The sequence below is a fragment of the Prunus avium genome, chromosome 6 (genome assembly GCF_965620075.1).
Source record: "Prunus avium chromosome 6, drPruAviu1.hap1.1, whole genome shotgun sequence".
NCBI classification, from domain to species: Eukaryota; Viridiplantae; Streptophyta; class Magnoliopsida; order Rosales; family Rosaceae; genus Prunus; species Prunus avium.
This window is the reverse complement of record NC_142289.1, coordinates 5,093,144-5,163,533: the sequence shown is the minus strand read 5'-3', so window position 1 is coordinate 5,163,533 and position 70,390 is coordinate 5,093,144. Positions and strand designations below refer to the sequence as shown.

Here is a 70,390-nt window from a genome sequence, read left to right as displayed (position 1 = left end):
TTTCCATTGCCCATCAATTTCCAGCTCACAAATATAATATAAAACTCATACTTTCCTTAAAGCCTTTGCCCTTGTCCCCTTGCCATGATGAAGCTTTGTCCTCACAAAGATGCCAAAAGCTTCAGAAAATATCTCATTTACAAAGGTAATTCCTTGTTACCAAGAGTTATGGTAACAAGAAATTAAGATGACACAAAGGAGGTAAAAGCTGGCCAAATCCGGATTTCCAGAGCTGTGGTAACATGCTGGATTGGTTGGACAGGCAATACTTGTCCAATGGAGCTCAAATTTGGATATGTTGTAGTTAACATCCATTGGAACAAGTCTCATAAAGATCATGACCTCATCCGAGCACCAGAGCATGTTGATCCCAGGCCAAGAAGTTGACCTACGAAAATGAACAAAAACAGAATTTATAACTAATAATGCACTTTTAGCTCATTTTCATCACAACCAAGGTAAAATCTAAGAAAACACAAAAAAGAAGTAAAAAGCTATAAAATGTCAAGAACTAACTCAAAATAGTGGGTGAATAACATGAAAAATCATGTGTAAAAATGAACCGAACAGACCCTCCTTGGGATTAGGCGCCACGTGTCAAAATTAGTATAGCCGCACGGCTATACTATTCTCAAGAAAAAAAATCAAATAATACACACCGAAATGAAAAATGCTAAGATATTACTTAATGACATATATTAAACTAGGCCAAAAAACAAAAGTAAAGAAACTAATTTTTATATTTTCACAATTAAAAACAAAAATAAAAACAAAACATCTCTCCCGACGAAATTTCGTCGGGGCAAGTCTATGCCGACAAAAAGTTGTCGGATTAGACATCTCCCGACGAAAGTTACTTATGCCGACGAAATTTCGTCGGGAGAGATGTTTTTTGAAAAAATGAATATAAACTTAGTATGTTTAGGTTAATTAATCTTTAAAAAATGTATTTTTAGTAATTAAATAATATCATGCCTTATCTAATTAGTTAAATTAGTAATTCTATTTTAATTAGTATTTCTTTAGTAAGTAATTAGTATCAAATACTTTCATTAACTTCGTGAATTATATTACTTAATAAATAGTAATTCAATTTTTCTATATTTTTTTACATTGATATTCACTAAGTAAATAATAACTCAAAACACAACTACTAATCCAAGTAATTAAAAAAGAGAGATCCAAATGAAAATAAGTAAAAGGGCAAAACTTTAAAATATTATAATTTTGAGTACCGCCGCACGGCTATACTATTTTGGAAGAAACACCACTAACACAGAGTATAGCCGCGCGGCTATACTATTTTAACAAAAAAGAAAATAAAAAACCAAGTATGTATAAATATAAGGATGACCCTCCTTGGGATTAGGCGCCACGTGTCAAAATTAGTATAGCCGCACGGCTATACTATTCTCAAGAAAAAAAATCAAATAATACACACCGAAATGAAAAAGGCTAAGATATTACTTAATGACATATATTAAACTAGGCCAAAAAACAAAAGTAAAGAAACTAATTTTTATATTTTCACAATTAAAAACAAAAATAAAAACAAAACATCTCTCCCGACGAAATTTCGTCGGGGCAAGTCTATGCCGACAAAAAGTTGTCGGATTAGACATCTCCCGACGAAAGTTACTTATGCCGACGAAATTTCGTCGGGAGAGATGTTTTTTGAAAAAATGAATATAAACTTAGTATGTTTAGGTTAATTAATCTTTAAAAAATGTTTTTTTAGTAATTAAATAATATCATGCCTTATCTAATTAGTTAAATTAGTAATTCTATTTTAATTAGTATTTCTTTAGTAAGTAATTAGTATCAAATACTTTCATTAACTTCGTGAATTATATTACTTAATAAATAGTAATTCAATTTTTCTATATTTTTTTACATTGATATTCACTAAGTAAATAATAACTCAAAACACAACTACTAATCCAAGTAATTAAAAAAGAGAGATCCAAATGAAAATAAGTAAAAGGGCAAAACTTTAAAATATTATAATTTTGAGTACCGCCGCACGGCTATACTATTTTGGAAGAAACACCACTAACACAGAGTATAGCCGCGCGGCTATACTATTTTAACAAAAAAGAAAATAAAAAAACCAAGTATGTATAAATATAAGGATGACCCTCCTTGGGATTAGGCGCCACGTGTCAAAATTAGTATAGCCGCACGGCTATACTATTCTCAAGAAAAAAAATCAAATAATACACACCGAAATGAAAAAGGCTAAGATATTACTTAATGACATATATTAAACTAGGCCAAAAAACAAAAGTAAAGAAACTAATTTTTATATTTTCACATTTAAAAACAAAAATAAAAACAAAATGTTGCATTCCTAAAAGGACACAAATTAATGTGCAAACAACCAATTAAAAATACCCGCAAGTGCACGAATCTATCGACGTATAGATTATGTAAGTACGGGGTCGATCCCACGAAGAACTCTGTCTAGTGTTTTGCCTATAACTTTCCAACCGTTTATCTAAATTTCACGTTCTTTATACGGTTGGATTCAGCACACAAAAACGAAGAACACAACGCGGACCAAAAGTCCAAAACAGTTACGAAAATAAACAAAATTCAGTAAACAAGACACAGAACGTATCAAACACACAACTCACACACACATTTGGGGGGGGGGGGGGGGGGTTTTGATTTGGTTCAAGTGACCTATTTCTATTGCATGAAAGTAAATGGACTTTGAATTTAAATGAGAATAGCAGAGATGAATTATCAAATTGTGAAATTAAAATGTAACAAACACTAGGGTTTCGGAATCCACCATAAACAATTCTACCTATGTTCATGAATACTCAAGTGATGAACTCTAAACATGTTGATGAAAATGTTCGCAATCAAGACCATGGGTCGTGGCTCAAGACGCATTGATTCTCTCTAATATACGTAAAGTGCATGGTTCGTGCTACAATACTTGTGCCCTCCCCATAACCGAACCTAGGTATGGTTCGTACTTCGATTCAATTACAAGGAGAACCCATTAAGTTCAAAGAGAATATGAACATCACAAGAATCCTAATAGGATGGTGTTTACATTGGGTATTCAAGAAACCAATTCACATGGATGATTCTTACTTCATCCATTTATTGCTTAGGATAACATGAAGATACATATAATCCCAACAATCTCAAGAAGCATGCTTTCAAAGATGGCCAACCAAGGAAAAACACACATCAAGGATAGATTAATTTGGTGAATTGGAATTCATCAACAATATCCAGAAATTCATACACTCAAGTATCAAAACAATAAGGTAATCATGTTTAGGGCTTCAACCTAAGCCCTAGCTATGGAGTTTAGTTGCTCATACTTATTCCAAATACAAGCTCAAAATAAAATTAGAAAGAGTTTACAGATTTTGAGAAAATTGTGAAAGCTTCAAGGTCATCAATGGTGGAAGCTTTCTTCTCCACTTTGCTTGGCTGCACCTTGGCTTTCTCCTAGCTCCAAACTCTCCAAAATCTGCTCTCAATTGTGTAGAATGATGGAATTACTTCATTTTCCCACGTTCAAAACCTCTCCCACTTCAGATTGCAATTAACTTTCCATTGCCCATCAATTTCCAGCTCACAAATATAATATAAAACTCATACTTTCCTTAAAGCCTTTGCCCATTGTCCCCTTGCCATGATGAAGCTTTGACTTCACAAAGATGCAAAAAGCTTCAGAAAATATCTCATTTACAAAGGTAATTCCTTGTTACCAAGAGTTATGGTAACAAGAAATTAAGATGACACAAAGGAGATAAAAGCTGGCCAAATCCGGATTTCCAGAGCTGTGGTAACATGCTGGATTGGTTGGATAGGCAATACTTGTCCAATGGAGCTCAAATTTGGATATGTTGTAGTTAACATCCATTGGAACAAGTCTCATGAAGATCATGACCTCATCCGAGCACCAGAGCATGTTGATCCCAGGCCAAGAAGTTGACCTACGAAAATGAACAAAAACAGAATTTATAACTAATAATGCACTTTTAGCTCATTTTCATCCCAACCAAGGTAAAATCTAAGAAAACACAAAAAGGAAGTAAAAAGCTATAAAATGTCAAGAACTAACTCAAAATAGTGGGTGAATAACATGAAAAATCATGTGTAAAAATGAACCGAACAAACTTCCCAAACTTATCTTTTGCTAGTCCTCGAGCAAAATAGAAACTAAAACAAGATTCGAAACAAAACTTTCCGAACACTTTCCAAAGAGAGAGCGACTTATGCAAATGACTTAAAAGTTTTCACAAGAAAAACTCAGTTTAGACATTATTCACAAGGCAGCAAAGGCAACAAAGTTCAGAACACAACATGTTCAAAGTGTAGTAGTGTGATGGCCAAATGGAACTCATTCTCCAATTTCAGTTTTCACACAACTTCAAAAATCATACCAAGCACAAATGTAACTTCAAATCTCACAAAAGTTGTCCTCTCACAAATGAATCACTCGGAAGAGGGGTACAATGCATCACTCAATAGTAAATATGAGAATAGAGTTAAACCATACGGGACTTAACTCACAATTGGCAAGATGAAAAACATGCATGAATATGATCTCAAGAAGGATGCCAAACACTTAAAAGCAGAATGTGTACAATTCAACCACATGACATTTAGGATCAATTTAGGTCTTTATTATAGGTTGTAATGGGGCTAAGGGTGTAAGGTGAGTAAGAAATGAAGGATAAGGATACAACAAAGTCCAAGGAACTCACAATGTAAGAGCATATAATCGTTGACTAAAAGACTTTGAAATATCACGCTTGAGATTTTCATTCATTTTTTTTTAGGTGATCAAATAGACCACAAAGCCTTATACCTCCACTAATTACGATTCACACTCCTTCCTTCCATTTGAACAACCAAGAAACATGGAATTGAATTTGAAACCATTGCCACTTAACCACGACTTTTCTCTTTTCTTTCACCCTTTGAGTGTAGTACTCTTTTTTTTTTTTTTTTTTTTTCGAAATGTAATAACCCTTCCCAAACTTAGCATGAAAAACACATCCAAATTAAAGCTCATGAGTTCCTTAGAAAGGTAAATTCTTGTTTTTTTTCAGGCTAAGGCTAGAAGTAATAATTGGTTACTTGAAAGAAAAGGCATACATATAGGCTCAAGATGGTTAACAATGGAAAATCATGCTTAAGCATGCATAGGGTTAGCTTGAAAGGCACAAACGGTCCAAAGAGGGCCTTAATATCATTTCTCAAATGTCATGTAATCAAATTGCACAAGAATGAGTGACTTTTAAGTGCTCAACCAAATCAATGAATAATGAGATCAAACAACAACTCAGATGACAAGAAAAGTAAGAATATGTGTATAACACTCATGAATTGAAGCACAAGGCTCAAAGCTCACATTATATGGTTATACAAGTCTAATTCATGTTTGATACAATTCTTTGGATCATGCAAGTCCCTCAACTAGAGAATTATGAAACAAATGGCAAGTGCGTAGAGGGTTTCAAACATATCATGCTAGAACGATGCCATTTAGTGAATAATAAATTATTATTATTATTATTATTTTAAAGCATTTTCAATCAAGTCATTTAAACATTCATCACAATCTCATCATATATGTCCGGAAAGTGACTTAAGAACAAAAAAAAACTCAAAACAGAAAAGTAAACAAAATAAAAGAAAGTAAGAATTTAAGTGAAACGAAAAAGACTTGCTATCCCTTCCCAAACTTAGAAACAAACATTGTCCTCAATGTTAAAGAATTCAGGCATCAACAACGTTATAACAAGAATTAAAGGGAATAAAGCAAGTAAATACAAGAACAAACACGAAAAACAACTACAACACGGTTGCAAAAACAAAAACAAAAACGAAACCAAACAGAAACAAATAAAACAGTAAGCCCTAACAACAGTCTTACACATGCAGAAATCCAACCCAATGAAACGCACAAACCAAATGAAAGCCCAACCCAAACGAAAGCCCAAAAGCGAAGAAAGTATATAAAACAAAGAAACCAAGTCAGAAGCACAAAGAGCGAGGACTCAGTAAAATAGAAAAAGTGGGCCCTGAAGTCTCGGCACCTGTGAGTCACGGGATACAAAGTGAGAGACGTGTCGACAAGCAGAGGTCTCTCTCACGTTCCCAAGCCAGAATTATTGGCTTCATAGGAAGGCGTGACGACTTTCGTTTCTCAAAAGCGCTGAAAGGCAGAACTGTAATTAAAGGGGTTGGGGACCAGGTGAGGTGACCTAAGGGGATAGGCCGTAAGGGCCGCGCAAAACGCAGAAGCGCAGTGGCTAGGGTTACGTAAAAACTAACTCTATAAAAGAAGAAGAGAAAGAGTTGGGGAAGAACACACAGACTCAGAAACACACAAAAGAGAAAAGAAAGACAAAAGAAAATAAAGTTCAAATGGCCTCTTCCTATCCATTCTCGTTGGATCTCAACCTAGCTCCACCGACTCAGACTCGGGGCCAAGCAGTGGCACCAGTGTGGATGCCCTACTTTGGAGGGGTCACAATGGTCCCGCTTAAAACCCAAACTTCTTAGACACCGAAGGTGTCGCCTAAAGAACTCCTAGACACTGTATTGACGGAAGTGCTCACTGGAGTTACCATAAGTCAGCTCATATGAAAAATCTTTTTAAATTTTTAAATTTTTTATTTTTTTAAATATTTATAAAAAAAGAAACAGAAATTTAAAATAATAACAAGTAAAGAGAAAGGATTGAAATGCTCCCCCTTGAAGCGATTAGGTCGAGTGTGATGCACTTGGAGGTCGCGACTTCTCCCATTGCTCCACACTTCCCATTCTTATGATTGAGGTTGCCATCTCTCTCCATTTTTATTAAGCTGTCATAAATTGCTAAAACAAACACACAAACTTGAAATGGAATTAAAAGGATTAGGAAATAAAAACTAAAATGAAAAGGAAAATCAACACACATCCAATTCCATGCTTCAAAGCAACAAGCGCCAATGGGTTGTGTAAGCTGGGACTTAAACCCAGTTCTCTTGCTTGTTGGGCAATTGTCCTTTTCTGTTGGACTACAAACACAACTTGTCCATTAACGTCATTAACTTTAAAACTTGAAATTGTTCAGTTAAGAAAAAAAAATAAAGTAGGAAAGCCAAATAGAATCAAACAATGTTACCGATCCCCGGCAACGGCGCCAAAAACTTGTTGTGTAGATACAGCTGCACCAAAATGGGTTCAACTGCATCCTCAACTTGTGATACTCGCAAGTGCACGAGCCGTTCAGTAGTATAGCGTATGTAAGTGCGAGGTCGATCCCACGAGGATTGGTGATTGAATGATTCAATTCATTTTCCCTACACAAAACAGAAATGAAAAAGAAGGGAAATAAATAAAACAAGAAAGAAAGAAAATAACTAACTCAAGTAGATAAGTTCCCAAGTTCAATTTAGATTAATGGATTGATTCTAGCTAAAGTATGATTAAGCCATGGTGTGTGGTCATAACCTTGTGTTCCTAATTCCCTAATTTGATCATTTGTTGTCTAACCTAAAATTAAGCATTAGGAACCCATTAAGCATAGAAGAACATTTTAAACAACCAAGCATGTATCTAATCCCTGTTGTCGAATGTCCATACATACTCTTCCTATTCATAGTTCAATTCGAATTAAAGCATGGTGTATACTCTTAATTCAAACCAAGATAGCTAACATGCAAGCCTAAATGGTGATCAATCATTCAAACTAGCATATTAACTTATAAGCATAATGAATAAGAACAAAAACCATAATTGAAACTTGGAAACTAATTAAACTTGAATACTTAAGAAAGAATGTACATTACAAGAAAAATTAATTACAACTAAGAAAACATTAAAGAAAGCTAGAATTGAGAACTAGAAAGGAAAACTAAGAGAATTTGAGGGAGAGAAGGGAAGGGAGCTCTAGAGAAGTGTTTGAGAGCTCCCCCCCTTGGGGTGTGTTTACAAGCTTAGAGAACTTCCCTATTTATAGGCCTAGGGGAAGTGAAAATCTGAATTCAATATGGCTAATGCATACAACACTTGTTTTATAAAATCTGAAATGGTTGATGCACTTGTATTAGAAAATCTAAATTGGGTGATGCACTTGTGTTAGAAAATCTTGAATTGGTTGATGCACTTCACCAATAGATCCCACCAGCAGCCCTAGCTCATCTTCATGTCACCATGACCAAGCTTCCAATCAGAAATAATAGCTCATACCTAGCTCACCATGACCAAGCATCCAACCAGCACATGCTGAGGTCAGCATGACCAGCAACTTCAAGGGCTTACAACTTGGGCTTCTCTTAATCAAATTAGGACTTTAAGCACTCTAAATTAAATTGAAGTTCAGAATGTCTTCTTTCCAGCCATATGTTATTTGGGCCAATCCAAGGTCGGAGGAAGAAGTTAAGGCCGAAACAAATTGCTAACTCATTTTCCGCGCTGATAAGATCCATCCTGAGCATGGTTCTGTGTTTGCTAGGTAACGGACTCCAGATTTATCCAATGGGGCTGAATGTTGGATATGTTATAGTACACACCAATTGGAACAACTTTCATGAAGAATGTGGCCTCATTCGAGCTATGTAGGTTGTTGAAACAAAGCTTGCAATATGACCTACGGAACTGGACTGGCAGGGGGCTGTAGCCAAAATGAGTTTGTCTTTAAGCTCTTCATCCATTCATCCAAATTAGGCCTTAACATGCTCGAATTGCATGAATTATGCTCTCTAAAGCCATCATTATTACCTAAAGCTCAATGAACTGAAAGATAAGCACAAAAAGGATTAAAAGCACAAGTTTAACTCAAAAACATAACCAAATCATAAGCTAGAAGGGTACAAAATGATATACAATTATGAACCGATCAAATACCCCCAAACCTAGATTTTGCTAGTCCTCAAGCAAAACAAAAGGAAAACGAAGAAAAATAAAACAAAATAAGAAGTTAACTAGACCACTTTCGTAGGTAACTCGATTGCATTGAGCGTATGCAACAAGCCTTTAAACCTCTAGGCATCCCTAGTAGGAGGAGTTGTGTCTCCTGAGGGTTTAACAGATACGATACCCACAAACGTTTTACTGACTCTACAAAACAAAGTAGTTAGAAAACTTAATAGATTTGTTAGCCCTTAAGCAAAACAAAACAAAACAAAATACAAAAACCGTTAACCTTCCAACCGGACAAAAATGTTAAACTTCATAGACATGGCTCAACAAGGAACAAAACAAGCACTAAGGAAGTTCTAAACATTATTCAAGTGCTACCACAATCTCACAAAAATCATGCTCAAGGTGTGTGTGTGTGTGAAGTAGCCATGAAGATACAACTCATGCTTCTCAAACAACGATATGAATTCTTGCAAGAATGAACACAAGTTTGCCAAGCTAAACCAAAATCAATAGGACTTTACTCATGGATGTAATGTAATGGTTAGAAAAGGAATGGATATTGAAATACAAAGTCTAAGGAACAAAGTAGAGCATGTCATATAAACAAGATCATTGACATTTGAAATGTAAGGCACATAAATTGAAAAGCTCACAACACCAGATTTTGCAATTGAATCACTTCAAAATTTGATTTTGACATTTACACACTTTGTATAAAATTTGGCCCAATTTTGCGGCTCTTTACCCTAGATCACCTTGATTTCTCCTTATATCACCCTAGGGTCGTGACTACATTGGCCACACTTCTTTTCTCTTTTTCTTTTGATTTTTATAGCTCATTTATTGCCTTGAATACATTACAATCTCAAATACAATCATACTCTACATGTCCCCTAGATGGTAGGATATTTAATAGATGATAAGGTGATAGAAAGAAATGGCTAAGTGTTTGGGCACAAAAGGGTTTACAAGGGAATATGTATTGTATGGGTTGATGGAGGAAAAAGAAAGAGGCTTAACAAAGATGGCCTAAATCATATCTTAGTTATAAACTTGACATTCCAGTGAATCACACAAGCAAAAATGCATACAATTGGGTAAGACATGCAAGAGTTGTATAATCATGGCTAAAGTGCATAGAAAGCTCAAGCATAATTATGTGAGACTTAGCTAGCAAAAGAATAAGATTCAGACCTAACACAATGCTTATCAAATTCCTAAGAGCCATATTAGAAGTTAGACTCAAGATTTATCATTGGTGTGGGAAGGAAAACTGAAAATGACTCAAAGAAAAGAAACATAAAAGAAAAACGTGAGGTTTCAAATTGCTATTCTGCTCAATTTCAACATATAATCTGTTTTGACATGTAACTTTCAAACCACTTGGTCAAATTTAACGTTCTTTACGTCGTTGGATTCAGCATGAAAAAATGAAGAACACAACGTGGACCAAACTTTCAAAACAGTAGCAAAAAAAAATTGTAGCAATGAAGAAGCCTACGTTTTCAGACACAAACACAAAAGCTAAAAACTTTCCCGCACCCCCAAACTTAAATGAAACATTGTCCTCAATGTTAAAGCAAAGTAAAGATGATTGAGAATATGTAAATGATAAGGGGAAAAGTTAAGAAGAAGGTTTAGAAAGAAAAAAAAAAAAAAAATGAATATATAAGCAACTCACGGATGACCAGTTAAGGGCCTCAGAAAACACAGCCAGGGGATCCGGGAAGGTTGGAGGGGTCACAATGGTCCCGCTTAAAACCCAAACTTCTTAGACACCGAAGGTGTCGCCTAAAGAACTCCTAGACACTGTATTGACGGAAGTGCTCACTGGAGTTACCATAAGTCAGCTCATATGAAAAATCTTTTTAAATTTTTAAATTTTTTATTTTTTTAAATATTTATAAAAAAAGAAACAGAAATTTAAAATAATAACAAGTAAAGAGAAAGGATTGAAATGCTCCCCCTTGAAGCGATTAGGTCGAGTGTGATGCACTTGGAGGTCGCGACTTCTCCCATTGCTCCACACTTCCCATTCTTATGATTGAGGTTGCCATCTCTCTCCATTTTTATTAAGCTGTCATAAATTGCTAAAACAAACACACAAACTTGAAATGGAATTAAAAGGATTAGGAAATAAAAACTAAAATGAAAAGGAAAATCAACACACATCCAATTCCATGCTTCAAAGCAACAAGCGCCAATGGGTTGTGTAAGCTGGGACTTAAACCCAGTTCTCTTGCTTGTTGGGCAATTGTCCTTTTCTGTTGGACTACAAACACAACTTGTCCATTAACGTCATTAACTTTAAAACTTGAAATTGTTCAGTTAAGAAAAAAAAATAAAGTAGGAAAGCCAAATAGAATCAAACAATGTTACCGATCCCCGGCAACGGCGCCAAAAACTTGTTGTGTAGATACAGCTGCACCAAAATGGGTTCAACTGCATCCTCAACTTGTGATACTCGCAAGTGCACGAGCCGTTCAGTAGTATAGCGTATGTAAGTGCGAGGTCGATCCCACGAGGATTGGTGATTGAATGATTCAATTCATTTTCCCTACACAAAACAGAAATGAAAAAGAAGGGAAATAAATAAAACAAGAAAGAAAGAAAATAACTAACTCAAGTAGATAAGTTCCCAAGTTCAATTTAGATTAATGGATTGATTCTAGCTAAAGTATGATTAAGCCATGGTGTGTGGTCATAACCTTGTGTTCCTAATTCCCTAATTTGATCATTTGTTGTCTAACCTAAAATTAAGCATTAGGAACCCATTAAGCATAGAAGAACATTTTAAACAACCAAGCATGTATCTAATCCCTGTTGTCGAATGTCCATACATACTCTTCCTATTCATAGTTCAATTCGAATTAAAGCATGGTGTATACTCTTAATTCAAACCAAGATAGCTAACATGCAAGCCTAAATGGTGATCAATCATTCAAACTAGCATATTAACTTATAAGCATAATGAATAAGAACAAAAACCATAATTGAAACTTGGAAACTAATTAAACTTGAATACTTAAGAAAGAATGTACATTACAAGAAAAATTAATTACAACTAAGAAAACATTAAAGAAAGCTAGAATTGAGAACTAGAAAGGAAAACTAAGAGAATTTGAGGGAGAGAAGGGAAGGGAGCTCTAGAGAAGTGTTTGAGAGCTCCCCCCCTTGGGGTGTGTTTACAAGCTTAGAGAACTTCCCTATTTATAGGCCTAGGGGAAGTGAAAATCTGAATTCAATATGGCTAATGCATACAACACTTGTTTTATAAAATCTGAAATGGTTGATGCACTTGTATTAGAAAATCTAAATTGGGTGATGCACTTGTGTTAGAAAATCTTGAATTGGTTGATGCACTTCACCAATAGATCCCACCAGCAGCCCTAGCTCATCTTCATGTCACCATGACCAAGCTTCCAATCAGAAATAATAGCTCATACCTAGCTCACCATGACCAAGCATCCAACCAGCACATGCTGAGGTCAGCATGACCAGCAACTTCAAGGGCTTACAACTTGGGCTTCTCTTAATCAAATTAGGACTTTAAGCACTCTAAATTAAATTGAAGTTCAGAATGTCTTCTTTCCAGCCATATGTTATTTGGGCCAATCCAAGGTCGGAGGAAGAAGTTAAGGCCGAAACAAATTGCTAACTCATTTTCCGCGCTAATAAGATCCATCCTGAGCATGGTTCTGTGTTTGCTAGGTAACGGACTCCAGATTTATCCAATGGGGCTGAATGTTGGATATGTTATAGTACACACCAATTGGAACAACTTTCATGAAGAATGTGGCCTCATTCGAGCTATGTAGGTTGTTGAAACAAAGCTTGCAATATGACCTACGGAACTGGACTGGCAGGGGGCTGTAGCCAAAATGAGTTTGTCTTTAAGCTCTTCATCCATTCATCCAAATTAGGCCTTAACATGCTCGAATTGCATGAATTATGCTCTCTAAAGCCATCATTATTACCTAAAGCTCAATGAACTGAAAGATAAGCACAAAAAGGATTAAAAGCACAAGTTTAACTCAAAAACATAACCAAATCATAAGCTAGAAGGGTACAAAATGATATACAATTATGAACCGATCAGTCATCGCCTACTTGCGAAGTCCCATGAGGTAGAGGTGCTGAGAGGTCAGTTGGCGGCGGAGCGAAGTATGGTGGAAGAATGCCAGAGTATTATTAAAAGCTTAAAAAGGGAAAGGGCAAGGATAGTGGAGGTGAATCGACACCAGCTGGAGGCGTTGCGGGAAGAGAACAAAAATCTCTCAAAGATGGTAAGTGTTTACGCCCATGACATGAGAAAGCAGCTGGAGGACCTGGACCAACCGGGTAAACGCAAGAAAACAGATCGCGAGAATAGGTACGCTCAAGCTAAGAGTGCGATCTTTGGGAGCTCGAGTGATGAGCCCCAAGAGGCTGTGCGTGAAGCCCCGGAAGAGGATAGCCATAGGGCTAAACTCAAAGGTCCAATGGTCGAGACACCGAGCACTGTGAAAGAATGATTTCTAATGTAATAGTGGTGTGCCTGGTTGTCTTTGCCCTTTCCGTGTATTTGTTTTTTTTTTTTATATATATATATTTAATTTTCTCGTTTTCGGAAATAAAAGAAAAGAAAGTTGCAAAAGACAAAGAAGAAATACAAAACGCACTTCCCAAACTTGAATAAAGGGAATGCGACAAACGAAAAAGAAACAAAACACGCTTCCCCAACTGAAATAAAACAAAAACGACAAACTAAAAAAAAAAAAAATCAAAACACAATGCACCAGAAAACAGGGAGGAAAAGAAAGTAAAGTGAAAGTAGAAATGCTTCCCTTTTAACTGGACGCAACCGCAAATTGCGCAGGAAATGCAAAGTGGTGTCGGCTCCCTTATGAGCATATGTCTATTTAAACCACTTCTCGGTTGAAAGAAGGAGTACCCTGCATTTCATCCTGCAAACTCAAGAAAAACCATCAAAAAGTCCAGACATAAAAATCAATGGCATCCCCAGATATGCTTATTGATGACCTTAACCTTGAGTTGTCGCTTGCACCACCAAATGCCCAGACACGGGCTCCTCCAAACCCTATCTTCCCAAACTCCTCATACCACCATGGCTCAGCCTCAAACTTCTCTGAGGTGGTGCCGTGTAGGGCAGTACTGCCGGAAGGCATGACTGTCAGCAGACTTACAGTTGCAGATCATCTGCATGTGGCGTAGAGGTCTGACAGGATGGCAGTGGACGAGTCCCACAATCTAACCGTGCTCAACGCGGTCTCGGCCACAAATTTGGGCATGCGCCTACTGGCGAGAACACGAGAGTGCGGGGCACTGAGTGAGGAGGTGGCGGCCCTGAAAGCTCTGGTGGCGGACCTGCAGAAGCGGCTCTACAGTGCTAATCAGCATGTAGAGATGCTGCAAAAAAGGAATGAAGATCATGTAGAGCTGCTGCAGATTCTACAAGCAAGAACAGACAGAGGCAATTAGCAGAAGCCTCAGGTGGCGCAGAATGCAACAAAGAACATGTGATTAGGAATTATATGTACGCATTTTCACGTTTGTGTATGTAATCACATGTTATGAAATGAAAAAGCATTCACGCCCAATTTCTGATTGTGCATTAATGAATTGAAAACACTTCCCAAACTTATATGAAACACTGTTTATAACTGATGGAGATTTAAGATTAAACAATGCCATATAGAAAGATTGGGATGAACAAAAAGAAAATAAACAACCACAAACTACAATAAAGAAGAAAAACAAAGAAAAAACAAGTTAGAAACACAAACAAGTAAAGGAAAGCAAAAGTAAGAAAAACAAAGAGAAACAACAAGAAAATCCTAATTACCTTGGTTGGAAAATTGTAACCCTAACTCAAAAGAATAAAAAAAATAAAATAAAATAAAATAAAAGCAAGTTTGGGTCTAGAGAAACTCCACTTTGAAGCGATTAGGACGACAACAAACTTCTTCTATTCACCTTGGGTTGCCTCCCAAGAAGCGCTAAGTTTAAAGTCTTTTGCCGGACTTCCAACATACTATGGTCACTTGGGGGGCTTTGGCTCAATCGCCTCCTTGTGCCGAACATGAAGTTTCTTCAAATCTCTTTGCCATCTAATCAACCCATTTCGTATTCTTTTCTTTTTATGCGCGTGAGTAGATTTCAAAAGTAATTTTAAGCGCTCTTCAATACGTGGATTAGATGGATGAGGCACATATTTAGGATTGGGTGGCCTTCTCATTTGAGTAGAAGGAATGACATTGAACATGTGATTGGTACTTGGAACATGGATGTTCAGCTTGTCTTCCTCTAGTACTTCAAAAATAGAATAAGACATTAGATTAATTGAAGCACCTAAATCAATTAAAGGTTTCTCAAACAATTTATCACCAATTATACAAGGAATTGTAAAACTTCCTGGATCTTGTAAATTGGGAGGAAGCTTCCTTTGCAAAACAATAGAAACCTCTTCCGTTAGTGCAACTGTTTCATCATCTTTGAAGTTCCTCTTGTTGGTACAAAGATCCTCCAAGAGAGGAATGTTGACTTGCACCTTCCTACAAGTTTCCAATATGTCCTTGGCATGTTGAATTTTTTTGGAACTCATAAGCCTGTGAGGAAAATGAGCACGTAAGATTTCTTCATCAGTAGGTTCACGACTTACCTTCTCCTTTCTTGCCCTTCTTGCAAGTTCATGCTTTGGGATCCATTCGGATGAAGAAGCTGCTTGTTTATCTTTCTCTTTGTTGCTTTCATCCTTTTCTTTAGGCTCAGTCACTTGTTCAACCTGCATCTCATCAACATTGTGAATCAAATTTTTAGAACCATCAATTTCACCAATTACCTTACCAGTTCTCAAGGTAACTGCTTGAACATGCTCATGCCCGGTTGGTATCACTGTTTGGTTAGGCATCATCCCAACTTCCCTTTGACTCAACGCTGTAGCAATTTGCCCCACTTGATTTTCTAGATTGGCAATGGCCTTATCCATTTTCTGCATGTGGGTATCATTCCTCTGCATGTGGGTGTCATTCCTCTGCATGATGAAATTATCCGTGTTTCTAACCATTGAAGCAACAATTTCTTCCAAAGTTGGTCCTTGAGGTGGTTGGTGAGATTGACTAAGTGGTGGTGGATTATAATATTGGGGTTGACCATAAGGTGGACAAGTATTATGTTGGCCTTGATATGGTTGATATGACCATTGTTGAAAATTTGGATTGTCGGTCCACCAGAAGTTTGAATAATTTCTCCACTCCGGATTGTATGTTTGTCGGAAATATTCATTCATAGGCAACTCATTATGAAATGAGCCAAAAACATTTGCTTCCTCCATCACAAATTTATTGGAGTATTCTTACATAGTAAGTTCCACAATTTCAGTTGCGGCTGCCATTGGAGATGGTGGAAGTGACTCCTCGGATGTTCCTATAAGAAAAAGAAACAAAAACAAATCAAGATAAAATGAAACAACAATCAATAAACAAAAATAAAACTAAGCACTCTAAACATACTCAAACAAAACAGATAAGCAACCGTGCCAGTTCCCCGGCAATGGCGCCAAAAATTGTTGCATTCCTAAAAGGACACAAATTAATGTGCAAACAACCAATTAAAAATACCCGCAAGTGCACGAATCTATCGAAGTATAGATTATGTAAGTACGGGGTCGATCCCACGAAGAACTTGTCGGCTTCCTATAAGTTCTAATTTGAGTACATAAAGAACACTTATTTAACACACCACAAATGCACAAATGAAAGAGGGAAACTAGAAATGAGTAAAGAAGTGTAAAAGAAATGGAACAACACAAGAAAACTAGAGAAAAACACAAACAGCACTTTCTATCACCCTTTTATCACCATTTGGACAGATTCGTGTGCGACCGGTCGCTGAACAGTAACGACCGGTCGTTTTTGGGCAGATTCGCTTCTCTGTTTTTCCAGTTTCGACCTCTGTCCAGTGTTTTGCCTATAACTTTCCAACCATTTATCTAAATTTCACGTTCTTTATACGGTTGGATTCAGCACACAAAAACGAAGAACACAGAGCGGACCAAAAGTCCAAAACAGTTACGAAAATAAACAGAATTCAGTAAACAAGACACACAACGTATCAAACACACAACTCACACACACATTGGGGGGGGGGGGGGGGTTTGATTTGGTTCAAGTGACCTATTTCTATTGCATGAAAGTAAATGGACTTTGAATTTAAATGAGAATAGCAGAGATGAATTATCAAATTGTGAAATTAAAATGTAACAAACACTAGGGTTTCGGAATCCACCCTAAACAATTCTACCTATGTTCATGAATACTCAAGTGGTGAACTCTAAACATGTTGATGAAAATGTTCGCAATCAAGACCATGGGTCGTGGCTCAAGACGCATTGATTCTCTCTAATATACGTAAAGTGCATGGTTCGTGCTACAATACTTGTGCCCTCCCCATAACCGAACCTAGGTATGGTTCGTACTTCGATTCAATTACAAGGAGAACCCATTAAGTTCAAAGAGAATATGAACATCACAAGAATCCTAATAGGATGGTGTTTACATTAGGTATTCAAGAAACCAATTCACATGGATGATTCTTACTTCATCCATTTATTGCTTAGGATAACATGGAGATACATATAATCCCAACAATCTCAAGAAGCATGCTTTCAAAGATGGCCAACCAAGGAAAAACACACATCAAGGATAGATTAATTTGGTGAATTGGAATTCATCAACAATATCCAGAAATTCACACACTCAAGTATCAAAACAATAAGGTAATCATGTTTAGGGCTTCAACCTAAGCCCTAGCTATGGAGTTTAGTTGCTCATACTTATTCCAAATACAAGCTCAAAATAAAATTAGAAAGAGTTTACAGATTTTGAGAAAATTGTGAAAGCTTCAAGGTCATCAATGGTGGAAGCTTTCTTCTCCACTTTGCTTGGCTGCACCTTGGCTTTCTCCTAGCTCCAAACTCTCCAAAATCTGCTCTCAATTGTGTAGAATGATGGAATTACTTCATTTTCCCACGTTCAAAACTTCTCCCACTTCAGATTGCAATTAACTTTCCATTGCCCATCAATTTCCAGCTCACAAATATAATATAAAACTCATACTTTCCTTAAAGCCTTTGCCCATTGTCCCCTTGCCATGATGAAGCTTTGACTTCACAAAGATGCCAAAAGCTTCAGAAAATATCTCATTTACAAAGGTAATTCCTTGTTACCAAGAGTTATGGTAACAAGAAATTAAGATGACACAAAGGAGGTAAAAGCTGGCCAAATCCGGATTTCCAGAGCTGTGGTAACATGCTGGATTGGTTGGATAGGCAATACTTGTCCAATGGAGCTCAAATTTGGATATGTTGTAGTTAACATCCATGGGAACAGGTCTCATGAAGATCATGACCGCATCCGAGCACCAGAGCATGTTGATCCCAGGCCAAGAAGTTGACCTACGAAAATGAACAAAAACAGAATTTATAACTAATAATGCACTTTTAGCTCATTTTCATCCCAACCAAGGTAAAATCTAAGAAAACACAAAAAGGAAGTAAAAAGCTATAAAATGTCAAGAACTAACTCAAAATAGTGGGTGAATAACATGAAAAATCATGTGTAAAAATGAACCGAACACAAAACATCTCTCCTGACGAAATTTCGTCGGGGCAAGTCTATGCCGACAAAAAGTTGTCGGATTAGACATCTCCTGACGAAAGTTACTTATGCCGACGAAATTTCGTCGGGAGAGATGTTTTTTGAAAAAATGAATATAAACTTAGTATGTTTAGGTTAATTAATCTTTAAAAAATGTATTTTTAGTAATTAAATAATATCATGCCTTATCTAATTAGTTAAATTAGTAATTCTATTTTAATTATTATTTCTTTAGTAAGTAATTAGTATCAAATACTTTCATTAACTTCGTGAATTATATTACTTAATAAATAGTAATTCAATTTTCTATATTTTTTTACATTGATATTCACTAAGTAAATAATAACTCAAAACACAACTACTAATCCAAGTAATTAAAAAAGAGAGATCCAAATGAAAATAAGTAAAAGGGCAAAACTTTAAAATATTATAATTTTGAGTACAGCCGCACGGCTATACTATTTTGGAAGAAACACCACTAACACAGAGTATAGCCGAGCGGCTATACTATTTTAACAAAAAAGAAAATAAAAAACCAAGTATGTATAAATATAAGGATGACCCTCCTTGGGATTAGGCGCCACGTGTCAAAATTAGTATAGCCGCACGGCTATACTATTCTCAAGAAAAAAATCAAATAATACACACCGAAATGAAAAAGGCTAAGATATTACTTAATGACATATATTAAACTAGGCCAAAAAACAAAAGTAAAGAAACTAATTTTTATATTTTCACAATTAAAAACAAAAATAAAAACAAAACATCTCTCCCGACGAAATTTCGTCGGGGCAAGTCTATGCCGACAAAACGTTGTCGGATTACACATCTCCCGACAAAAGTTACTTATGCCGACGAAATTTCGTCGGGAGAGATGTTTTTTGAAAAAATGAATATAAACTTAGTATGTTTAGGTTAATTAATCTTTAAAAAATGTATTTTTAGTAATGAAATAATATCATGCCTTATCTAATTAGTTAAATTAGTAATTCTATTTTAATTATTATTTCTTTAGTAAGTAATTAGTATCAAATACTTTAATTAACTTCGTGAATTATATTACTTAATAAATAGTAATTCAATTTTTCTATATTTTTTTACATTGATATTCACTAAGTAAATAATAACTCAAAACACAACTACTAATCCAAGTAATTAAAAAAGAGAGATCCAAATGAAAATAAGTAAAAGGGCAAAACTTTAAAATATTATAATTTTGAGTACAGCCGCACGGCTATACTATTTTGGAAGAAACACCACTAACACAGAGTATAGCCGAGCGGCTATACTATTTTAACAAAAAAGAAAATAAAAAACCAAGTATGTATAAATATAAGGATGACCCTCCTTGGGATTAGGCGCCACGTGTCAAAATTAGTATAGCCGCACGGCTATACTATTCTCAAGAAAAAAAAACAAATAATACACACCGAAATGAAAAATGCTAAGATATTACTTAATGACATATATTAAACTAGGCCAAAAAACAAAAGTAAAGAAACTAATTTTTATATTTTCACAATTAAAAACAAAAATAAAAACAAAACATCTCTCCCGACGAAATTTCGTCGGGGCAAGTCTATGCCGACAAAAAGTTGTCGGATTAGACATCTCCCGACGAAAGTTACTTATGCCGGCGAAATTTCGTCGGGAGAGATGTTTTTTGAAAAAATGAATATAAACTTAGTATGTTTAGGTTAATTAATCTTAAAAAAATGTATTTTTAGTAATTAAATAATATCATGCCTTATCTAATTAGTTAAATTAGTAATTCTATTTTAATTATTATTTCTTTAGTAAGTAATTAGTATCAAATACGTTCATTAACTTCGTGAATTATATTACTTAATAAATAGTAATTCAATTTTTCTATATTTTTTTACATTGATATTCACTAAGTAAATAATAACTCAAAACACAACTACTAATCCAAGTAATTAAAAAAGAGAGATCCAAATGAAAATAAGTAAAAGGGCAAAACTTTAAAATATTATAATTTTGAGTACAGCCGCACGGCTATACTATTTTGGCAGAAACACCACTAACACAGAGTATAGCCGACCGGCTATACTATTTTAACAAAAAAGAAAATAAAAAAACCAAATATAAGGATGACCCTCCTTGGGATTAGGCGCCACGTGTCAAAATTAGTATGGCCTATTCTCAAAAAAAAAATCAAATAATACACACCAAAATGAAAAAGGCTAAGATATTACTTAATGACATATATTAAACTAGGCCAAAAAACAAAAGTAAAGAAACTAATTTTTATATTTTCACAATTAAAAACAAAAATAAAATCAAAACATCTCTCCCGACGACATTTCGTCGGGGCAAGTCTATGCCGACAAAAAGTTGTCGGATTAGACATCTCCCGACGAAAGTTACTTATGCCGACGAAATTTCGTCGGGAGAGATGTTTTTTGAAAAAATGAATATAAACTTAGTATGCTTAGGTTAATTAATCTTTAAAAAATGTATTTTTAGTAATTAAATAATATCATGCCTTATCTAATTAGTTAAATTAGTAATTCTATTTTAATTATTATTTCTTTAGTAAGTAATTAGTATCAAATACTTTCATTAACTTCGTGAATTATATTACTTAATAAATAGTAATTCAATTTTTCTATATTTTTTTACATTGATATTCACTAAGTAAATAATAACTCAAAACACAACTACTAATCCAAGTAATTAAAAAAGAGAGATCCAAATGAAAATAAGTAAAAGGGCAAAACTTTAAAATATTATAATTTTGAGTACAGCCGCACGGCTATACTATTTTGGAAGAAACACCACTAACACAGAGTATAGCCGAGCGGCTATACTATTTTAACAAAAAAGAAAATAAAAAACCAAGTATGTATAAATATAAGGTTGACCCTCCTTGGGATTAGGCGCCACGTGTCAAAATTAGTATAGCCGCACGGCTATACTATTCTCAAGAAAAAAAATCAAATAATACACACCGAAATGAAAAAGGCTAAGATATTACTTAATGACATATATTAAACTAGGCCAAAAAACAAAAGTAAAGAAACTAATTTTTATATTTTCACAATTAAAAACAAAAATAAAAACAAAACATCTCTCCCGACGAAATTTCGTCGGGGCAAGTCTATGCCGTCAAAAAGTTGTCGGATTAGACATCTCCCGACGAAAGTTACTTATGCCGACGAAATTTCGTCGGGAGAGATGTTTTTTAAAAAAATGAATATAAACTTAGTATGTTTAGGTTAATTAATCTTAAAAAAATGTATTTTTAGTAATTAAATAATATCATGCCTTATCTAATTAGTTAAATTAGTAATTCTATTTTAATTATTATTTCTTTAGTAAGTAATTAGTACCAAATACTTTCATTAACTTCGTGAATTATATTACTTAATAAATAGTAATTCAATTTTTCTCTATTTTTTTACATTGATATTCACTAAGTAAATAATAACTCAAAACACAACTACTAATCCAAGTAATTAAAATAGAGAGATCCAAACGAAAATAAGTAAAAGGGCAAAACTTTAAAATATTATAATTTTGAGTACAGCCGCACGGCTATACTATTTTGGCAGAAACACCACTAACACAGAGTATAGCCGATCGGCTATACTATTTTAACAAAAAAGAAAATAAAAAACCAAGTATGTATAAATATAAGGATGACCCTCCTTGGGTTTAGGCGCCACGTGTCAAAATTAGTATAGCCGCACGGCTATACTATTCTCAAGAAAAAAAATCAAATAATACACACCGAAATGAAAAAGGCTAAGATATTACTTAATGACATATATTAAACTAAAGAAGTTGGCCAAAAAACAAAAGTAAAGAAACTAATTTTTATATTTTCACAATTAAAAACAAAAATAAAAACAAAACATCTCTCCCGACGAAATTTCGTCGGGGCAAGTCTATGCCGACAAAAAGTTGTCGGATTAGATATCTCCCGACGAAAGTTACTTATGCCGACGAAATTTCGTCGGGAGAGATGTTTTTTTAAAAAATGAATATAAATTTAGTATGTTTAGGTTAATTAATCTTTAAAAAATGTATTTTTAGTAATTAAATAATAGGCTTAAATGCTAAAATGGTCCCTGTGTTTTAGCTCGTTAGCCAATTTAGTCCATGTGTTTTCAATTTGGCTAATTTGGTCCCTATGTTTCGCATCGTTAGCTAATGTAATCCAATCTGTAAAACTTCTGTTAAAATATTAATAAAAAATATAAATATTTGAATTCAATCTATAAAATAAATTATTATGAAATAAAAATAAGATTTAAAAGCTAAAAGCAATTTAAAACCAAAGGACAACACCATTTCATCTCAACTGCAATGCCCTTTCTCCCAGCAACAACTCACCCAGACGCAAAAACCCCAACTCCCCAAGCCAGGGCCACCCACCCCTCCCCTTCTCTCTCTCTCTCTCTCTCTCTCTCTCTCTCTCAAAAGAACAATCCCTAACTCCTGACCATCTCCCAGTAAAATATTCACCATGCGGTCATCGCCCCACTCTCCCCAACCACATTGCTGAGCAGCCCCGCGTCCATTCTTTAAAAAAAAAAAAAAAAAAAATCTTTTTTCTAATGCTATGTTTTAATTCTAATGAAGTTTTAATATGTTTTTAAATTAATTCAATTTTTATAAATTAATTTCAACAAAATTTATAGGTTTTCAAAGGAAGAAGAAGAAAAAAAGAATTTTCATGTTTATTTAACGGCAATTTTAATAGAATGGGATACATTGGCTAACAGTGCTAAACACAGGGACCAAATTGGCCAAATTAAAAACACATGGACTAAATTGGCCAACACAGAGTATAGCCGAGCGGCTATACTATTTTAACAAAAAAGAAAATATAAAACCAAGTGTGTTTGAATACAAGGACGACCCTCCTTCGGATTAGGCGCCACGTGTCAAAATTAGTATAGCCGCACGGCTATACTAATCTCAATAAAAAAAATCAAATAATACACACCGAAATGAAAAAGGCTAAGATATTACTTAATGACATATATTAAACTAAAGAACTTGGCCAAAAAACAAAAGTAAAGAAACTAATTTTTATATTTTCACAATTAAAAACAAAAATAAAAATAAAACATCTCTCCCGACGAAATTTCGTCGGTGCAAGTCTATGCCGACAAAAAGTTGTCGGATTAGACATCTCCCGACGAAAGTTACTTATGCCGACGAAATTTCGTCGGAAGAGATGTTTTTAAAAAAAATAAATAAATATAAACTTAGTATGTTTAGGTTAATTAATCTTTAAAAAATGTATTTTTAGTAATTAAATAATATCTTGCCTTATCTAATTAGTTAAATTAGTAATTCTATTTTAATTATTATTTCTTTAGTAAATAATTAGTATCAAATATTTTCATTAACTTCGTGAATTATATTATTTAATAAATAGTAATTCAAATTTTCTATTTTTTTTTCCATTAATATTCACTAAGTAAATAATAACTAAAACATAACTACTAATCCAAGTAATTAAAAACGAGAGTTCCATATTATGCTACTTAAAATGTATTGCCGGGCGTCTACACTTTTAAAATATTCTATTCTTGGGGTACAGCCGGTTGGCTATACTGTTAAAATATTATATTTATGGAGTATAGCCGCGCGGCTATAATGTTAAAATATTATATTTATTGTGTATATAATAGTACTATTTTGTAAGAAACATTAATAAAACAGAGTATCGCCGATCGGCTATATTAATTATAAAAAAAAAAATCAGAAAAAAGGAATATATAAAGATGACCCTCCTTGTGTCAAAGTAAGTATAGTCACGCGGCTATACTATATTTTCAAAAACCGAGTATAGCCGAGCGGCTTCACTATTTTTTTTTAAAAAAAGGGGACCTCTTTACAACTTAAAAGTTCGGCCACTAGATTTATTTGTATAATACGTGAATTTTGTGTATCTTATTGAATTTTTTTTTAAAATACATACATACATGTACAATAAGAGTATTGTACATTTGCTTTTTAAAAATTATGAATTTTATAGAGTCTTTAAGATATGTATAGAACACAGATGTATTATTGAAAAATGCGTACGTACGTGTATAATGGAATATTAAACGTGAAAGTGTTAAATTCTTTATACATGTAATAACTCTGGAAAAGTAAAAAATGAAAAAGGGACAATAGAGACTCGGGTAATTTCACTTGTTCTACTTAAAGGGTATCGCCGCAAAGCTATACTGTTAAAATATTCTATTTTTGGAGTATATCAATTCACTTGTCCTTTTTTCAATCTGCATAAGGGTTACCCATCGCAACACCAAAGATTTGAGATATGATCAAGGGTAATTTTCTGCTATAGACTACAATAATAATTAAAAACAACTGAAAATTATGACTGAGAGTTGGATGCAGAAAACGACATTTCATAACCATAAGTATAAACCTTCTTCTCTGCATATTGAATAACATGAGAGATTTCCGTTACAATAACGTCAATCTGCATATTGCAACCACCCTTCATCATCTCAATGGACATACATATGGGAAGATAGCCAGTGGGTGTTTACCTCAATGGTTGAGGTCTCTGTTTGCAAACCCCATGACATCAGTTCGAATCCCCTTGTAGGTGCCCCCTCCCCTTAAATTAGATTTCCCCCTCCCGTTAGAATAGACTATCGATCGAATAATATATATATATATAGGAAGATAAGTTTGTCTTTACTTTTCTTTTAATAGCAGAAATTGGGGAAAGAAAAGTTTTTCGAGAGAAAGGAAGAAGAAGAAGAAAATAGAATAAACTAGGGATGACAATTTTTCCCGCAAGTAAGGGTCTTTGTGGGGATTTGATCCTAATGAGTCGGGTATGAAGGATAAAAAATGGGTATGGAGATGGGTACGGGGAATTTTTTGGGTATGGTGTTTGGGGAGGGGTGGGGATGATATTTTAATACCTGACCCGAACCCTCCCCGTTTAGAATATATAAATATGATATTAAAGTGATTGAGCCGACAAAATTTTATATTATTATATTATTATATTATATATTTATATCATTTATATGAATCTTAAACCACACTACTTATATATTTAGTTAAGTTCTATTCAATATGTAAACATTCTTATATTGTCTTATACGTATATATTATATATATTTATTATCTTGCCCTAATCCTATTGTTTTTCTTTCAACAAAGTAGCTTTATATTGGTTTTTTCTTCCGTAATGGCGCGAGTTAGGGAACCCATTCCCCAACGAAGGTGCGGATGGGGGAAAAAAGCTTAACGAGGATGGGGATGGGAATGGCATACTCACCCCCGATTCGACCCATTGCCATCCCTAGAATAAACTGCTAGAGGACGTTAAATTTCATGTTAGTCCAATTAGGGATTTTGTTTTTCATTTTTAATTAGGAGTAAATTAAGTTTTTATTTTAAGGATGATGTGTCAAGTTTAAATATCTTAAATTAAATTTTAATGAGGTGGCATGTGGACAAAAGTCAAGCCGATCATGATTGAGAAAATTAGAGTAGAGGATCCAGATCCTTAAAAAACCATATCAATTTGCAAGTGGGTGGGGATATGGTTGTTTTTGGAATGAGTCAATTATATATCAGCAACTTCGTTTAATGCTATATATGAAAAAATTTTAAGTTCACTCAAAATGTCAAATATTATATTATTTTTATTAAATTTTAAAAGAAAATAGAGATCCTATGATGAATAAAACTTTAAAAGATATTACATTATAGTGCGTTATAATGTTAAAAAATAGTAAAAATAATATCTGACATTAAGTTTTATGGATGTCAATTTTAACATCAAGCTTCTTGCCTTTGAATTTATATAGAATCTGACTGTTCGGTTAAAATGATTTGTTCTTTTAATTCTCGTCATTTCATGTTCATGTAATTATTTGACATACCAATTGAAGAAATTATGTACATTTTCATTTCGTTTGTTACATAGAAAAGTCAAATTTTGTTTTATATTTATCAAAAAAAGAGAGTGTAATTAAGAGTCACCATGAGATTTTAATATGTGATGACAAAATGCACCGCTCACATGCCCTTTTGACGTCGGACTCGGAATGAAACCAACCGACCAACCGTTCTATATGAAACGCGGTTCGTTAGAGACCCCATCATCATCTCTCTCCCTCAAAAACCCTCACTCAGTCGCTCGCTAGTCAATCAATCCCGCCACTACTATTTATAGAAACCCTTCGTTAACCCCCGATTCGCAAAACCCACCCAACACTTTCCGTTTCGAGATATGGTGAAAAAGAACCCGAACCCGAACCCGAAAGTGCCTGTACCTGTTCAGAACGAGGAGATCGACTGGGAGATGAGGCCAGGTGGCATGCTTGTCCAGAGGCGAGAAGACGGCGATGACCCCTCTTCTGCTGCTGCTTCTGCTTCCGCCTCCTCCCGGGGGCCCATGATCAAGATCGACGTCGTACACGGCCCAGCCCACCAGGCCCAATACGAGCTCTTTGTTCCTCCTCACTCCACTTTCGGTATTCTTCCTTCACTTTTACATCCTCCATTTTAATCATCTTCACTTTCAATTTTGAGTTCACTTGTTTGATCTTAGTGTTTTATGTGCAATTTTGTTTGATTGCTTTTATTTTTATGATGATTGATTGAAGCATTGTTTTGTTGATCAAGAGTATCAAATCATGCTTAGCTGAATCGAAATTGATGGGTGTTTGATTTAATTTTAAATATTGTCAGGGGATGTGAAGATACATCTTGCACAGAAGACTGGTTTGGAGCCAAGTGCGCAGAAGCTCTTTTTCAGGGGGAAAGAGAAGGAGGATGAGGAGCAGTTGCACATTGCTGGTGTGAAGGATAATTCCAAGGTTCTGCTTATGGAGGACCGGAAATCCGAAGAGAAGAAGGTTGAGGAGTTGAAGGAAAGCAAAGCTGGAGAGATTGGAGACAATAGCAATGCTGATGAGATTGGAGTCAAAAGCAGTGACATGTCAAAAGCTTTTCAAGCGATTGCTGAAGTCAGAGCTGAGGTCGACAAGCTCTCGGATAGGGTGAGTCTATGTATCCATTGTATTTAATTACCCAAATGTTAGGCTTCAATGGGACTCATATTGCTTGTTTAAATTTTTAGGTAGCTGCTTTGGAAGTGGCTGTTGGCGGGGGGACCAAGGTTTCCGATAAAGAATTTGCCATATCAACAGAGCTGCTGATGAGGCAGTTGCTGAAATTGGACGGCATTAAAGCAGAAGGGGAAGCAAAAATGCAACGGAAGGCAGAGGTTTGTCTTTTTCAGCATTGTTGGTTGCTCATGGCAGAATTGCCACATATTTTGTTTGTTCTCATGGCAAATAATGAATTGTGTGTGGCACACCATGCATATTTCACAATTATTGTTCTAGCAAAATATTTCACCTGCGGCATGTCATTTATGCATCCGTTAGTTGGTTGTGCTATGTCTTAAATCTTACCGATTACATATGTCGTAAATTGGAATAGGACACCTATTTGCCTTTGTAGTCAGTTTATACTTGTCCTCTATGCCCAACTTTAATGACTTGAGGGCTTCCACTGCAGAGGTCATTTCATTTCAGTGTTTGAAACAAGTACAGAACGGCTGAATGTAAGCATTTTCGGCTTTCGTTGATTGCTCGGCATCATGTGTTTTATGCTTGATGCCATATCCTTCATAGAGTAGCATTATCTTTGTGTTGATGTTGGTCTGTGTGATTGGGAGTCCATTAGTTTCTGCTTTTAGAGCTTTTCAGATTTCGATCAGCATTGCTTGATCAGCTACCCGTCATCCAAATTCCAATATTTATTATCCCCTCCTCTTTTCTCAGACTTCCTCTTCCTTTAAATCCTTGGCCACCATCGGAGATTCAGCTATGAACTCGATTAGCATTGAACTCCTTGTTATAAATGGGAAGAGGTACCATTTAGTTACAAGTGCTGCTGGTGCGGCCAGCCTCTCTTACCTTGTTGACAACTTGACATTCACAATCATATGGTTAACGATTTTGTGTAGAAGATAGGACAACTGGGCTGCCTCCAAAAGTGTTTAGAGTTTAGAGTCTCAATATCCTTCTCTCCTTAAGTTTGTAGCTTCTTATCTGTGCCTAAATTGATTTGCTGCAATCAGCAGATTGAGCATGTAAATGTGCAATCGTTAGTTTATTGGCTTTTTCAAAATTTTGAAGTTGCATGTACTATTAGAGATCTCGTATACCATAACTTTCTTGAACAGGTACGACGCGTCCAGCACTTTGTGGATGCACTGGACACTCTGAAGGCGAGGAACAGCAATCCATTCAACAACAGTAGCAATGCTGCCTCAGTAACAACCAAATGGGAGACTTTTGACTCTGGAGTGGGATGCCTGAGTGCCCCAACCCCAATGCCATCTTCAACAGAAGTAAATCAGGACTGGGAACACTTTGATTAGCGAAAAAAATTCTCCACCATATTCTGTTTTTCAAGATTTATTGTGGAACATGAAATATTTTAGCATGCAAACTGGCTATTTTTGGGTGCTGGTGCCCGCTTTGACAGTTCATGATCTGTATAATAGTAATTGCTGTCTATTGCTGTGAAGGAAGCTACCATCTGCTTAGAGCAAATGGAATTGGTATATTTTGGATTTTAATTTTTTGCGTGTTAAGCTGCTTGGCTTTTATATTTCGTCTCATATTAAGATTAGAACTTGGGAATCTTCTATCTTGAGACCCTCTTGGTTCCTACCATTTTATTTTGCATAGATTTTTCCTTTGCCCTCGTGATGGATTCAACCTTTAGTTAAACTTGTTCTCAAAAACTGCTTCAGAAACTGAACACAGGCTGTTGACTGTTGACGGGAGATACAGGATTGGATGGACAAATAGGCTGAGGACATGCGGCGATTCTAGGTCCCAAGTTCGAATCTCCTCTTTCCCATATATATATAAAAAAAATAATAATAATAATAACTTCACACCAATTGCGATTTTTAACAAGACCACTTTAATTGATTAGACTGAAAACAAATATTAGTCCTTACTTTGTCCAGTTAGTCAAATTTGGACCCGCTTTTGCTGACTTTTAAATCTTTCACTAAACACATGTTCGGAGTATAATATTAATAATTAAAATAAGCGTTATGATATAAGTGGATAGAAAACATCATCTAATGGTCTTATATCCAAAAGTTTCACCTCATTAAGAATAAACAACATAATATCACAATTCACAAATTTCAACTTTTTTTTCTTCTTCTGTTTTTCGGTAAATTATTCAAAACTTCTACTTACAGGTTACATATAGGTACATAATAATTAAGTGATCATATGCTACATGCCTCCCACATAATGCACTTGGTGATCTACAAATTAATGGTTACACCTCTTGCACCATTGATATATGGAGACGGCGCCGTTTCTTCCCCATACACTGATGTATTCCAGCCATGTTTTGTTGGGTCATATTTTTCTCCATCACCCCAAAGAGCATAAGCCTCTTCTCCATGAACAGCATCGTCTCCAATAATAAGTTGCTCCTCAGGCATTCTCAGAGGTATGAAAACCCTAATCGCCAAAAGTATAATTGTGGTGGAGACTATGTTCCAAGCAGCCACAAACATGGCTGCAACCAATTGTTTCAGAAACTGCATCCCTCCATTGCCTCCATAGAATGCTCCTCTGCTGTTGCCTACCGGCAGTATAAGCCTGCACAGAGCCGGCTCTGCAAAAAGCCCAGTCAGCAGTCCCCCCAAGAGCCCTGCCACTGCGTGTGTGTGAAATACTCCTAGGGTGTCATCCACCTGTAAATAATCACAAAAATGATACTACTAAGACTAATGTTTTTTATGATTTTTTCAATTGTTTAATGTTTTTTTCTGCATTTTGGTCAAACATGGAGGATTAATAGAAGTCTTCTAGAAATTTTAATCCGCTGATGGTGGCTATTTCATTAGGGTCAATTATGCACTTGATAAGTACATAGGATAAGGGAATGAATATAATTAAGATAGTGGAGAATGATGGATGCTATGATTTTTGTGCTGGCTATATGGGAGAAAATTTGAACATTGATAAGATAGTATATTTTGAAAAGAAAAAAAAAGTAAGTAAAGACCAAATTTAAACTAATTAAAATATTTAAAACGGAATCTTTGAGTGCAATTTTCTTTCTTTTCTATTCAAGTTTTCTATGCTAATATCTTATTCTCTTCTCACATCACATATCATTTAAACGAAAACTTATAAACTCGTAGATATAGGTTAGGTCAGTTGGCCAAAGAAGTGTACTTGTCCCTCTACTTAAATTTGATTCCCCTTCTCCGTAAATTAGAGTAATTTATAATAGTCTCAATTTTAAATCTTATTGTTTTATTATAATAACCAAAAAGAAAGCTAAAATATCTTAAATATAAATTATTATTTTTTTGATAAAGTTAAAGTACACCAATGTGTATCTATATATATAAAGCAAAAGGCAGAGAATGGTGAAACATTCAAAATACCAAAGAATGCCCTTGGTTAATGCAAACATTAAGAATTGAAATTATTAATTAAATGAGGATAATATGGTAAATTCACACTTTTTCATATTAAAAAAATTTTAAATGAAAAGAAAAATCAGATAATGAATCCTCTTTTTATGGAACACAACTACCCATTATCTTTTTTAATTCTAGAATAAATTTTTTTTTTTTTTTTAAAAAAGCCTCTCGTAAGCGCGAAAGCGCGTGCGGATAGGCTAGTCATATGAATAGCGCGTGCGGATAGGCTAGTCATATGAATGCCTAAAAATAATGACAAAAAATGAAAACACAAGACCAAGTGTTGGAAAGTAGAAACTTGCCTTTTGCAATAGGGCAGACTTTTTGTGAAGGACCATCATGGACACCCAAGGAATGCTACCGGAGAGCATTCCCATCACTATAGCAGCCCAAGACTGGACCAGCCCTGCCCCAGGTGTGATGCAGACAAGCCCTGTCATCATGCCCTGAACCGCTCCGATCACTGATGGCTTGCCGAAGAAGACGACATCCAGAGACGTCCACACAAGAAGGCTTGTAGCTGCACATATGTTTGTGTTCAAAACAGCTATTGATGCATCAATATTTGCAGCATAAGGGGCCCCTCCGTTGAAGCCTGACCAGCCCATCCACAGCATCCCAGCACCAGCAAGCATGAGCAAGACATTGTTTGGTGGAAACCTCTCCCTGTCACTCTTCAACCTTGGACCAACCTACATAAACCAAGAAATTTAATTAGTCCAAAATCCAGAAATCCAAAAAAACCAAGATAATAAATTTGGTCCAAACATCATATGTGATGTTTAATTTCTGTGTTGATATTGTGCTTATGTCTAAAATGAAGTCGCGTTTTTTAATTATCAGCAGAGAAAATATAAGCAGAGGATTTAGATTGGCGATGTATTAGTACCCAATAAGCTGCGGTGAAACCCGCGATGCCGGAGGAGAGATGGATGACATAGCCACCGGAGTAGTCAATGACACCCCAATGATAGAGGAAGCCTCCACCCCAGAGACTAAAGGCTCCAACAGTGTAGGAGAAGATAAGCCAAAGAGGGACAAAAGCCATCCATGCCTTGATGTTCATGCGCCCAAGAACAGAGCCAGCCAGCAAAATAAGAGTGATGGCTGCAAAAGTGAACTGGAAGTAGACAAGCGAGGCCATCGGGTAAAAGGGCTCAACCATTGGGGTCTCCACCGTTCCATCGTCGCGAAAATGAGTGCTTTTGGGCACTTTGGCGCGGTTGATGAGGAACTTCTGGCCTAGAGAAGGTGCTCCTTGACCCCAAAACGGGAGGAGCTGGTCGCCGAAGGCCATGCGATAGCCTACAAGAACCCAACAGATGAGCACGGCGGCGAAGGCGTAGAGCGCCATGAAGGCTGAGTTGACTGCCCATTTCTTCTTGACTATGCTGGCATAGAGGATGACAAGGCCTGGCATGCTCTGTAGGCCTACAAATGTGGCTGCTGTGAGCTGCCATGCGTTGTCGCCTTTGTTTAGCCAGTCGGGCGCTGCTGGGGTTATTACACTATAGGCACCTGCTATGGCCATGGCCAAATTTTGGAGATCACTAAGATAAGAGCTTTCTCTTGGCTTAATTAGTCTTAACCCTTTTGTAAAGATGGTTTGTTTGGTAGATGTAAACAGAATGAAAAGGCATGGACTTTTAAGCTTTGTGATCTGAACTCATTTTGGTAGCTTCGTGTGAAATTTCACTTTCTGTTTCTGTTTCTGTTTTTGTTTTTGTTTTGCCAATTTGCTACACAATTGATGATTGGATTTCAGATGGGAATGGAGTTGGACTTTGAATGGTGGAATATTTGATTATTGTGAGACTTGGAAAAACGAAGGGTTGGTTGCTTGAGCAGCTGGTTTTCCACCACAGCATGAAAGTGTGCTGAAGTTTCAACAAAGCTGTTACCAAAAAAAAAGTTTCAACAAAGTTGACGGGTCAAGATGCGTACGGAGCATGTACAAGGGGACCAACCAATTCAAGTCTGATGTCGGATTTTCCAAGAAATTGTAGCTTCATTAATAATCAAATCATGAGAAGGATGGAAGTTGAATCTAGATTGTTTTTTATTTCTTCAAATTAATAGCATTCTCATGGAACATTCGAATTAACATTATGCACATTGTGCACGGCTTTTTGCAGTTTTTGGAAGTCAGGGAGATGTCCTTGGAAGAATGGAGGTTGCTGGTAGATAACAGAGGCCGCTCGAATTAAAATGCTTGCAGTTAATCCCCAAATTAGAAACTGTCCTTGCTCTGATTCGAAATCGAAAAGATGGAGGATGTACTTCCAACCCATCCATTCTCTCTCCTCAAATCTGTGATTGTCTTCCTGCATTTCACAGAAATTAGATTTAGTGTTTAAGTTGTTCACAACAATTGACATGCTCTGCATCATGTGACCTGTGTTCTGCAATTATCTATTTTTGTATGGGAAAAACAGTAACCTTAAGAAACATCTTCAATGGAACATCAAAAATAGCATCTACTTCTTCGGCATTAAGTACAGGCTTGAAATGTTCTATTTCAGCTACAAGTCCTATCACCGGGACAACCGTGACTAAATGCTGCACAAGGCTAAAAATGTCACATTTAAATGTACGATTTGTCGTTGTCGTTCCTGTATCTCAGTAGAAAAATAAGCATATTACTACCTACCTGGGACATAAAGCACTCTAGTTTTGCAACAACTTGAACTAGGCCTGAATTTAGGCCAATCTCTTCCATGGCTTCCCTTAGTGCTGTTGCAGATTCATCAGCATCTTCCTCCTCCATTTTGCCACCCGGCAACGCCACATCTCCTGTAATTTCCAACACAAACTCAGAAAATTGCTTTTGGCCATGGCCAAGTCTATTTAATTTGAGACAAATAATTTATCATGTGTACAAACAAAGTGAGAATAGATCAATATAGTCACAAAATATATAATTTTTTTTATTGTACCTGGGTGTGATGCCAACTTCATGGATCTCCTAGTAAGAATGACTCTTAGCTCACCCTCAGGACCCTCGAAGAGGCATATCAGGACAGCTGCTCTTCTCTCCCTCAAGTTGTTGGCACAAGAACACTCTTCATTTCTGACTGCTAAAGAGTTGCAGCTGATGCCAGAGCTTAAGCCTATACCGTCGTCGTTATCGTCCTCCAATTCGTCCAGCACTGAGGGTGGTTTGTAAAACTGAAGCTGCTTGGCAAGCCTTTGGAGCATATGGCTTCTTCCCCAATCCTCTGTACAAGCCATTTTGGATTTTTTTTTTCCCAACTGCATGCATGTTCTGTGCAATATATAGGCAACATTTGTATTAGAAGTCTCTCTAAAGGGATTGAAATTCCATGTCTCCACTTGGATTGTAATGTGGGGGAATATCTGAACAAATCATGATCAAGATGGAATTTTAAGCCAACTAGAATGACTTGGGAATATTGTGAAAGTTGGAAGGAATTGCACTTCTTAGAGGACCAGCTTGCAATTTGCTACATGGAATGCCACAACTTGTCCCAACCATGGTTCCAATTTCAATTGATATTCTGTGAACAATCAAGACAAACGAGGATGTTGGAATATAAAGATGCGACCAATAGAATTTCTACTATTCTTACTTGCAATATAAAGGTATAAAGGGCCTCAAATATTTAACGGGATCTTGCTTCCTTGAATTGCTCCTATGAGTAAATAAGGCCCATCACTTCGATCCAAAAAAAAAAAAAAAAAAAGGCCCATCAGTTTGCCTTTATAGGAAGTTCTCCCTTGGTAACAGATTTTACTCTATTCTGATTGAGGATTCTTTTTCTTGGTAGTGAAACAATAGAGTAAAATTAGGGTCCATTAACGAGGTCTAAATTTTTAACAAAACTCCGTAAAAAATAATAGGGGCAATGGAAAAACGTGTATACATGCACACTAACTAGAATTTTGATTTTTTTAGATGAGCGATAATCTAAATTACTTTAAATTAATCTTATCTACAAAAAAGAGGGGTCAAATTTGTTGGAATTTTAAAAGGTTTTAAAAATTTAACCGTTTTATTTAATTAATTATTTTGGCTATTTTATTTGATTTATTGTGGGGGTTATAAATATTTAATATTCATGTTTTATTTCTGGTTGGTGAATGCCTTAATTTTTGGTTGGTGAACTTTTATGATTGGTGAAGGTTACTTGTTTTTGGATGCCTATAAAAGGCCACTCCTCCTTCACATTTGAAACACACACATTACACCATCAGAATATCACATACCACAATCACCACCATAAACTGATTCTCTCCTTTTCTACTTTTATATATATTCTCTACTTTATATTATTATTTTGGCAATGGTTCTGTGACTTGGATACCCATATCCGTCTATGAACGTGCTCATAGCGGATCTTAAGTTTGTGTACAAGGGGTCGTATCTTGGAGTCTTGTAGACCGTCAGTACCTGCACGTAGGGAGGCTACAAAGGCTTTAGGACAGCGTCTTTGACGTGCTTCACCGTACCAAACTCACCTTCTTACTTATTATTTATTTTCCTTTTACTTACCTATTATTTTGTTTTCTTCAATTTCATTATACCTTAAAAGCTTTCTTATTTATTTATTATAACATTATTTATAATATAATGTTTTGTGTTTGGCTTTATGGAAAAGAAAAACTATATTTTGTATATATTTTTTATAACAATCTAAAGCCTTTGTAGATTAAAACTACTTTTTTTCCGTACTGTTGTGAAGCCTCAATTGAATACTTGATTGATGAGATTACCACTTGCTGCTTGGTTCAAACTGTAGTAAACAAAGTATTATCTTACATGTATTTCGAATAAATCATATTTGTTAGGTTGTGTCTTTATCATAGCATAAGTTTGATTATATATGTGAAACCATATGTCTATTAAACCTTTGTATGTTAAAATCATTTTCTTTCCGTACTGCTATAGGTTGTTTGTAGTTTACAATTGTTGCAATTCAATATCTATATTTATAATATATATGTAAGCTCTGCACAGTTTAATTTTACAAAATATTTATTAAGTGTGTTTGGTAAAAGGCGTGCTGGTTTGAAAATATTAGTGTGATGATTTGAATTTATTGTTTGAACAACCAAATATGTTCTCAACCTTTTGCTCAAAGACTTGTTTATCCATAAGTTTCAAAGTTCTATCAAAATGTATTTTTATCAGTTTGTTGGTTAAACATAATTATTGGTTTGTATAATTTTGAGGAAAAATTATTTGTTTTGTTGCATCTTTGTCATGCTATATATATATTGCACAGTTCATTTTGTATACTTGAAACTTTGCACAGTTCATTCTGTTGTTTGGGTTTCGGCCTTTTTTTCAAAATTAAAAATTAAAACGCATTTGGCCGATTTATATCATATTATGCTATATACTTTGAATTAATGCATTGAAATTGTGACTCTTATGATTATGCTATTATTCCTCTAAATTTTTATTCAGACATTATTCCTCTGTATAAATTTTAGTTATATATTTAATTTGTGATTTGCAGTTGTAAGTTACTCAAAGAACACTTGTATTTTGAAATTGAGAGTTTGCTTTGATAAAATTTAAGAGCCTATTAATATATTTTCTTTAATTAATAATTTACATTACACTGACCATTCATTTGGATTGACTAATTGATATTTTGTAAAGTTCTGCAACTTATTTCATTAATATGTCTAATTAATGACCTTATTTCAATAGCGTTGGTATATTAATCATATTATTGCTGATTTTGGATATCAATTATCTTTAGTTTTTGGAAAATGGATCAAATTACGTTATGTGTGGTGTCTTTCGAGTATTTTATATAAATGTACATATGTATTGCACTAACGATTGTGTTAAAGGTTTATCTTATTTATGGGAATAGAGATTTGCGTTATTTTCAATTTGGAGTTATGATGGAATCGGTATCAGGGGTCCAATATCATGTACCACAAGATAAGTTCTACCAATTAATACTTTATCTTATGCAAGTGTGAGCATTGCTATAAATTTATGTGATTCGAAGAAATTAACTTAGTTTGAATTTTGTGAATAAGACAATACAGAAACTTATCATTTGGCACTTGTTTAGTCTTGTCAAATTTTAAATAAATAAATAAATAACCTGAAATGGAAATCTATTTCATGATCTTATCTACATGGTCCTTTTGTTCTTTACAAATCAGAGTGTGTATTGTGTTTGTTTATTGTTTTACTTAATCTAGAAATGCCAATCCATGAGAATACTTCTTCTTGATTGCATACACTTATACCTTTTCTTTTCTCTATGGAATTTCTTTATATTGGTGTGAATGCCCAATTTTGTCAAACCTTAATTTGGTGAGTTTTCTATGATTACTTGTTTTGAAACCAACTTCAATTTATTGAGAATTAGAATTTTTACATTTATGGAGAAATTAATTTTGACTATTCTATTTTGTGCATATGCATATGTTTTCAAAATTTTCATTACTCCCATATAATGTGCTATATTGAAATCTTAAATGTGGAACAATTTATTTTGGACGTTAGCTTTTGAGATCCATTGTTGTCATTAACTTTAATTAGAAGCTTTGCAACGGCCATTTCATTTATATAATTGTTTTGTACTTTGGTATTGCTTTAAATCATTATTTTAGTGGCTTCATTTCAATTGCTCTTTCAAATATGGGAATTTCTTAATGTGGTGATTATTTTGATTTGTTGAAAGTTGATTACAATTTTTTTTACTGAAGCAATCAAAGTTTTTTTTTCTCCCAACCGTGTAATATTCCAAGGAAATTCTTCATTCAACAAAATCTAATTGTTTCTGGTGAAGGAATTAATGGATTTTAATGGTGCTTCTCCATTACTTTTGTAAACGTATAATTATACAATATTTCAGTGAGTATGAATTAGCATGCCTTCTTTATTTTGTCGAATTGAAAAGGCGTGCATGCATAATTAAATTTTCCTAAATTCTTTTCTTTCTTAATTGTTATATTAATTCTTTTGTATTCAATTGCGTCAGTTTTGGTATTAATTGTTTGAATATAAAATCTAAGAGCCTTATTTTTGGCAGTTAAGTTGTTGATATTGTTAGGTGATTATTGCCTTTAATGTTCTGAACATTTATGCAATTAATTACATTTAGTTTAAACGTCTTGGATTCATTTTAAAGTTGCCAACGCCTATATGTTTCAATTGTGCAATCCTTCATATTAGTTACTTGAGTTAATCTTGATAAAATATATTAAGTGAACTAATGTTCTTTTGAGTGTGAAGTCTTGATAGCTGCCACATTGAGTTAATTGCCAGGAAGTGTACTTTGTGAAACCTTCTGGAGAAAACTGACATAAATGATAAATTATATCACTGTAAGCGGCATTTAATTTTGAATTTTGGTGTAAGGTTTTCAACCCGTAAATCCTCTAAAGTATTTTGGCATATCTTACGAATTTAAAATTAAATATAAATTTAGTATAATCTTCATATATTTTGCAAATTCCCTTAAATTTGTGGGGGTTGAGTTTTCCTTAACTATGTAGGTATTTGTTGTAATTTTTGTGGGTATTTCAAATACAAAATTAATATCAATTTTTTTTATATAGATTTTGAGTGGTTTTAATTACCTCTTTAAAACTAAAGTTATGTTGTATACTTATTATAAAAGTTTTGCATTCTTAATTTATTTTATTTTAAAAACAGTGTAGACAATTTGTGGAAGTTGAACTTTTCTAAATGGGAACTTTATTGCTGTAATTTTATTTGTTACTATCATTAAGCAATTTTTGCTTTTATGCTGGAAAATATTAGATTCATTTATGTAGGCTTTCCTTTTCTCTTTCCCAAAATTTTGAGTGTGTTTTCAATCTTTATGCTCTCTTGGGAAAGATTCATTACATTCATTTAGTGACATAATAATTTTATATTTCCTTGGCAAACATGTTGTGTCCGTGTGAAATTTGTTTATATTATAAAATTTTATTATGAGACTAATTTGTCTTCAATTTTGATATGAAAATGTGTGCAACTAATGATTACCTTGGTATAAAATTTTGGTAGAGACTTCTTATTGTCTTATAGGTTCCTATTGAGAATCAAGAAGATACAATTTCAACCTGGATATGCGATCATGATTTCAGCCACTTTGAGTGCACAAAAGGGAGTAAGAGTATCCTGAAATACTCAGTGTTTATAGTTAAATTTATTTAAAGAATTAATTGTTATATTGTTGTTCATAAGTGGTAGCAGGTGTACTCAAAGTTTCATGGACTTGAGAGGTACTCTTGATCATAAGATTTAATGTATGATGTTTTTTGTTATACTTAAATGTATACCAATCCGTATCTAATTTCCGATTATACTGAGGTGAAATCCACTAATCATTTGTGTGCAAGATTGTGTAGGAAATATTTCCAATAACATGCAGGTTTAGAGCGCGCTAAAACGAAGAATAAAGATATGACCTACATTATATATGCCTTGTGAAGGCTAGTCTTGATATGCATGCCTCGTGGAGGAGGCTATTAATGCAAAATGTCGAGGGGGATGTGCTTAAGCCCATAAGGGAGTCACCTAGGGAGGTAACCCAACTTCTGTGATTGGAGATCCCATGAAGGAAGTTCAATGTGGTAGAAACAATCCATATTGCGTGACTCATATAGCACTCATAAAACTATGGAGATATCCTTGAGATATTCTTCTGCTCATCCCTAAGGCAAAAGTGCTATTTTATGTGACGTCAGGAAGGGATTTATCCCTGAATGAGTTTCGAGGCGGGCAAACTCCCGCAGGGTGCAGGTCACATGTACTCTTGGAGAACTCACCTAAGTGAGAGACGTCGTGAGGCCGCGACTATGAGAATTGGGCTATTCTCTAGTAACTCTCATGAGAATCAAGATTAGCGCATGGCCATAAATAGCGCTACCCCGCATCCAAGTCTCAACTAATACTATGTGTGGGATATGTTGAAGTTTGGTCAAAGGTGCCGAGTTCAATACTGTGTACACTCAGGTTCCTCAAATGGAGACTATCATCACTAAGTGAAGGTTCAAGCCCGGAAGGCACCTACACCTATTACATAGTATTATATTGCCATATATATTATATATTTTTCACTGTTTTTTTTGTCACGGTAAAATTTTAAAAACCTTGTGGGGGATTGTTGGAATTTTAAAAGGTTTTAAAAATTTAACCGTTTTATTTAATTAATTATTTTGGCTATTTTATTTGATTTATTGTGGGGGTTATAAATATTTAATATTCATGTTTTATTTCTGGTTGGTGAATGCCTTAATTTTTGGTTGGTGAACTTTTATGATTGGTGAAGGTTACTTGTTTTTGGATGCCTATAAAAGGCCACTCCTCCTTCACATTTGAAACACACACATTACACCATCAGAATATCACATACCACAATCACCACCATAAACTGATTCTCTCCTTTTCTACTTTTATATATATTCTCTACTTTATATTATTATTTTGGCAATGGTTCTGTGACTTGGATACCCATATCCTTCTATGAACGTGCTCATAGCGGATCTTAAGTTTGTGTACAAGGGGTCGTATCTTGGAGTCTTGTAGACCGTCAGTACCTGCACGTAGGGAGGCTACAAAGGCTTTAGGACAGCGTCTTTGACGTGCTTCACCGTACCAAACTCACCTTCTTACTTATTATTTATTTTCCTTTTACTTACCTATTATTTTGTTTTCTTCAATTTCATTATACCTTAAAAGCTTTCTTATTTATTTATTATAACATTATTTATAATATAATGTTTTGTGTTTGGCTTTATGGAAAAGAAAAACTATATTTTGTATATATTTTTTATAACAAAATTAACCCAGAATCGTAACTAGGTTAATTGGATGTTTTGAACTTGTCGTGCGATTAGATGGTAGCCAAACATTCATCGTATGAAGGAGATCCTTATCTTCATGTACGGCAATCTAAACAATTTTAGGGCCCTCCTCGTCCAATTCCATTCTCTTTCTGTCGGCAGACAGATCCATCACCTAATCATTTTCCACATGCTAACAACATTATATAATAGACGAAACGTATAGCAGCATGACCTAATTCTCTACAGCTTTATTGATCAACATGGCAGCTGCTCCGGATCCTTTCTGGTCTTCATTGGCCCCCAATGATCAGTTTCAAAACGATCAGCTTCACGACGTCCTCGTCAGTGACCCAAAGTTTGCTGTCCACGGTGAGATTATGATGCTGGTTCTGGTTCTGCTGTTTGCCACCTTGTTCATCATTCTCTTACTCTTCTCCTACACAAGGAAATGTCCTCCCTCATGGTTGTCCCAAACATGATATTCAGCTCAAGCTTTAACCCGCATCAGCACTCATCGACTCGAGGAATGCTTTAGCCTCTAGAATTTTCTTGGTTTGATTCTCAAACCAGCCTTGTAGCCATTATTTTTTTTCTTCAACATATTATATATGATGCTTTGTATGGATGAAGTATTTTAGTTTAAGTTTGTTATCAAATCATATTTCTTGTTTTGGTTTTCAATTAGATTATTTCAAAATTTCTTGTGAAAGGTCGTTCAATGAGTTTGGGTTTTGGGTCCTCCTGCTAGGACCTTTTGGATTAGAGCGTGAAATTACTTCATTACTCCTGTGGTCGTTAATTACGCAGAAATTAGCTGTTGCTTTGTGATCTTCATAACTATGTGTGGTCCACAATTTCTGATCAGTACAAATATTTATTGTCTATTTATTGAAGTTTTCTTCGCCAAGTACATACATATGATGAATATTATGCGGTGCCTGCTCTTTGCATTAATCTCGTAGGTCTGGATGATTTTTAAAGTTTAATGCACATCGGCTCACTACTAGCAACACTCATATTGTTCCCCATTTAACTACTTACAAAGCCCAGTAGGTTGAGAGCTTATCACAAAAGGCCTCGGTCATATTATTAGTGAAATCATTCATTTATATACTACATTTTTATTGAACAAGTTTTCGATATGGGACTTTATATTCTTCAACACTTTCGAAAGTACACAACAATATTTTTATCAACTCTCTCATGTACTGTGGGTCTTACAAAAACCCCATGATTTAATAATTGTATGGAACCCACACATAAGAGAGTCTTTTCGAAACAACTCTTCATGTTTCTAGTATTTTTCAAACAGTATTTTTAGAAATTCAACTCATTTAGAGCATCCACAATAGGCTCTCTAAACCACCTCCTTAGCTAAAATTTAGGGAGGAATTGAAAAAACCCACCTCCAACCATGCTCCCTATCCAGCTCCTAAAATAGGGAGATCTCTAGGAGCTCCTAAATCTTAGGAGAGAGAAAGGACTCTTAGTGACTCCTTATAATTAAATGATTCTATATTTAATATTATTTTAAGTATTTATTTAAAGCCAACTATTTTTTAATGTTGCTTTTGTGTCTACACTTTATTCAAAAATTGAATTAAAAAATATTAAAAACATTTATGACTCTTTAAACTAGGGAGTATGGTTGGAGTTGAAATTTTATAGAGACCTCCTAAAATAGCTTTCTAGTGTTTTTAGCTAAATTTTAACTAAAAAATAAAGAGCATGATTGTGGATGCTCTTAACCTTCTAAAAACAATTGACAAATTTATAGAATATATGTAATGAAAAAATAAACTATCAAACAAACATAACATAAATTAGAAATATATTTCTTATACAACAATCCTTTTTCTTTTTTTTTTAGACAAGCGCTAATCTACTATAAACTAATCAAAATTACGAAGAGGGAGATTCGAACTCGGATATATAGTGGGAAGCAACTCCGCTCTAGCCAACTTAACTAAGCTCATGTCTGTAACTATCCTTTTAATTTATAATTAACATGATAGAATTAATTGTTTAGGAACTAGGCCTAGTTCAAGTCGTACGGGTATTTGAATATGAGATACACTGATTAATCCCAAAACATGATTAAGTCAAAACCCAACCCACATTCCAAAAAAGAAATATGTGACGTATTTGGTAATCAGCACTCCAAAAAGGGAAATGTGTGATGTATTTGGTAATTAGCACTCCAAAAGAGTTATTAACGCTCTCTTTAGTGATATTGCATTTCCTTTTGGAGGGCAAATATCGTTTGACCCAAGTACCCCTACATTTCAAATGATAAGTACTAACTTTTGCGCGCTCAAGATTGAATTACGGGTTACAAATGAACAATACAGCGTACAATACGTAGTTGAGCGGGGTAGACAATGTCACTACAAAAATATAATTTGGAAAGGAGAGTATCACAGATTACTTTCCATAATTCCTAGATATTGCACATGCTAAGCAACCTTCTTGTATAAAAGTGGTCTAGACAAACCTTGAAAATGCACCTACTACTTCTCCTCTATTCAGCAATCTCCAAGAGACCAATGTACGTATACACTTGGTCTCCTCTTTAGTTCTTCCGATTCTAGCTTATGAATTGGAATTTCAAATTTTCATAAGTTTTTTTCATGTTATTTGTGCAGCAGAAAGCTATATAGCTTATGTTTCACGTTTATATACTTGAAATGGAGCACCAACAAGCCAAGACTTCTGCAGGGAACCATTCTCAGTCTGCAGCTAGCGGTTCAACTTCATCACCTGAAAATAAGTCTTCTCAGATGGGAACAATTCCATCTCCAAATCCAACTCCCAGCTCCACGGGAGATGCTGGTCCTTATGACCCCAAGCAACTGAGGAGGTCAATAAGTTTGCTATTTATATATATTTTTGTTGTAACTTGTACGTACGTACGTACGTTTGTTATTTGATCTCAATTCTCTAATGGTTGGAATGTATTAATTTGGGTTTACTTTGTAGAATTCTAACAAATCGGGAGGCGGCCCGACGAGCTCACTCTAGGAAGAAAGAGTACGAGAGAAAGCTCGAAAGAGAGGCCAAAGAGGCAGAAGTAATCTTTTATATTTATTAAACATATTTGCTTGCTTTCTTTGTTATTTGTTCGACATGAGTGGAACGAGTTCTGTGTGTTTTGGTTTCTTAAGTTTACCAAATGATTGATTTTCGATTGCCTACAAAAAATTTCGGAGAAAAAATTATTATTATTTTTATTTTGCTAGAGTTTTTTTTTTAATTTTTAGTGCAAGCAATTAGGGGAGAAGGGTTTACACAAATATTCATTGGATGCCTGGGGGATTTTGAACCTTTGTCCACATAGGTGGAGATGGAAGCTCGACCGACAACACATGATTGAGTGTCTAGCCTCTCACAAATATGAATGTCCGCACTTTAATATTTTTCTGTACACATGTTACATATGTTCATTGAATTTTGTTCACCAAATAACGTGACAGTGTCTAATTAACTTAAATTTAAATTTACTTTAAACTGCATCGACACAAACATATATATATACTAGCACATCATTTTGGTCAACAAATTGGTGACCCTGGCAATATTATTGATATTCATTAATTGTGTGAAATATATCTTCAATTGTATGGAGACCAAAACTTCGGTTTGCATCAATAGCTAGGTTACCTCTAAAAGAAATAATCATGCCGAATTGGAACCCAATATTCTTTTTTAAATGAAATTCTTATTTTTATTGTTCTCTGGGGGAATTATATACAGGAGAGGGTAGCAATGCTGGCTTCACAAGTGGCTTTCCAACGAATGCATCTCACGATACTATCAAGGGAGAACAGCCAGATGTGGGAGAGGCTGCAAGTTCTTGAGAATCATCGGGCTCACAAAGAAGGTATATATATATATATATATATATATATATATATATATATATATATATATATATATATATATATAATTAATTATCACTCACTCCCATGGGCGGAACCACACTAAGGGCTACAGTGGACTGTAGCCCAGTGTGGTTTTTTAAGAAAAAAAATATATAATTTATATATTTAATTTATTTTCAATATTAGCCCAGTCAGTGGCGGTATATAGATTACCTTATTTCCACTTTCAACATTTAAGTAAATGTCTTTGTCATTTTATTTTTATTTATTTTTATATTACTCCATTTACTTAAGTTTACAATGTAAATAAGGAAGTGCCCCCCATTTGGATTCAAATAAAAATACTAGAAAATCAAATTCCCACCAAATCAAAATATGAAAAATCGGTTTTAGTACAAAATACGATTTAGGCTACAAATGATGGCTCATTAAGTCAATATATACTTCATACTAAAATCCCATAAAATCAAGTTTTCTTATTTGATGTGTGAGGAATAAAAGCCGCCAAAAATTATCTTCAAAAAATGATTATTCTAAAAACCCATTTTTCATACTGAGTCAATATTTTTACATAAAACAATTTTTCATGTATGATATGAATGCATGAAGGAACTAAGGTCAATCTAGGTAAAAAAGCCTTAGATGTTCAATCCACTATGGTGTTAAACCCTATTTGGTTTATGTTAAAACTTATTGAAAATTAGTTTATGGAGCTATGAATTAGCGTGGTTTATATGATTTAATGTTTACTTTTATTTCTACAAAGACTATAGAAATTTTGAGTACCAAAAAAAATAATCATGAAGTTTTAAGCTAATAACTTTAGCTAGCCCACCCGTTGAAAAATTCCTGGTTCCGCCCTTGCTCACTCCTACACTTGATTGGATTACCTATATTGATTAATTGTGTGATTAATTGCAGCTGAGACTGAGGCACTGGTGAAGGAGAGAGAAACGCTTCTTCTCCTTCGGAGTTTGCAGCTGCAACAACAACAAGGTGGCAGCAGCAGCAGCAATAATCCAAACAATGTGCATAAATGAAAATTCAAATATGTACTTTTCTTTTGCATCCAATCCAATGTATGAAATGAATTTCTCGGACCACAGGGTTTTTATATATTGACTTGGTCAAAACAACACCTGTTTTTAAAGTCGTCTTCTTCTTGGCACTTAAAAAGCATTTTAAGTCAAAACGACGACTTTTGTCACTGTCGATGAAGTCCACGGTCCACCATTTACCTAATTGAAATCAAGCACTAATTAATTCATGTATTATGAAACATTATCTTACTAATTCGAGCCAGGTTGGTCCATCAGAAAGGGTTTGGACTTTGAGAATAATTGTACACACTACACATATGGCTGCGGAACAAGTGAGTCAACTATGCTATGCTGCATAGTTTCATTATTAATTACTTTATTTAGTTAATAATTAGTGTGATTATCTATATAAGTGCAATCCTAAAAGTCCAAACCCTTTCTGATTATCTATAATTAATTAGATATATATAGCATGTATGGGGAGAGCTAATCCTTAAAATTACAAAGAGAAAAACATGTCAATAATATAAAGGGGGAGAGCTAGTTCAAGTTTTCTTCTTTTTTCCAACTCTCTCGTTAAAGTGCTTACCCAATTAAGGAAAACTCACTTCATGTAAGATAATTGGAAAGGAAAAAAGAGAGAGAAAATATATGAGATAGACTCCACTCTCTCTATATATAGCATGTAAATTTTTTAAATAAATGATACCCTCAAAGGTAAATTGGATATACATAGATGAGAAATATTTTTGCTCACCACTTTAACCTAAGGTGTATTGTTACCACTATTTTCAATACTTGACACGTGTTAATGGATATAATCATAGTTAACTCTTTACTTTGTATTTGTGGAACCATGATTATGCCTATGGAAGAGTGGTGATGGTACACCGGTACCTTGGGTTAAAGTGGTGAGCAAAAATGCTCCCGAATGGATGTCTAATTTTTTTTGAAATTTGGTTGTAATATGAAGAATATATTTAAGTGATGACATATATGAGGTGACAATTAATATATATGATATATAATATATTGTATATATATAGAGAACGTAACTATTGAAACTTATTTTGTTTTATAAATTTTTACTTTGTATCTCAAAAATCTTAAGTGTGTTTTCTTATGACTTAGATTGTAGGGTTTAACTTAAGAAAAAATTGAAAAATAAATAGCTAGATCTTTTAAGTCCTAACTTTTCCTTGATCACCGCCAACATTGAAGTAAGCAATATCATTTCGTTGAACAATTTCAATGTGGAAGGGACTTCGACGTTGAACATTTCGTGTACCATGACTCGCCCACCACGGCTATGTCAAAATTAATAATTTCATGCCCTTTTGCTCATCATTAAGACATGCCTAATCCTTAGCAAAGTGCTAATCATGATTAGTAATACATAGCATGCATCAATCATGGAACATCAATTTGTCAGCGTTTTTTGCCAAATTCTAAACTTTTCTTGTTCCATATATTGGTAACTCATTCTAACGACGCAATTTATATATAAAAAAAAAGAAACAAGAAAGAAAGAAGAAATTAACTGCTCTTTGAGTTACAATATAAGACACTCAAAATAATATTATTATGTTTTCATGAGCAAGTACCTCAATATCTCACTTAGAATTGTCTCATTCATATAGTCAGATCCAGAGTACTTGCCCAGCTCTACCTCCCACTCTCCATTAATAACTTAATAACTTTCATTCCTTCAACCTGCTGAGCTTTGAGGATGGGGGTGAGTACAAAGACAAAGACAGACTACTATCAACTTCATGAATATCATCTTCATTCTTGTTCCTTGATGTTAGCCTGAGAGACAGATCCAAATCGAGATCTTCGCAATCCGATGAAGCCTTTCTTTTCAACGATTTCGACTGATGATCCTCATTCTTCTTTGACGTTAGCTCTAGATTGTTGTTGAAACTTGTGATGAGTTCCTTTGGCTTGGGTTGCACTTGGACATGGGTATTTGTGGGGTTAAGATCAATCAGCTGCTGGCTCAACCTGGCTTGATGTTGGTGCTGAGCTTGCAAGGACTCACGGATATTATATAATTTGCATTCTTGTTTCAGTGTTCGAGCAATCCAAGAAGATTGTTCACCAAATGAACAACTTGTCAGATAATTGTAAGCACTACTTGAACTCCAGTTGCCTTGAAATCCAGTGCTTCTCGGGTACCTTGGGTTTTCGTAAGCGGTCCAAGAATTGGCATCTCCATATCTTGGGAAGATCAAGAAAGAAAGAAAGAATCTTTTTTGTGAAATTTAATTCCTCATTATATGTATTAAAATAGTATGAGAAAATATATATATCTAATTTGAGCTTAATTAGTATATAAATGGATCAGAATTAGTAAGTAATCATGATTATTGAGGTTTGTTACCTGAAGCTGGTACTGTGGCTTCGGTTATATCCTTGAAGCATGGGAAGTTGGCTGAGGTTATAAATATTTTTATCTCCACATTCAACAAGATGGCCTTGATGATCCGCCAGAACTGTCAAAACAAAGGTCATTTAATTTGTATGAAACCTCACTATATTCGGATTTAGCATACCCAATTAATAAAAACCCTAATTTTTGCAAATCTTGTATATACCTTGGCCTGCGTCGTCGATCTTCTTGCTTCTAAACATCTAGTCAATGAAAAAAAATAGAAAAAATATTTTGTTTCAGAAATTTAACAAGCTAATTGCTTTGTGGTAGGTAGCAAGGAACAAATTAGTAAGAAATTCAAAGGTTTTGTTGATAAAATAACCTGTAAATGGCTCTTGACATGCGCAATACTTAGTCCCTTAATGTTCATCAGTTGAAGAACCAACTTTGGTGTAGCTCCTGCACCAAAAATCATTAATTAAACAAAATCATAATAAGATTAATTTAATTACTAATTCCTACAATTGAACGGTACTCAATCGAATACTGAAAATTCGACATGAAGCTAACTCACTCTCTTGACCACCAAGCCTCTCCACGGCGTGGATGAAACGGAGATGAAGATCCGGTGTCCATCGGAGCCTAGGCATCTTGGATCTAACATAGGGTCGAACTGAGGCCTTCCTTTGATCACTCTCTTCAACTGTGCTGTTGCTTGAACTTCCTCCATTGTTTTTTGGCTTACCACTTTCTTCAATATCATCGTAATTCTCCCCGCTCTCGCTTCCACCCTCATTTTGTTCACCGGAGGGACTTGTTTTCGAGGAATCGGAGTCGCCCTCCATAGCCTTGTAATTCTAATGAAGGTGAGAACTAGGGTTGATGGATTAATTAAGAGTAATGAAGGAGATAATTAGGGATTAGAGCCTTGTTGGTAGCTCGATTGGGAAGACGATGATGATGACCTTTTTATGGTCTGGCTGCAGCAGCTGCTGTCCCGATTCCTATTTTTTCTTCTTCAGTGAACACATGCTCGGACAGAGAGAAATAGTATTATTTACAACAAAAGAGAGACATCGAAATCCATCAACTAATCAGGACACAATCAGCTCAGCTCTATTACAATACAAGAGATGCTCGAAACCCTAGAATCATGACAAAAGATAGAGAAACTTGCTTCTCTCTCTCTCTCTCTCTCTCTCTCTCTCTCTCTCTCTGTGTGGGAATAGGTAAACGATATTTTATTTACATTTATATATATGACATATAGGTATTTTAATATGATATAGCATAGATGTATGAATGGATGTATGGATGTCATGCAAGAAATAACAATATATTTCTTGTGTGGAATCTCAACTCCCATTCCATCATTTTTATATATATTAATCAAATTCCAACTCGGAATAACTTAATTAGTAATTAGTATGCGTACCAATCAGATGGTATGTAATATTATGTGTCTTACTTTAAAGAAGAAGAAGAAGAAAAAAAGGACCATGTAATACATGAAAAAGTGGTATATATATAGTATTAGACAAGTTGTTTTGAATTTTGTTCATCGAAGACCAAGAAATTCATCTTTTATTGATATATATTTCACAGTTCAAGTTGAATAAAAGAACTTTCAACTGGTCTTATTTTTATGAGTTCATTTTGATAGAAAATAATCTTAATTAACACCATTGATATAAAATTCAAACCTTTTAATAATCAAGTTGAACAACCACATATTTCAACCAATATTTTGTTTTTAGGACATTTTCTATTGAGAGGGGCAATACTCAACTCACACACTACACAGATGCTAGGACTCGAACCCATGACTTTTCCTGAGGGATGCAATTGCTCCAAACCACTACACTAATCGGTCCTTTGTGTATCTTTAATACATCTATACATGTAAATTTTATAAGCCGTGTAAAAAAAATAACACAGTGTAAATAATGCAATTACGAAAAATGTTATTTAAAACTCTCATCCCTTGCATGCTTAGCTGGTGTTTAAACATGAAAACTGTAATACTATACTAGTTAGCAGAGATCACTTTCAAAACTTTGATGCAAAATTTTCTTTAAAAAAAAAAAAAAAGAGGGTTAAAAGTGAAATCATCAAGGAATGAGTTGGTTCCAAACTAGATGAACTAAATTGTATGTGTTGTAAAAGTTAGAGAAGATTGCTTTACAGGAAGAAATAAGAATCAATCATTTAAGGAGTACCTCAATCAACCTTGTTGGGGGCATGTGTGATGTGTGTTTCAGCTATATAGCTAGCTGTTGCTGATGCAGACCATAAGCTAACTCCATCCATAAAGATAATATATAATGTTCTGTACGTATATATATGCCTTCCTTCGCGAATCACGGGGATTGTTCCTCCTTGAGATTTGGACCTTGTTCATATGCCACCTACATCTATGTTTCCTCACTGCCTAATTAAGCTGCTTTCTTAACTCCAATTAAGAAAATGAAGGAAGAAAAAACAGAAATTAGTTCAAACAAATTTCAATTTCAATTTCAAGTCCTTTTTTTCCCTCCCTATGTTTATATACCAACAAATTCATCTAGAGTTTAGGTACGAAGCTAATGGGAACTCAAAAGTCTATGCTTTTAGGTTGCAAGAGAACTTTTTCATTCCTCCCACGTGTATAGCCATGGCTATGGGATCCATAGGGCCGTGAATCTTGGGGTCAACAAGATAGGGCAACAGCAACTCTTTTTTTTTCTTTCAGTCACGGGGTTCCTGCAACTAGCTAGTGTTGTAACCGTGGCATATGTCAAACTTTATATTTATGTATCATGGAATAATTATCAGTAAGTAATGTTGTGATTAATAAAGTATATGCTGCTATACCATAGCCATCGATTCATACGCAGTGGCGGACCCAGACTTTCGTTCATCTGGAGGCTTAAAAAAATTCAATGGACTATGTGGGGCTTTACTTGAGAAGGACCTAAAAATAATTAAAAATAATGAATTTAAATGGGATTATATGGCTGAAGTTTTTGGGTAAGTGTGGGCAGCTGCCCATAGTTGGCATTAATTGGGTCCGCCCCTGTTCATACGTATATCTTACAAACACTAGCGTCACTTGTATAAGGGTGAATTTTCCGATAATAAATTATCAATCTGAACCAACTATTAGGTACCGATTTGATTGCTTTATTCAAATTGATAGTTCGATAACGTCACCCCCAAATTAAACAAATTATGTTGGGAATTGATGTGTTGAGAAAAGAATGTATAATAACCTAATTGATTCAATTAAATTTCTTTTTGAAGTCCATACTTGAAGTTGAAAGAAGGCCATAGCTAGCTAGAGAAAGAAAAGATGAGGACAAAAATTATACACCAGCAGGCAGCAGAGAGAGAGAGAGAGAGAGAGAGAAAAGCCCTACAGAATACAAAAAGATTCACTCCCCAACACTTAGCCTGTGAGTCAACGCCCAACAGTTCTTGTGTCCCTTTTTCTTCGCATTCATACGTATTTTAAGCCATTTGTTTAATCTGCATGAGAATACGTGAGCCCTATTAATGCGGATCTAACCCATTATTTGAGAATGAGGATGTCTGTCTTCTTCTAGGGTTCTCTCTGCTCCCCCCCAATTTTTTTATTCATTTTATTCGTACCATGCAATATTCTAATACATGCCTGCGCGCTATATGCCAAGCATGCATGGTCTCCACTGCACCCTATCATTTCCATGCAAGCCGGCCTTTAAATATGTATACAAGTTTCAAAGAAGTTTCACAACTGCTTCGATGCTTATTGGTAGGTGATTAATTGGTATTTCCCATCTGTATTATTAATTTCTGTTTCTTTTTGGTTCCTCTTGGGGACTTGCAACATACACCCACCATTTTTAATTATATTATTTTTATGACAAATTTTCTCAATATTATCCACCAAAACTATACATTAATTATGCATTCATATATACATGCAATATATATTTTAAATCCAAATTATCTAGCATGATGAATTTCTTGCCAAAATCTACGATGGATTGATTGTTGAGCAAAATATTTTTGATATGATTGATGGTGTGTTTGCCTTAAATTAATAGAGACTTGGAGTTTAAAAAATAATAGACGACGTTATATGCTTTATCTTTACTTCATATTCATCTCCATGGTATGTGGAGCCTCTCGATATCATTTTTTGGTAATCTTATATTATATTTAAGTTTGTTATCCTTTTCAATTTGATTCATCCTTTCGTTTCACAAAAACAAGCAAATAAAAATGAAAATTCTCCATGCAATGGTAAATACTACATAGTAAGCTAAATGCAATATTAGAAAGTATATATGTCCAGTTTTGGTATGCAAGATGTCTATGGGTTATGGGTTTGTAAGAAAAAGCATATTCCACACTGGCCCTCTTGTTATATACAAAGATATTAATAATGTAAGGGGGACATCATGAATTTCTTTGCCAAATTATATACACGATTAGAATAAAGACCCCTTGCATGATTTTTATGTACACAAATCTAATTTCTGTACCATCGACTATATAAAAAATTGAGAAATATGACAGCAGAATATAACATCAATACTCTACATATATTATTTTTATATTATGTAAAGATTGGTGTTGTTATTATATGAGTCTATTCACATCTCAATACGTATGCATGGTTGGCAGAGCATGTGAGTAAAAAATATTTAATTACTTAAATATGATATATTATATTCCCGTCAAAGGAATGAGCCATTGTCTCCCCCCTTGATGCATCTCATGGAACCCACGTATACCTATCCTTTCTTTGTCCTCTCCCTCTCAGTCTTATCTTTATAAGTCCCAACTTAAATTATAATTTAAGTGTGAAATTTTGAAAACAAGATTAAAGATAAAACAAAAGTTAATGTGTGTTTTATTCCTGTAAAACATGTATTTAGGTCATTATATTTATATGTCAGTGTATGAACTCTTTAAAATGTCCACATCAATATGCATCACTACTTACCTACTAAAATTCTAATTACATGTAAAAATATTGCGTCAACCTATATGCATTGAGAGTGATCGGTCAAATTTTGAACGGTTTACCCTTAATTAATCCAAGATTACTTGCGCACACTTTGACATATTCTTGGATTTATAGAAACATTTAAAGCAGGCTGCGTAAAATCACTTGGATGTGACTAATGCCCTAACAAAACAAAAAGGATCCGATCGTTTTGAATCCTAATTAATCAACCGACGGAGCTCGATTTAGTATAGTTTACGTGTCAAGGCTAGCTCGTAGAGTCGTAGGTAGAACTTGTCCTTACAAAATAAACTTGCAAGCAGGCATGGACCTATAGCATGTACAACCTGGGCTATAGCCTAGGTGAGTTTTAATCTTTTCTTATAGCTAGTGCTAATGCTAAGCATATATAATCAATTGTTGCTGGCATTAAGGGTTTAGCCGAGCCTAAACTCTAATGGTCCAGTAAGGTAAACTAGCCTAACCTATTTTGAAATCCTAAGTCCATCCCTGTTTACAAGAGAACCATGGCCAAAAATCTTTTCCTTCTTCGAGCGAAACTTACATATCAACTGAAACTTGCCCTTACCCTTGAATGTAACCTAAAACTGGATTTTTGGGCACCATACAACTTTGTCCATCAATTGTCTCAATTTTTAATATCTTGAACTTTAATAATTGGAAGTTTGGAGGAAAGATATAGCCATGGATTCTTGCTAGCGACATTAGTTAAAGTTTGAACTCTTCCTTTTCCCACCTAATAAAAATATTGAATAATACAAACTAAAATATGCTCCATGCACATATAAATTATGTATAAAACTCCAAATGTCAGAATTATATACATTCTTTTATGCATAGAGAGATTCATTTTGTTAATCTCCAACTAGATTGATTAGTCACCACTACCATGTCTTGCATTCTCCCAAATATTATTTCCCAAACAAATGGCAGCCCATTGTCCTTATTCTTCATAGTCAAATGTCGACACCTAATTCTTTGCAGTGCATGCAACTTGTTTTTGACCCATTTGGAACAAGATTTTTAGACGTGGTCCACCTAATACCTACATTTATTCTTTCCTACTTGGACACGATAGCTACATACACCCACATCTCCTAGCTCCCAAACATATATATATATAAATTATGTGTAGACTTGGGTAGAAAGCTATAGCTTGTCCTTTTTATTTAGTTTTCTAACTTTCTTTAGATGGGCAGTAAAGATTGGGGACTTATAACAAGACAAATTGATCTTGCGTTTTAAGCGATTGGGGTGCTCGGTTTGAAGTATTTGAAGGTGATCACTTCAATTCAAGTGAACTCCGATGGTTTGGGGATAGTGAAACCGATTCTCGTTGGATTAGGTTGACCGGTTTGAAATATTCAACCCTACTCTGTTATGTACCTAATAATTGGCCAATGGTAACCCTGAAGCGATAATATGGGTGTGATTAAATCCTGTTTACATAAAAAATCAAGGCCCACACAGGCTTTGACGCGTGGAAGATGAATAAAGGCCCTACACTGCCATCACTTAAGCCCAGTATTGTTGTCCCACGTTAGTAAGTCGTGGCAAAAAGAGTTGTGGATTGCAATAACCAGCACAACGAATCTCCGAATCTGACGAGCTATCCCCTCGCATGCGAGCCTCTAATGACACGTCCGCTACTATAAAAACTAAGCCCAACTCTCAAGCCAATGCGTAAACCACTTATCAAGCCCAAATTGTAGATTCCGTCAAATTAATTGACCTAATTCGATGTTGATAATATGCAACTACTACATGTGAGGACACTTTAATCGCTCCAAAATATTTGCGATGAACCGAAAATGTGATAATTTCGTCAACTTTTCTTACGAATTTTAGCTTGCAAGACTCAAATTAAATTTCGACGCTGGAATTTTCAAAGTTAAACCGACCGAGAATCAAAGTGGAAAAGATGTAAATTTATAGAAATGAAGAATGTAATTTGGGCCAAAAAGACTCAATAGTATTAATCAATCAATCATCTATGTGCATTGTAGTAAAAAGCTGGATTTATCAATGAAGTCAAAATATTAGATTTCATATTAGAAAAAGAAGTTTCTTTTTGATTTTCACATCGCAGGGGCAGCAATTAAAAATAAATAATTAAAAAGGCGGACAACCAAGTTCCATGAATCCGTAGCTCAGCTGATCTGTCCCTCACTTACGCGCCATTTGAGAAGCGTGGGACGGCAGCTTTTCATTTTTGAAAAAGTCCGGGAGATGCGGCTATGTAGATAATAGATTGATAATAATTTCCAAAATAAAAAACAATAATTTTGACGCAAGAAACCAGATTGGAAAAATGGCATAAACGACAGGTAGGCCCGACTTTAACGCCTCTCCTCCTCTTCCTTCCTATGTCGTACAATAATTACTTCACACAAATATATCACACGACAGTCAACATACTTTACTCTGAACCATTAACTGTCGTTTTCTATCTCCCCCTCTCTCTGGCTCTCTCCCTATCACAGAGATTAACATTTCTGTAGAAATTATAGAAGCACACAAAAATACCACGTAAAGAAAAAAAAAAAAAAAAAAAGAAGAAAAAAAGAGGAAAGGTCATATTTAGATGGACAAGACAAGAATAATCAGAGGAATATATTAGACCTTTTTTTTTTTGAGAGAGAAAATAGAAAGAGAGAGAGAAGGAGAGTGGCCGTTGCAACGGCCACCTTCACCCTTCACCCTCCACCTCAACATTTCTGGCTGGAATTACAAGTCAATGTGAAATTTCATCTCAATCAATCCATCATTCCTCTCTTTCTCTTTCCCCCAAAAACAAACAATATCCCATCCCCCACTTTCTCTCCATTTTCTCGGGAAAAAAAACAAAACTGAAAAAAAAGAGACGCCTCCCCAAAAAAGAAAAAACCCAGAAAAAAAGTTTGTGATTTTCCCAGCCTCCAATTGGCCTGGCCTGCTGCATCACCATCGTTTTCACCTTCAATTTTGTGTTTTTCTGGGTGCCCAAACGGTGGTGATTGCTGGGCATGAGGTAGATTTTTCTAAAAATATTTATTTAATTCTTGAGTTTTCAGTTTTTCATTTTCTTTTTGTTCGATTTTAGAGTTTTCCATTTCGAGGGTGGTTTGGGAAACTTGAAATTATTGTACTTTGAAGATGCAAAACAATATATTTACCACAATGCGTAGCTTGAAGATCATGGATGGGTGTAAAGGAACTCAAGTTTTCGCCATTAATCCTTCGGGAACCACCACCACCACCACCAACAATGGCGGTAGTGGTGGTGGTGTAGGAGACAAGCTTCTTCATCACCTCCAAGACCATCTCCGGGTCAACTCCACTCGATCCAGATCGAGCCGGAGCAGCTTGAGTTTCCAATCCCCTAACCCAATCGGCAACAATCTCGTGCTCGATACTCTTCTCCCCTATGGCCTTCCCTCTTCCGATCTCCTCGAGCCCCAAATCGAACCCTCCCTCAAGTCCGTCGATTTTGTCGAAACCCTAGCTGATGTCTACCGTAGGATTGATCATTGCCCCCAATTCGAGAAATCCAAGATGTATATGGAGCAATGTGCTATATTTCGGGGCCTGTCAGATCCAAAATTGTTCCGGCGGAGCCTCCGGTCGGCCAGGCAGCACGCGGTGGACGTACACACGAAGGTGGTGCTAGCTGCGTGGTTGAGGTATGAGAGGAGAGAGGACGAGCTTATTGGGTCCTCGGCAATGGACTGCTGTGGTAGAAATGCGGAATGTCCTAAGGCTAGTTTAGTTTCTGGGTATGACCCTGAATCTGCTTTTGAGTCTTGTATGTGTTCTCGGACCCCTGGCGGGGAAGAAGATGACACTCCTCGCCGGGAAGAAGACGACACTCCTCGCGGGGAAGAAGATGACGATGATTTTGTGATGGTGGGGGATGAGGAATGTTCGACTTCGGAGGAGGATGGTAATATGTCGTTTTGTATTGGAGATGCTGAGGTTAGGTGTGTAAGATACAAAATTGCCTCCCTTTCGACACCTTTTTATGCAATGTTGTATGGTAACTTCAAGGAGAGGCGAAGGGAGAAGATAAATTTCACGCAGAATGGGATCTCTGTGGAGGCAATGAGAGCAGTGGAGATTTTTAGCAGGACTAAGAGAGTAGATTATTTTGATGTGAGGATTGTTTTGGACCTTCTCTCTTTTGCAAACAGGTTTTGTTGTGATGATATGAAGTCGGCTTGCGATTCTCATTTGGCATCTCTGGTTTGTGAACTGGAGGATGCAATGCTGCTTATTGACTATGGATTGGAGGAGACTGCTCATCTTCTAGTGGGAGCTTGTTTGCAGGTGTTTCTGAGAGAGCTCCCCAGTTCATTGCATAATCCTCATATGATGAGATTATTTTGTAATTCAGAAGCAAGGCAAAGATTGACTATGGCAGGGCATGCTTCTTTTATTTTGTATTATTTCTTGAGCCAGATTGCCATGGAGGAAGACATGAGATCGAACACGACGGTGATGCTTCTAGAGAGGCTGGGAGAGTGTGCCACAGAAAGTTGGCAGAAGCAACTTGCATTCCATCAGTTAGGTGTGGTGATGCTTGAGAGGAAAGAATATAAAGATGCTCAGTGGTGGTTTGAAGCAGCAGTTGAGGTTGGTCATATTTATTCCTTGGTGGGTGTTGCAAGGGCCAAGTTCAAGCGTGGTCATAAGTATGCGGCATACAAGCAGATGAACTCTCTCATTTCTGATTACACACCGGTTGGGTGGATGTATCAGGATCGATCTCTGTATTGTATTGGAAAGGAAAAGATGATGGATTTGACGACTGCTACTCGATTGGATCCAACTCTATCTTATCCATACAAGTTAAGGGCTGTTTGTCTGTTGGAGGAGAACCAAATTGAAGCAGGTATCACAGAGATCAACAAGATAATTAGTTTCAAGGTCTCCCCTGATTGTCTTGAATTGCGGGCTTGGTTTTCAATTGCCCTAGAAGATTTTGAAGGAGCTCTCAGAGACGTCCGTGCACTCTTGACTTTGGACCCAAATTACATGATGTTTCATGGAAAAATGCATGGTGACCATCTGGTAGAGCTGCTCCGCCCTCTTGTTCAACAATGGAGTCAGGCTGATTGTTGGATGCAACTATATGATCGATGGTCCTCTGTTGATGATATTGGTTCTCTAGCTGTTGTACATCATATGTTGGCAAATGACCCTGGGAAGAGCCTTCTACGCTTTAGGCAATCTCTCCTTCTGTTACGGTAAGTACAAGAAAGTGGCATTTTACTTCGATATTCTCAGTTATACTGCATTTTCTTTATTGTTTTTTTATTTTATTTTTTCTGTCGATTATAATTCTGTACATTCTTTTCTTTGTTAATATGCATATTACCATTTTCCTTTGAAGGTCTTAATCCAGGCCATAACATCTTAAGTTTTTGACACTTGTAGAACTTAATTCACTTTCGATTCATTGGAATTGTATGTGCCAACTGACTATCTGCCTATATTGCATGCTGGCAGAACTCTAAGCCTCTTCTGATCCTAAGATGTATCATAGAGAAGAAATAAGCCATTTAATCCAATTGTTAGTGCTTTTTGGTTTTCCTTAGTTGCTATATTGTTCTGTTTTAGCAGCATCTCTGATGTTCCTGAAATTCACAGGTTAAATTGTCAAAAGGCTGCTATGCATAGTCTGCGGTTAGCTAGAAATCATTCTAGTTCTGAGCATGAACGGCTTGTCTATGAAGGATGGATATTGTATGACACTGGCCATCGTGAAGAAGCATTGGCAAAGGCAGAGGAGTCCATTTCTATCCAGAGATCATTTGAAGCATTTTTTCTTAAAGCATATGCTTTAGCAGACTCAAGTCTTGATTCTGAGTCCTCAACATATGTGATCCAGCTTCTGGAGGAAGCACTTAGATGCCCTTCAGATGGCCTTAGAAAAGGACAAGTAAGTGTCATCCTTAGAATAACTTTTTGGTCCTGATATTATGAACTTCAATTTTATTCAGATTGGTAACTATGTTATCCTGCAGGCACTAAATAATTTAGGAAGTGTGTACGTAGATTCTGATAAGCTGGATCTTGCTGCTGACTGCTACACGAATGCACTCAACATTAAGCATACACGAGCACATCAGGGTCTAGCACGAGTATATCATCTTAAAAATCACCGCAAAGCTGCATATGATGAGATGACGAAGCTGATAGAGAAGGCGCGAAACAATGCATCAGCTTATGAGAAACGTTCAGAATACTGTGACCGTGACATGGCAAAGAATGATCTAAGTATGGCCACACAATTAGATCCCCTGAGGACATATCCATACAGATATAGGGCAGCAGGTATGTTGTTACTATGGTTCTTGTTTGTTTAGTACATGGCTTTTAAATTGGAAGTCACTGTTTATAGTTAGTGCTGGGAGGTGAAACTGCATCAATGGTAATATTGTTACTATTTAAATATACAGAGATGATCATTATTGATTCCAAGTCCTTGGGCCTTAATTTAGTTATCAGCTGTTATGTGTCAAATGAATCACCTAGAAACTAGAATCTACACATAGCTAGGTTTTCAAGCTGATGAGCTGTTGGTCCATTCTGTTGGCTGGAGTTTCAATTGCTATGGAATTGAACAGTTTAGAGGGCTTTATTTCAGGTCCTTAGAACCTAGTTTTTTTTTTCTTTCCCCTTTCTCTTTTTCAATCACCTTTGTTTAAGTTTTATCTGTCTAAACATTTTGACTTGTTTTCATTGAGCCTAAGTTGCATGTCTATCTGCGCTTTCCCCCTCGTGCCCAATGTTTGAAGTTGTATTATACACAATAGCTAACTAGCACATCTCTGTTTTATTGTTCTGCAGTAGGATTTGAACTGAACACTGACAGTTTAAATAGAAATCAGCATCCTGATTCCTGATGTATTTGGCAACTTGAAATTTGTCATTAAGTGACCAAACTTACTATTAAAGAAGGAAGTACATAATTTAAGATAGAAAAAGAAAAAAATAAAAAGAAACTGAACATTTTCATTTTGACGTTCTGGTGAACCTAGGTTTGGTCTGTTATATGCTTCATATGATTATGTTATCAGTTGTACAGTGATGACCCTTGAATTCCTTGAGAAAAGTATCTATGGGTGTGTGGAAAACATTCTGAACTAACATGGAAATTATGGCGACCAGTTTTGATGGATGACCACAAAGAAGCAGAAGCTATAGAAGAACTAAGTAAAGCCATATCCTTCAAACCGGACCTACAGCTGCTACATCTTCGAGCAGCATTTCATGAATCAATGGGTGACTTTGTCTCCACTGTGCGAGACTGTGAAGCAGCCCTCTGTCTTGATCCCAACCATGCTGACACTCATGATCTCTATGCTAAAGCACGGGAGCGCGTTAATGAACAACTGAAGTGAGAGAATCACAGAGCCATTATTCTTTAATGTATGGAGGCAATCATGCTGTTGCTACCTGATTCTTTTAATGTGGAAAAGGCCAGCAATTGTCAGCATAGGTGCTCCTTTGGATTTTGTCTCTAGAAATCTACAATTGTAGAGTTCCATGGCTTGAAGAGTGGAAGCCAAGAAAGAATTTGGATTCATAAAGAAGGAAAGTAGAGGAGCAAGATAGCATGTAAATATCAATTGTTTATTGATTGGATCAATTTATTTAAGTAGAGCAGAGACCTGCTGCTGCTACTGTCTGATATACTACTCCAGCAAAGACGGGAGCAGAAGTAAACCACGGCGAAAAGAATCTTGTACATGATATGTAAGCTTGTGATGCGTGTTTGTCCAATTTAGATGTCTACTTTGTGTTGTTTTCGGCCAAGCGGTTTGCAATGTGTTCTAATCTTGTCATTTTGTTCTCTCATTCGTTGTATAACCTTCATGGTTTTCCATTATGACCGACACGAAAATGATTTATTTTTACAGAGGCTTAATGGGGCCAAATTCAAAGCCAGTTCTGCATTTTCCACTTTTTGAAGACTCTTTCCTATTTAATTTCCCCTTCCATTTATTAATAGTTTTGGTATCATCTGGGCAATGCATAAAATGAGATTTTGAGGCCTTTTATTTTATTTTTAAGCAAGAAATTTGACACAATGCAGTGATGTTGAAGTAGTGAACTACCAATGACTTCAAACAAAACATCACTACATTGCCCTATTTGGTGCCCTACGCTTCTGTTTGACTGGAGAATGTAAGTAGATAAATCCAGTGGTGTTGAACTGGTCCCTCAATTTCATAGAAAAGGGCCTTTCTACCTGATCACCTGTGACCATTTTAAAGTGAAAATCAGTGTTAAACGGACTGCACGAGATACCCATAAAGTCCAACTGTCCTGCAATTATATCATTCAACTGCCCCTAACACTTCTCATTCACCTACAGCTTTAGTTCTTCCAATATATGCTCTCCTGCAAGTAGAAGTTGAAGATTCAAAATGTCCTAGAATGCTGAACTTCAATGTACCACTGCTCTCAACCAGGCGCCCTGCAAACTCCGGCAGCGTAGATTTACAAGGCGCATCGCTGAGCACGAGTGACAGAATTCCGTTTTCCTGGGAACAAGTTCCTGGCAAGCCCAAGGACTTGAACACAAGTGATGATGTCCATGATGGGGACACACCTCGACCCAAGCTACCTCCAGGCTGGTGGCGCCGGCCTCATGATCTCGATGATGGATGCGAGGGCGATGATGATTTTGATGATGATGTTGGTGATGTTGATGGCGATATTGACAACGTTGATTACAGCAACGATGCTTTCTCAGATGCCATAGATGTGTTCTCATTGTCAGAGGCAATAGACATTGTGGAAAAGAAAGCACAGAGAGAACATGAAACAACAGTTAGTTTGAAGTTAAAGCTTGCACAAGAGTCAAGGGAGATGAACCAAAAGTGCTCAAATTTCATAATCGAGCGGTTTCTTCCAGATGCCACTGCATTGGCTGCATCATCTGCTCTACAGCTAAATGTGTCTCAGATCAGTTCAAGCAATGAGCTTTGTTATCCATGGAATTATCCAGAGCCAGAGGCTTGTGTTTCAAGAACAGTCTGCAGGCAATCGTACTCTTCACCTAAGGGTTGTGGCTTGCATGTTTTCTTCCCTTGGCGCATGAAGCACAAGCTCTGTGGAATTAAGAGCCCTGTCAGTGCACAAGCTCATTGCAGTGTAAAACACAAGAAACATAGATCATAAGCAGCTAAAAGGCTAATTGAGTAATTAGAACTTGATGTATAGTATAATTATGAAATTTTCTTCTTTTTGATGCTTTTGTTTCTATTTGTCAAAAAGTTTTACTTACATTCTGCTTATTGGCTTGATCTGACGATGCAGAGAAATTAACTGCAATCTAAATAAGTTTTGCATCTAAATCTCCATATAATTGTTATGTTCCATATTGATATGGTTGAATTGGTACTTACTTATGCTGGTAATAATGAAATTTTAATTTCAGATTATGGACAAACACTGCATACCAACATCAAATTCCTTATAATTTAAGGTCACCAACAAAGGCTGGCTATTATTCACTAAGACATTTTCTACTCAAATCCAAATGTTGCTCATCAAACCGTGGCTTGGCATTCATTTACATATACAAATAGAGTGAATCATATCTTTTGGAAAGTAAGAAAATGTGTATTCAAAAGGGCATTCTCTTATGGTCCTTGAATTGCCAGTGGTGCAATAGCGTAGTTCATTATTTATGGTCATTGAATTTGCAACGATGCATGTACGTGCACTATCGGTAATTCAACAGCGTATAACTATATTTGTCTTATGTATATTTTTTAATGACCGTTATAATTCCATTGTATTTGTCTCAAGTTTTTTTTTTTCCTAAACTACATGATTATTCAGAAATCTTAAATACAGTAGTGGTTTTGGAAATGTGCGAGATTTGACTATCTACCAAAAAAGTTTATATGACATTTTTTTTATGCGAAAAAGTTTATATGATATTACTTTTAGAAAAGAAACAAAAAAAGGTTTATTTGATATTTCTGAACGGTACGCTGTCGGCACGAACCAACCATTCACACGTGGGAGATTTCAAAAAATCCTAGGGTTTTCAAGGGCGGTGAACCCGGGCAGCCTCGGGCAGGCACAGACCCCTGCCCGCTGGTTCTTATTTCAGAAACTTTGGTGACCCCCTCTCGTCTTCCTCCCGCTTCTTCCAAGCATTCGAAATATAAACCATTATATAAATCGCCGATAAATTCATTTTCATTCATACGCTCTCTTCCTCAATCTCTCTCGCTCTCTCGCTCTCTCGGTGCTCTGCTTTGTCTCTACGCAACGTGCAGAGGGGAGGTGAAGTGCTCGCTTGCTCTTCTATTTGTTCTTTGAGTAGGGTTTTAGAGCCTTACTCGCGCGCGCTGCTTCATCGGCTTCTACTTAGGGTATCTCTCTCTTTCTAATCTCAATCTATGCTGTTTGGTTTACATTTCTGGTAATAGATCTGCTGCTTTTGTATGTTTCTACTAGTTTTTGGTCCCCTAGGTTTTGTGCTCCACTTTAGTTTTTGCTCTGTGAAATGCGATTAGGGTTTTATTTAGTCTAATGCGGTTCCTTAGGGTTTCAGTATTCAGGATCTTACTTTTTGTTTTCAATCGAATAGTGTATGTCATGGATTGTGTTATGTTTGGGGTTTTGAGGATTTAAGTTATGTGTTCGTCTACATTTCTTTCCTTTTGTTTATTTGGGTTGTCTTTCTTACTCTTAAGCAATTTGAAATGTAATAAATGGTTATGAGTGAGGTTATTTTATATTACGAGTTAGTCTAAATCATTTTAAATTGTTTCTCTGGAAATCTGAATGAAAAGAAGAGGGAAGAGAAGGAGATTTTTCTATGTTTCTCACATGATGCTTTGTATCTGAGTTTTAAGGAATTAAGCTTCTGGCTCAGAAGTTTCGGATGTCATGGTTCTGGTACCTCAGAAACTGAATTTGGCCAGTTAGTTTGGAATTTGGATCGATGCTTGAATCACCTTTGGTATAGAAGAGAAAAAGACATGAGTTGCAATTTTATATAATTTTAGTACAAGTTATGGTTTTGGTTGTCATGTTAGTTGTATTTGGAGGTTTCTGTTTCTCTCTACAGTTGCTGCTTTCATGCTTGATCATTCTTTTCACTGTTCCTTGCAATGTATATGTCCTCTATTGATTTAGCAAATTTTCAAGTAGATTTATTAATTTATTTAGCTTTCTTTTTTGTAATCTTTAGTCAATGACATACTGTATAGCCTCAAGAAATCATTGGTTTCAACTCAATCATTATTATCTGTTTATATATTCTTATGTATCTTTTTTGTGGTTTCTTTTGTAGTAGGAAAGAAATGGCTATGGAGATTACTCAGTTTCTATTGGCAGCTCAATCAGCTGATGCAAGAATTCGTACTGAAGCAGAGGCTAATCTTAGGCAATTTCAAGAGCAAAACGTTCCTTCTTTTCTTCTGTCTTTGTCAGTTGAGCTTGCAAACAATGAGAAACCCACTGAATCCCGTACGTTGGCTGGTATAGTGCTTAAGAACTCATTAGATGCCAAAGATGCTGTTACAAAAGAACATCTTGCTCGACAATGGATGGCTATTGACATTTCTATTATATCTCAAATCAAGGACTTGCTCTTAAGGACACTTGGGTCACCTGTGTCAGAGGCAAGACACACCTCTGCCCAAGTTATTGCGAAAATTGCTTCTATTGATATTCCCAGGAAACAGTGGACTGGCCTAATTGGATCTTTGCTTAACAATATGACTCAGCGAGATAGCCCTGCTGGTTTGAAACAGTCAACCTTGGAAACACTTGGTTATGTATGTGAGGAGATATCCCATCAAGATCTTGGGCAAGATGAGGTGAACAATGTTCTTACTGCTGTAGTCCAAGGAATGAACCTTGCTGAAAACAGCCCTGACGTCCGTCTTGCTGCAACAAGGGCTCTATATAATGCCCTGGAGTTTGCACAGACCAACTTTGAAAATGAGATGGAACGGAATTACATCATGAAGATGGTCTGTGAGACGGCCTTGTCTAAGGAGGTAGATATTAGGCAGGCTGCTTTTGAGTGTCTTGCTTCAATTGCTTCAAGGTACTATGAGGTGCTTGAGCCTTATATGCAGGCTCTCTTTGAGCTTACGTCAAATGCTGTAAAGGGGGATGAAGAGGCCGTTGCCCTCCAAGCAATTGAGTTTTGGAGCTCCATTTGTGATGAAGAAATAGAGCTTCAAGAATTTGAGAGTGGTGAGAGTGGGGACTCTGTGCCTCATTCACGTTTTATAGAAAAAGCTCTGACGTCTCTAGTTCCAATGCTGCTGGAAACTTTGCTGAAACAGGAAGAAAATCTAGACCAAGATGACAACATTTGGAATATTGCAATGGCTGGCGGGACATGCCTAGAACTTGTTGCCAGGACTGTTGGGGATGCCATTCTACCCCTTGTGATGCCATTTGTGGAGGCTAACATAGTGAAGCCAGATTGGCACTGTCGTGAGGCAGCCACATTTGCATTTGGCTCAATCATTGAAGGCCCAACCATTGAGCAGCTATCTGGTCTGGTCCATGCAGGTTTAGATTTCCTGCTAAGATTAATGAAGGATGAAAACAACCATGTCAAAGACACTACTGCTTGGACTCTCAGTCGTATATTTGAGTTTTTGCACCATCCTGCTCGGGGATTTTCCGTGATTTCTCCTGATAACCTTCCAAGGGTGGTGGAAGTATTGTTGGAAGGCACGAAGGATGCTCCAAATGTTGCAGAGAAGGTCTGTTGTGCCATTTATCACCTTTGCCAAGGGTATGAGGAAGCAGGAACCTCTTCCTCTCTCTTTACTCCATATGTCCCAGCCATCATTGAATGTCTTCTTTCCACTGCTAGTCGTCCAGATGGGGATGATTCTAGATTGAGGTCTACTGCATATGAATCAGTGAATGCAGTTGTAAGGTGTTCCAATATTGTAGAAACATCACAAATTATAGTTCAGCTACTCCCTGTGATCATGAATAAGTTAAGTCAGACTTTGGAGCTTCAGATTGTATCGTCAGATGACAAGGAAAAGCAAGGAGACTTGCAAGCTTCTTTTTGTGGTGTCCTCCAGGTTATCATTCAGAAACTTAGCAGTGTTGAGGAAACTAAGCGCTTTATATTGGAGGCAGCAGATCAGATAATGCTTTTGTTTCTTAGAGTGTTTGCTTGCCGTAGTTCTACAGTGCATGAGGAAGCAATGCTTGCTATAGGTGCACTGGCTTATGCAACTGGGTCTCATTTTGAAAAGTACCTGCCTGAACTGTACAAGTATTTGGAGATGGGGTTGCAGAATTTTGAGGAGTATCAAGTCTGTGCTATCACAGTTGGGGTGGTTGGTGACATTTGCCGTGCCTTGGATGACAAGGCATTACAGTACTGTGATGGGATTATGAATCACCTGATGAAAGACTTGTCTAGTGAAGCGCTCCACCGGTCTGTCAAGCCTCCCATATTCTCTGTCTTTGGCGACATAGCTCTCGCAATAGGAGAGCATTTTGAGAAGTATACACCTTATGCAGTGCAGATGATGCAGGGAGCTGCGGAGCTCTGTGCTCGGATGGACTCCAGTGCTAATGATGATGAGTTATTGGAATATGGAAACCAGCTAAAGTGTAGCATCTTTGAAGCTTATTCTGGTATACTTCAGGGCTTTAAGAATTCAAAACCTCATGTCATGCTGCCATATGCCCAACATATCCTGCAGTTTGTTGAATTGGTCTTAAGGGAGACGAACAGGTATCATCCTCTCTCTCTCTCTCTCTCTCTCTCTCTCTCTCTCTATATATATATATATATATATATATATATATATCCAGATGTAACAAATATATTGCCCCTAAATTTCTGGCTTTGTCGGTTTGGAATCTGTTTTCTTCCTATCTGATTGTCCTTGTTTTACAGGGATGACAGTGTGACAAATGCTGCAGTTGCTGCATTGGGTGACGTTGCAGATGTACTTGGCCCAAACATTAAACCGCTATTTGGGGACCTTGCATTCATTGATGCCTTTTTGCAAGAGTGTCTTCAATCCGATGATGAACAACTCAGGACAACGGCAGCTTGGACTCTGGAGAGGATTAGGCGCATCATGGAGTCATGAGAAGTGGCTGGTTCTTTTGTGAGTAAATGATATTTTCTGTCTAGTATTAGTATTCAGCGAGGCCTAATGGACACAGGTTCTGTACTTTGGAGATTTCTTAGAAAACCATCATCATTGAAGCCAGTATGAAGGTGGCTTTTCTTATGTTTTTGAACTCTGTTAATTGTAATACATCCACTGATCAGTGGTTTGATGGGTCAATTTTTATGTTCTCCTTCAGTTTTTCTCATGCTTCTTTACTCATACTGCTGTACAACTTCATATTCTACGACAATGCTTAGAAGCCCCAAACGACATTTGACTTCCTAGTTTGCATCAAATCAAATGCTTAATAAACTTAGAATAGAGCTCTGATAATTTTTGTTATAGCTTAAGAATTAAAAAACTTATATATATAATTGATTGGACAATGAATTTTAGCCAAATGTTACAATGTTTGATTTGAATTGAATCTCCCCCAATAATAAATCAGAAATAAAAAGAATGGGGAGCAAAAATTGAAAGCATAAAACCACTGCTATCTGCCACCGCTCATGGAACTACAAGAGATCCCACCTACGGATGATGACTGATACGATGTGATTGTATCGGTCGAAAGGAGCTGCATAAATCTAGCGTTCGTTTCACTGATCCGTCCAGAATCAACAATGCTCCAGTTGTCGACTTCTGGAAGCTGCTCATCCTCATGGAGATATCGTACCACTTGTCTCATGGTAGGCCTAGCGTCTGGTTTGTAGTGAGAGCAAATCAAACCCAGCTCCAGCACCAACTTCATCTCCTTAACAACATAATTCGAATCCAAGTTCGGATCAACAGTTTCGAGTATGCGATCCTCTTGATGATTCTCCATCACCCAATCCGCGAGAATGAATTCGCCTGAGCCGATAGGTCTTTGCCCGCAAGCCACTTCAAGGAGCAAAACTCCATATGCAAACACATCAGAGCATGTGGAGGCCTTCCCTGTGCGAGCCAATTCAGGGGCAATGTACCCAATTGTACCAACCACACCTGTGGTGTGTGATATTTCTCCATGATCATAGAGCCTGGCAAGGCCAAAGTCGCTTAGCCGGGGGTTCATGTCTGCATCTATCAAGACGTTGCTCGACTTCACGTCTCTGTGAATCACCACTTGCTCCCATTCTTCATGTAGATACAACAATCCGGAGGCAATGCCTTTGAGGATGTTGAATCTTTGCTCCCAGCTCAATACAAAGTTGTCTCTGGGCTCAAAAATGAGTGTGTCAAGGCTTCCATATGGGATGTAATCGTAGACTATAAGGAGGTTGTTCTTTTTCTTGCACCAGCCTTGGAGATGGACCAAATTCTTGTGCCTCAATCGTCCCAAGCTCTCAATTTCTGCCGCAAATTCCCTCATTCCTTGAATGGAATTTCTTGTGATCTTCTTAACTGCAATTTCACATCCAGAAGAAGCTAAGACACCTTTGTAAACTTCACCAAAGCCGCCGGCTCCAATCACACCAGAGGCTTTGAAACCCTTTGTTGCTGTATAAAGATCCTTGTACTTGAACCTGTGAGGACAATCCAGCTCCCAATCCTCAAGACTCTCAGACTCAAATCCCACCATTTTTCTATATAAGGTAAAGAAGAACAAAATTGCCAACAACACGAAGACCACAACCGATAAGGCCACAATAAGAGCCTTAATCTGGGGTTTGTAAGAGGATGAACTTTTCTCTTTTGGTGGGTTAGGAAGCTGGGAAAGGTTGAGTTTACTTGGCATCCCATCCACTGCAAAACTCCATGCTATTATGTAATGAGAGCTTACCTCTTTCCCTGTGGATGCAGAAAAGCCGGCATACATAGTCTGTTGAAGAATAGAGGACAGGTTGACATGATGGGACAATAGTGGTTGGTCTGGTTTCATCTTATCTATGGGAGCTATTGTGACATTCACAAATTTAGTTTTGCCATCATAATCTATCCAAGCTTGGATAAGATCACCGCTCTCCAAGTTCATTTCTTCTTTGTGCGCACCTGCGACAAAGTAAGCAGCTGGTTCAGATGCCACAGAGTACACACTGTTAATGTTGATGCCAACATGGTTTCCTTTAGTGTTGGACTTTTCTTTGAACCCGTTTACCGTATCGAATTCAACAGCAAAGATGTGGTTCGAAGAGTAATTGTCATTTGTAGAATTGACAATCCCAAGGAAGTGCCCAGGTTCAGCCCCGGGGAAGCGCGGAGAGGGAGACAGTGTGAAGGCTAGGCCAAAGCCACCTTTGCCGGAGCTTGATGAGACTATTGCAAAAACAAAATGTGTGCTGAAAGAAGAAGCATTGGGGTATGAAGAAGAGCTTTTGTCAAACATGTTTATAGGTTTGTCATAGAATGCATGGCCTATAATATTATGTGTTTTGTTAGTGAGCCTGATCATACCAGAGGGCTTGAGTATAGAAGCCCCCTCTAGGGTCAGATTTGAATCACTTCCATTGAACCCATTGAACAAGAATTCAACTCCTTGACCCAGAGAGCAAATGGGAAACAAGAAGACAAGGAACAAGGCTAAGGAAACTGCTAAAGCCATTGAAGTTTTGAGCTGAGAAATTGCAGATTAGAGCAAGTCGAAAGACCTTAATGTAGCTGAGGAGTGAGAGGAAGGTGAAGGACTTGAATTGGTCAAGGTTTTTAGCCTATTGTCTGTCCTGAGCTGAGGGCCAAGACAGCAAGAAGGGAAAACAACCCTGCCAATAGGGAACTGAGTTCTTGAGGCACCTTGCAATTAACTGTCGAAGTCAATAAGGTTGGAATTATATATAGATGTTCATTTTCCGCGTTGGAAGGTGTTCTGAATGTTCCAAGAGAAAAAGACTTAAACGAAATTATTGACCAACTGATAATGGCATATTGGATTATTATTATTGCCTCCATTGACTTGCTCAACCTTTAACAATTAACCCTCTTATGATATGTCATGGAAGAAAAGGACTTGAGTGATTATCAACATATCTCCAATATTTTAGTGGCTATAGATCCTTCTGTCTACTCTTTGGCACAAAATGACCGCTAACTATAAATTTTTAGACTTGACTCTTAACAAGGGACTGGTACATTGAACATTTAGAGAGCAAGAATGCAATTACACAAAGAAAAAGAAGGGACTAAGAAGAAAAAAACTTGGAATTATAATATTTGGA

General features: G+C 36.1%; 9 protein-coding genes across 10 annotated transcripts; 5 read left to right on the top strand and 4 right to left on the bottom strand.

Annotated features, from left to right (window-relative positions):
• The first annotated feature begins 26,569 nt into the window (after positions 1-26,569).
• BAG4 (BCL-2-associated athanogene 4) lies at positions 26,570-29,160 on the top strand. Its single transcript, XM_021970803.2, has 4 exons — positions 26,570-27,040; positions 27,258-27,568; positions 27,649-27,795; positions 28,762-29,160. Exons 1-4 carry the CDS (start codon positions 26,797-26,799, stop codon positions 28,957-28,959), a joined length of 900 nt encoding a protein of 299 aa, XP_021826495.1. The 5' UTR covers positions 26,570-26,796; the 3' UTR covers positions 28,960-29,160.
• A 548-nt stretch (positions 29,161-29,708) lies between these two features.
• LOC110767266 (ammonium transporter 2) lies at positions 29,709-32,931 on the bottom strand. The gene is made up of 3 exons (XM_021970761.2): positions 31,940-32,931; positions 31,353-31,742; positions 29,709-30,309 (listed from the first exon to the last, which is right to left on the bottom strand). The coding sequence occupies exons 1-3, from the start codon at positions 32,579-32,581 to the stop codon at positions 29,872-29,874; spliced, it is 1,470 nt and encodes a 489-aa protein (XP_021826453.2). The 5' UTR covers positions 32,582-32,931; the 3' UTR covers positions 29,709-29,871.
• A 203-nt stretch (positions 32,932-33,134) lies between these two features.
• On the bottom strand, positions 33,135-34,308 carry LOC110767268 (nudix hydrolase 11-like). The gene is made up of 4 exons (XM_021970766.2): positions 33,987-34,308; positions 33,701-33,843; positions 33,490-33,609; positions 33,135-33,374 (listed from the first exon to the last, which is right to left on the bottom strand). The coding sequence occupies exons 1-4, from the start codon at positions 34,306-34,308 to the stop codon at positions 33,135-33,137; spliced, it is 825 nt and encodes a 274-aa protein (XP_021826458.2).
• A 9,221-nt stretch (positions 34,309-43,529) lies between these two features.
• Positions 43,530-45,763, top strand: LOC148293523 (basic leucine zipper 6-like). The gene is made up of 4 exons (XM_088254832.1): positions 43,530-43,702; positions 43,822-43,912; positions 44,596-44,722; positions 45,645-45,763. Exons 1-4 carry the CDS (start codon positions 43,530-43,532, stop codon positions 45,761-45,763), a joined length of 510 nt encoding a protein of 169 aa, XP_088110958.1.
• A 1,494-nt stretch (positions 45,764-47,257) lies between these two features.
• On the bottom strand, positions 47,258-49,360 carry LOC110767304 (uncharacterized). The gene is made up of 5 exons (XM_021970809.2): positions 48,712-49,360; positions 48,520-48,596; positions 48,361-48,397; positions 48,147-48,258; positions 47,258-47,983 (listed from the first exon to the last, which is right to left on the bottom strand). The coding sequence occupies exons 1-5, from the start codon at positions 48,980-48,982 to the stop codon at positions 47,464-47,466; spliced, it is 1,017 nt and encodes a 338-aa protein (XP_021826501.1). The 5' UTR covers positions 48,983-49,360; the 3' UTR covers positions 47,258-47,463.
• Positions 49,361-55,746: 6,386 nt separating this feature from the next.
• Positions 55,747-61,080, top strand: ETO1 (tetratricopeptide repeat (TPR)-containing protein). The gene is made up of 4 exons (XM_021970769.2): positions 55,747-58,358; positions 58,762-59,053; positions 59,139-59,448; positions 60,286-61,080. Exons 1-4 carry the CDS (start codon positions 56,269-56,271, stop codon positions 60,516-60,518), a joined length of 2,925 nt encoding a protein of 974 aa, XP_021826461.1. The 5' UTR covers positions 55,747-56,268; the 3' UTR covers positions 60,519-61,080.
• A 123-nt stretch (positions 61,081-61,203) lies between these two features.
• On the top strand, positions 61,204-62,446 carry LOC110767283 (uncharacterized). Its single transcript, XM_021970785.2, has one exon. The coding sequence runs from the start codon at positions 61,558-61,560 to the stop codon at positions 62,302-62,304; it is 747 nt and encodes a 248-aa protein (XP_021826477.2). The 5' UTR covers positions 61,204-61,557; the 3' UTR covers positions 62,305-62,446.
• A 786-nt stretch (positions 62,447-63,232) lies between these two features.
• Positions 63,233-67,469, top strand: LOC110767294 (importin subunit beta-1). Of its 2 annotated transcripts, none has more exons than XM_021970798.2 (3): positions 63,233-63,512; positions 64,442-66,871; positions 67,037-67,469. In XM_021970798.2, exons 2-3 carry the CDS (start codon positions 64,449-64,451, stop codon positions 67,233-67,235), a joined length of 2,622 nt encoding a protein of 873 aa, XP_021826490.2. In that variant the 5' UTR covers positions 63,233-63,512; positions 64,442-64,448; the 3' UTR covers positions 67,236-67,469. The 2 variants fall into 2 exon arrangements, with proteins under 2 accessions (XP_021826490.2, XP_021826491.2); XM_021970799.2 differs by having other exon boundaries at positions 64,439-66,871.
• Positions 67,470-67,588: 119 nt separating this feature from the next.
• LOC110767272 (putative L-type lectin-domain containing receptor kinase VI.1) lies at positions 67,589-69,989 on the bottom strand. The gene has a single exon (XM_021970768.2). The coding sequence runs from the start codon at positions 69,778-69,780 to the stop codon at positions 67,753-67,755; it is 2,028 nt and encodes a 675-aa protein (XP_021826460.2). The 5' UTR covers positions 69,781-69,989; the 3' UTR covers positions 67,589-67,752.
• Positions 69,990-70,390: the final 401 nt, after the last annotated feature.

Excerpts from the sequence above, each read along its gene's own strand:
- BAG4 (XM_021970803.2), top strand. The coding sequence starts at position 26,797 with ATGGTGAAAAAGAACCCGAACCCGAACCCGAAAGTGCCTGTACCTGTT. Across the intron at positions 27,041-27,257 it reads TCCTCCTCACTCCACTTTCG|GGGATGTGAAGATACATCTT; the intron begins GTATTCTTCCTT and ends AAATATTGTCAG. Across the intron at positions 27,796-28,761 it reads AAATGCAACGGAAGGCAGAG|GTACGACGCGTCCAGCACTT; the intron begins GTTTGTCTTTTT and ends TTTCTTGAACAG.
- LOC110767266 (XM_021970761.2), bottom strand. The coding sequence starts at position 32,581 with ATGGCCATAGCAGGTGCCTATAGTGTAATAACCCCAGCAGCGCCCGAC. Across the intron at positions 31,743-31,939 it reads GTTTCACCGCAGCTTATTGG|GTTGGTCCAAGGTTGAAGAG; the intron begins GTACTAATACAT and ends TGGTTTATGTAG. Across the intron at positions 30,310-31,352 it reads AGTCTGCCCTATTGCAAAAG|GTGGATGACACCCTAGGAGT; the intron begins GCAAGTTTCTAC and ends GATTATTTACAG.
- LOC110767268 (XM_021970766.2), bottom strand. The coding sequence starts at position 34,308 with ATGCAGTTGGGAAAAAAAAAATCCAAAATGGCTTGTACAGAGGATTGG. Across the intron at positions 33,844-33,986 it reads GAAGTTGGCATCACACCCAG|GAGATGTGGCGTTGCCGGGT; the intron begins GTACAATAAAAA and ends TGGAAATTACAG. Across the intron at positions 33,375-33,489 it reads CATTGAAGATGTTTCTTAAG|GAAGACAATCACAGATTTGA; the intron begins GTTACTGTTTTT and ends TGTGAAATGCAG.
- LOC148293523 (XM_088254832.1), top strand. The coding sequence starts at position 43,530 with ATGGAGCACCAACAAGCCAAGACTTCTGCAGGGAACCATTCTCAGTCT. Across the intron at positions 43,913-44,595 it reads GAGAGGCCAAAGAGGCAGAA|GAGAGGGTAGCAATGCTGGC; the intron begins GTAATCTTTTAT and ends AATTATATACAG. Across the intron at positions 44,723-45,644 it reads TCATCGGGCTCACAAAGAAG|CTGAGACTGAGGCACTGGTG; the intron begins GTATATATATAT and ends GATTAATTGCAG.
- LOC110767304 (XM_021970809.2), bottom strand. The coding sequence starts at position 48,982 with ATGGAGGGCGACTCCGATTCCTCGAAAACAAGTCCCTCCGGTGAACAA. Across the intron at positions 48,597-48,711 it reads GAGGCTTGGTGGTCAAGAGA|GAGCTACACCAAAGTTGGTT; the intron begins GTGAGTTAGCTT and ends TTTTTGGTGCAG. Across the intron at positions 48,398-48,519 it reads ATGTCAAGAGCCATTTACAG|ATGTTTAGAAGCAAGAAGAT; the intron begins GTTATTTTATCA and ends TTCATTGACTAG.
- ETO1 (XM_021970769.2), top strand. The coding sequence starts at position 56,269 with ATGCAAAACAATATATTTACCACAATGCGTAGCTTGAAGATCATGGAT. Across the intron at positions 59,054-59,138 it reads ATGGCCTTAGAAAAGGACAA|GCACTAAATAATTTAGGAAG; the intron begins GTAAGTGTCATC and ends GTTATCCTGCAG. Across the intron at positions 59,449-60,285 it reads ATACAGATATAGGGCAGCAG|TTTTGATGGATGACCACAAA; the intron begins GTATGTTGTTAC and ends TATGGCGACCAG.
- LOC110767283 (XM_021970785.2), top strand. The coding sequence starts at position 61,558 with ATGCTGAACTTCAATGTACCACTGCTCTCAACCAGGCGCCCTGCAAAC.
- LOC110767294 (XM_021970798.2), top strand. The coding sequence starts at position 64,449 with ATGGCTATGGAGATTACTCAGTTTCTATTGGCAGCTCAATCAGCTGAT. Across the intron at positions 66,872-67,036 it reads GTCTTAAGGGAGACGAACAG|GGATGACAGTGTGACAAATG; the intron begins GTATCATCCTCT and ends CTTGTTTTACAG.
- LOC110767272 (XM_021970768.2), bottom strand. The coding sequence starts at position 69,780 with ATGGCTTTAGCAGTTTCCTTAGCCTTGTTCCTTGTCTTCTTGTTTCCC.